The 69,902-nt window shown below is 51.4% G+C and overlaps 2 protein-coding genes and 1 non-coding gene across 20 annotated transcripts; 1 reads left to right on the top strand and 2 right to left on the bottom strand.

Moving 5' to 3' along the window:
- Positions 1 to 26,759: 26,759 nt before the first annotated feature.
- LOC117081802 lies at positions 26,760 to 26,862 on the bottom strand. The gene has a single exon (XR_004436287.1). It is a non-coding gene; the product is annotated as a U6 spliceosomal RNA (small nuclear RNA).
- A 2,828-nt stretch (positions 26,863 to 29,690) lies between these two features.
- Positions 29,691 to 47,523, bottom strand: TSPAN32 (tetraspanin 32). 18 transcript variants are annotated; one of them, XM_033207593.1, is made up of 11 exons: positions 47,286 to 47,516; positions 46,548 to 46,662; positions 45,396 to 45,493; positions 40,805 to 40,879; positions 40,159 to 40,311; positions 35,582 to 35,683; positions 34,815 to 34,901; positions 33,057 to 33,140; positions 32,702 to 32,793; positions 31,814 to 31,995; positions 29,691 to 30,471 (listed from the first exon to the last, which is right to left on the bottom strand). In XM_033207593.1, the coding sequence occupies exons 1-11, from the start codon at positions 47,475 to 47,477 to the stop codon at positions 30,353 to 30,355; spliced, it is 1,299 nt and encodes a 432-aa protein (XP_033063484.1). In that variant the 5' UTR covers positions 47,478 to 47,516; the 3' UTR covers positions 29,691 to 30,352. The 18 variants fall into 18 exon arrangements, with proteins under 18 accessions (XP_033063484.1, XP_033063485.1, XP_033063498.1 ...); XM_033207594.1 differs by lacking the exon at positions 29,691 to 30,471 and adding an exon at positions 30,495 to 30,589 and having other exon boundaries at positions 47,286 to 47,514; XM_033207607.1 differs by lacking the exons at positions 29,691 to 30,471; positions 40,159 to 40,311 and adding an exon at positions 31,192 to 31,476 and having other exon boundaries at positions 47,297 to 47,505.
- A 39-nt stretch (positions 47,524 to 47,562) lies between these two features.
- On the top strand, positions 47,563 to 50,751 carry CUNH11orf21 (chromosome unknown C11orf21 homolog). The gene is made up of 4 exons (XM_033205650.1): positions 47,563 to 47,745; positions 48,874 to 48,967; positions 50,344 to 50,623; positions 50,696 to 50,751. The coding sequence occupies exons 1-4, from the start codon at positions 47,693 to 47,695 to the stop codon at positions 50,749 to 50,751; spliced, it is 483 nt and encodes a 160-aa protein (XP_033061541.1). The 5' UTR covers positions 47,563 to 47,692.
- Positions 50,752 to 69,902: the final 19,151 nt, after the last annotated feature.

Below are 69,902 nucleotides of genomic sequence, written 5' to 3'. Positions count from 1 at the left end.
GCCCACCTCCCTCCCTATGTGGGGGCTCCTTGTCATGACTGTTGGTCTCCAGGAACAAAGAATCCAAAGTGACAAGGCATCCGCTGTAGCCTAAAGTTCAGTGGGTCTCCTATCTGTCCACTGGTGGAGTGGTCCCCTGTGGAAGCCACGACCCCTGACTGGCAGCCTGGAGTGGAGGGAACAACACGCACAAAACCCCCAGCAGGTCACTGGCAGTGGTGGTACGGGGGAGGCTGCTGCTTCTGCCCCTTGGTTCCCAGGCCTCTTGGGGACATAGCACCCCATGGCAGCTGTTGAGTTGGAGGGATTACCGAGTTCCACAACATGACACCCCACCCTTGAACAGTATCACCCCCACGCTGGGGCCTTCATGGAACTCTGAAAAGGCTGCTCTCCTGCTCTGTGGTGCTGGCTGTGTCTGAGTGGTGTGGGCTGTGATAGGACCAGCAGATGCCATGGCCACGTGCCATGTGCCATGGCTGCACCTCCTCCCTGTGTTGTAAAGTGGGATCCTTGGTCCAAGGCACTGCTATGCAGGCCTTGTTTGGTGAATCAACACTTAATAAGTCCTAGGGGTCAGCCTGGGTTTTGTGTTAATCCTAGTGGAGTTGAATTGCTGCCCCCAATGGGATGGATGCTTCTGTTGCCTGGTCAGCTTTCTCTACGGACAGTGCCTACAGGGAGCTCCTCAGTGGCCCACATTGCAGACAAGTTGGGCATTTGTGGCAGCAGTGGCTAGACCAGCCTTGGTGGGTGGAGCTGTGCTGCTGGTTCCATGGTCAGCCTCCCTTTCTACCACCAAAGCTACTCCATGCATGCACCCAGAGGGCCAGCACTCTGGTGGCCAGGACAGAGGCTGGCTGAAGTCAAGGGCTGCGGCCATTCTGTCTAACTGGTTGCTTAGTGGCTCCCTGGTGGATCTTCTCTGTTGGGAATGAACATGTGATACGGAGCTCTTCAAGGTGGGCAGAATGATGATGTCCCCCAAAATGTGTCCAGGGCTTTTTAAAAATAGGGATGGAATAGAACTCATCCACCCACTAATGGCTGCTTAACATGTACCCCATTCCGTATCCCTCTGCTCCAGCCAAGACAGCACAGCTGGCACAGCAACAATCATTGGGCTACTGCTTGGTGGAGTTTGGGATTAGCTGTACCTATACACGGGGCTTATTAGGGGAGATTGGCTCCTGTGATTATGGAGGTTGGAAAGTACCCCCATCTGCCATCTGCAAGCTGGAGACCCAGGAGAGCTGATGGTGTAAGTTCCAGTCTGAGTGTGAAGGCAGAAGACTGATATCCCAGCTCAAAAACAAGCATCTCTTTGAGCTGGGATATCAGTCATGTTGAAATTTGGTCCCCAGTGCTGGAGGTGGTGTCTAATGGGGGTGTTTGGGTTGTGAGGGCAGATCCCTTATGGATGGCTTGGTGCCATCCTCATGGTAGTGAGTGAGTTCTCACTCTGAGTTCCCCTGAGAGCTGGTTTGAAAATAGCCTGGCAGTCCCCTGTGCACTTGTTTCCTCTCACCATGTGATCTCTGCACTCACTGGCTCCCCTTCATCTCCCGCCATGAGTGGAAGCAGCCTGAGGCCCTCACCAGCAGCAGATGCAGGTGTCATGTTTCTTGCACAGCCTGCAGAACTGTGAGCCAAATAAACCTCTTTTCTTTATCAATTACCCAGTCTCCAATATTCCTTTCTAGCAACATAAACAGACTAAGATGGGTAGGAAGAGCGAATTTTCTCTTACTTAATCTTTTTGTTTCAGTCAGACCTTCAACTGATTGGATGAGGCCCACCTTCAGCAGAGACAGTGACCTGCTTTTCTCAGTCCACAGATTCACATGCTAAGCATATCCAGAAACACCTTGCAGACACACCCAGAATAATGTTTAACCAAATATCTGGGCACCCCATGGCCCAGTGAAGTGGATGCATAAAGTGGACACATAAAATTTCCCATCACAAGTTGACGGTAGTCTGTTAGCATCCTCCGGGAAATGGCGGAGATGATGGGAATCACCTCACCTGCAGCCCTCAAGTCTTCCAAAGGGGCCCACATCTCTGCCATTCCCCACCAATGAGATTTTCTTTTTGGTGTATTGCCTCAGCTAAGGCAGTGGGCAGTTTCGGAGGCTTCTACTCAGTAACACTATGAGAGTTTTTACCCTACAGGACAATGAGCCTACACGAGGATCCAGCCAACTACCAAGATTATCTGAGTGTACATTTAGGATCTGGGGGAATACGTAGCATTCTGGGGATGCAGAGGGCTGACTCAGTGTGAGCCAGATCTGGACCAGCATTGCACTTTGCTCAGTGGACTCAGGGAAGCAGCTTGGCCCCCACAGTGTGCGTGGGCCTGTTAGAAATACCAAAATTGTTAGAAATAATCGGTGCTGTGAAGAAAAGTCAGCACAGAGACAAAAGATCTCTCAGCAAGGCCATCTTTACTTTCTACAGAAAGGGTTCTCCATTGCAGATGGAACAATGGCGAGAGCGCACCTGAACAAAGGAAAAGCAGAAATCTTTATCCCTTACGCCTTTGGGTCATCCCTAGTGCTGTGTCCTGCATCCACTGGCTGGGGTGAGACTTTACCATCTTAAACTGATACCCGATTTGCTAATAGCCTAAAACTTTCCTAAATAGGTAAGTGCAGGGAAGAACAAAGAAGTTGCTTATGAAAAGTCTCAGGAGGCAATAACATTACCAAATAAAGAAGGGGCATAGGCTGTGAGCTGGAATGTGTCTGTGAGCATGTCCAACAGTTACATAGGATAGAGCTTAACAAAGAGCTATTAGGACAAAGCAAGGAGGCTTGAAGAAAGTCTTTAAAAGAAACTATTTCTAACACTTGTGATTTATTCTTTAACAAGAAGGGGAGGGGAACTTTGAAGCGGAAACTTTTTACTTTCTGCAGGGCCTCATCCCACCCACTGAAGGCCTGAACAGAACAAAAAGGCTGAGTGGTGTCAGGCCTCTGAGCCCAAGCCTGCGCATATACATCCAGATGGCCTAAAGCAACTGAAGAACCACGAAAAAGAGAAAATAGTCAGTTCCTGCCTCAACTGATGACATTCCACTGTGGTGATTTGTTCCTGCCCCACCCTAACTGATCAATTGACCTTGCGATGTTCCTTCTCCTGGACAATGAGTATCAGAAGTTCCCCCCAAGCACCTGGTAACCCACCCATCCCCCCGCCCCTGCCCACAAGAGAAAAACCCCCTTTGACTGTAATCTTCCACAATCTACCCAAATCCTATAAAACTGCCTCACCCCATCTCCCTTTGCTGACTCCTTTTTCGGACCCAGTCTGCCTGCACCCAGGTGATTAAAAAGCTGTATTGCTCACACAAAGTCTGTTTGGTGGTCTCTTCACACGGATGTGCATGACAAGTAGGAGGGAAGACCTCTTACCTGGGTGAGCTGGGACATCGGTTTTTTCCTGCCTTCAGACTCAAGCTGAAATATTGACTCTTCTTGAGTCTTGAGCCTGTTGCCTTTCAGGCTACAGTGTACACCATCGGCCCTCCTGGGTCTCCAGGTTCCCCATTGCAGATCTTGGGACTGCTCAGCCTCTGTAATTGTGTGAGCCAAGTCCTTACAATAATCTGTGTCTGTGTATATGTTCACATCTTACTGGCTCGGTTTCTCTGGAGAACTCTGACTATTACTCGGTGTCCTTGAAATTGTTCCAGAGTCTGATGTTGGCCTGGGAGTTGGTTCCGGTGGAATTTACCTACATGCTTGGAGCTGGATGTGCAGGGTTTGGACAAGACCACCTCATGTACATCTTCTCCAGCCCAATTCCTGTGTCCATCTCAGTTGGGACAAGCAACCCCACACCATGGTCCCCAGGCTCCTGACCTCTCCTGTCCAGCGACCTTCATCTGCCCCACTGTGCCCATCACAACCCCTGGGGTCTCTTTAATTTTGGATTGCTTCCTCTCTGAGATTTAAAGTCCAAACCTTGCACCCCTTCCACACCTCCAGGCCCTCTGTGTTTGCTTTGTCCACCTGCTTTGCTGGGAGTGCTCTATTCAGCTGCATTGTGTACTTTCCTCGCTGCACTTCTTTGCCTGCACAGCTGGGAACATCTGGTCCTTCACTTTAATCACACCCTTGCCAGTGTCCTGAACTCCTATATTGGTTGGAACAGCCTTTATTTATTTATTTATTTTGAGACGGAATCTCACTCTGTTGCCCAGGCTGGAGTGCAGTGGTGCGATCTCAGCTCACTGCAACCTCTACCTCCTGGGTTCAAGCGATTCTCCTGCTTCGGCCTCCCTAGTAGCTGGGACTACAGGCATGCACCACCACACCTCGCTAATTTTTGTATTTTCAGTAGAGACTGGGTTTCATCATGTTGGCCAGGCTGGTCTCGAACTCCTGATCTCAAGTGATCTGCCTGCCTCAACCCCCTAAAGTGCTGGGATTACAGACGTGAGCCACTGTGCCTGACCAGGAACAGCCTTCAGATTGCCTTGGAGGGCTTTTTAGACATGGATCGCTAGGCTCCACCCCAGTATCCTTGATTTGGGAGGCGATCTGCCTGCCTCAACCCCCTAAAGTGCTGGGATTACAGACGTGAGCCACTGTGCCTGGCCAGGAACAGCCTTCAGATTGCCCTGGAGGGCTTTTTAGACATGGATCGCTAGGCTCCACCCTAGTATCCTTGATTTGGGAGGCCTGGGCAGGACCTGAGAATCTGCATTTCTACCGCATTCCTGAGTGATGCAGCTGGTCCAGGAACCACACTTTGAAAGTAGGCTATGTTGCAGTTAACAAATACATCCTGAGGTCTCAGGTTTATTTTTCACTTGCATATCGTGGTCAAGTGACTCTTCTTCATCTTTGAGCTGACTTTGGGAACTTTGTGTCCTGTAAGGTCACCTTGGAAAGGGAAGGGTGATTGGGAAGTAGCTTACATTGCTTCCTCCCATATCCCGTGGGTCAGAACTCGGTCACATGACCCCCATGCGACCACATCAACTATGGGGGTGACTGGGAAATGCAGTCTTGCCGTTTGCCTAGGAAGAAGGAACGGTGTGGTGAACACACGGTTTCATCTCTTCTGCCATCCACCCCTCTTTGACCTGCCAAAGCCCACCCAGTCACTACACCCTCTCCAGACCCAGAATCTCCAACGGATGAGCACATCAGGTTTAGATACGCTCTCTCTTGGTCCAGCAACCTATGAATTTAAACATTGAGTTATCTGTCCCCCTATAATAGATTGCATCTGTGACCCCAGTCTCTGCCCTTTCCTGTGTCCAAGGCCAGCCACAACTTACTGTCATAGGAATGTGCCCAGCCAAGATCAGTCAAGCAGAGCCCAGACACATGAGCAGGAAAAACTGACGGTTGTGCGCCACGGAGACTGTGTAGATATGTGTTAATTTGCGTTTCTCATTATGGCAGCACCCTCCTTCACAGCGCCTGCTTCTGTATTAGTCAGGATAGGCCAGGCTGTATTGTGGTAGCAATCAGAACCCCCAAACCGAGCTGCTGCCAAGAGGGCAGGCATTGGGGGCCGGAGTGATGGGGACTTGGTGGTGCTGGAGCAGCAAACTTGCTAAAATCACTCCTGGTGACCTGTCAGGCTGAATACAAGAAGGCTCAGCCAGGAGCCCAAGGGGCGAAGTGGAAAAACACCACATTGTGAGTTTTGTGATAGGTCCAGTAACACGAGACGGAGACCAGCTTGAGAAAGAAGGCCCAGCTTACAAGCAGAGATGAAAGTGAACAGAGAGATGGATCCAGAAATTCAGAGCACTGCAAGGGTGGAAAAGCCAATTGCTCCAAGCGTTAGGATTTTAACAAGCTTTGGGAGACAAAGGCCCAATAAAATGCCTGAGTTGGACGGATCAACAGAAGACAAAGATGGGATTAAGGCCCATTCAAGCCTGAGAGCCTTCTGACAGCGGCCATTGAGTTGACGGAGAGGAATGAGAGCAAATACATCCTGAAACTTCAGTTTTCTGTGTGCATTGGCCATGGCTTACTGTGGTCTGAATATTTGTGTCCCTCCAAAATTCATTTTGAAACCTAGTCCCCAACGCAACGGTAGTAAGAGGTGGGGCCTTTGGAAGGCAAGGAGGCCATGGGGGCTCCACCCTCATGGGTGGGATCAGTGCCTTATAAAAGCGTGAGGAATGAGCTTGGTGCCTGTACGCACTTTCACTTTCTGCCATGTGAGGACGTGACAAGAAGGTCCTCTCCAGACACCTCCTGCACCACAGGATTCCCAGCCTCCGGAACGGTGAGCAGTCCATTTCTACGATTTATAAATGATCTATTCTAGGGTGTTTTGTTAGAGCAGCACAAATAGGCACAGACAGACATTGGTACCAGGAAGTAGGGCTGTTGCTGTAACAACCACCTGAAAATGTGGCGGCAGAGCTGGAACCGCGTCACGGGAGAGGCTGGAACCGTTTTGAAGGGCACGCTGGAAAAGCACACATTTCTGTGAACGGAGGTGGTGCAAGGTGACTCCCGTGCAGTCCGAGGAGGGCAGAGCTGTAGAGAGAGGCTCTGGGTTGGTCGTGATGACCTCAGTGGTGGTGATCAGAATGCTGGTGGAGATCCACGCAGTCAAAGCCATTCTTGTGAGGTCTTAGACAGACATGAGAACTGTCTTATTGGAAACTGCAGGGGGGCCGGCCCTTTTACAAAGTGGCAGAGAACTTGGTTGAATTGTGTCCGTGCCCTGGGGCTTTGTGGGAGGCAGAAGTTAGAAGCGATGAACTTCCAACTAGATGTTGGAAGAAATCTCTAAGCAAAGCACTCTGGATGCTGCATGGCTTCTGTTGACTGCTTATAGCAAAAGGCAAGAAAAGAGAAATGAGTTAAAGACATTGATAATAGAAAGGAAACAGAACTTAAAGACTTGAAAACTCTTAGCCTGCCCATGTCAAGAATAAGAAAGCGTGTTCAGGAAAGAATAGCAAGGGTGTGGCCAAACATATTTGGATAAGGAGACTAGTATGGGTAGAAGGAAACCAGAAGCTGCTCATCAAGACAATGGCAGAATGACCCCCGAGGCATTTCCAAGACCTTCCAGGCTGTCATGCCCATCACAGCTCAGAGTGCCCAGGCCTTGAAGGCAGAATGGCTTCAAAGGAAGAGCCCAGGGCCTCCATGAGACCTTGGGGTGTGTTGCCCAGCCTTGCCTCAATCTCTGTTCCTCCCTGCAAGCCGGTGCATCACTCCTGGCCCACCCTCATGGAGGCTCACACGGGTCCAGGTGTTCCTTGGGCTGCCTGCCCAGAAGGCGCAGGCAGTAAACCTCGATGGGGTCAGCACGGTGCCAGCTCTGCAGATGCGCAGAGTGCACAAGCCATGGAGGAAACGTGCCTGCTCCTGGATTCCACTGGGTGTCATGGAGAGCCTGGGGCCCAGGCAGAGAACTGCCATAGTGTCGGGCCATGGAGAGTCCCCACAGGACAATGCCTAGTGGTGCCAAGGGAGCAGAGGACACTCCAGACCTGTAGAGCCACCAGCATGCACCACCAGCCTGGGAAAGCCACAAGCACACAAAGCCATAGGAGTGGGGCCCCCAGGAGCCTTGCCCCAGTGTGTCCAGAAGGTAGGACAAAGAGTCAAAGAAAATTATTCTTAAGCTTTAAGATTTCATTTTGTCCTGTTGAGTTTTGGATTTGGTTGTGCTCAGTTAGTCCTTTCCTTCCTATTTCTCGTGTTTGGAATGGAATTTTCCATCCTTGGCCTGTGCCGCAGGGGCTGTAGGGCTGCAGCTGCCTATCGAGCAGACCACCTGTAAGTATGGCCTGAGTCTTCTCTTCCTGTGTCAGCTGATAAGAGGAACTCCCCATGCAGCAACAGATGCAGGTGGGGAGAGAGAAGGCACCTGGAGCAGGAGTGGGGTCCACAGGCGTTTGGGCCACTTCATATAACTTACTTGTGCCTTCAGGACCTGCTTGAGCCTGATCACACATACATCACTTTCATTCAAATGGAGCGCTGCTATGCACGCCCAACTTTATTTATTTTTTTATTTTCTTTTCTTTTTTAAAATTTTTTATTTTTTTATTTTTATTTTTTTGAGACTGAGTCTCGCTCAGTTGCCCAGGCTGGAGTGCAGTGGCGTGATCTCGGCTCACTGCAAGCTCCGCCTCCTGGGTTCATGCCATTCTCCTGCCTCAGCCTCCCAAGTAGCTGGGACTACAGGTGCCCACCACCATGCCCAACTAATTTTTTGTATTTTTAGTAGAGACGGGGTTTCACCGTGTTAGCCAGGATGGTCTCCATCTCCTGACCTCGTGATCCGCCTGCCTCGGCCTCCCAAAGTACTGGGATTACAGGCGTGAGCCACCATGCCCGGCCACATGCCCAACTTTATAGCAACATGGGTCAGATAATCCCCAGATCATGATGGGCTGCTCAGGCCATGTGGTAACTTGGTGGCCCTTGGTCAAGTGTTTAGTTTCTATGAAGACCTAGATGCAGGCTGATATGGTTAGGCTTTGTGTCCCCACTCAAATCTCATCTTGAATTGTAATGCCCAGGCGTTAAAGGAGAGACCTGGTGGGAGGTGATTGGATCATGGAGGCTGTTCCCTCCCTGCTGTTCTCATGATAGTAAGTGAGTTCTCACAAAATCTGATGGCTTTATAAGTGTTTGGTAGTTCCTTTCTTGCTCATTCTTCTCCCACTCACTGCCATGTAAAACGTGCCAGCTTGCCCTTCTGCCATGATTGTAAGTTTCCTGAGGCCTCCCCAGCCATGCAGAACTGTGAGTCAATTAACCCCCTTTCCTTTACAAATTACCCAGTCTCGGGTAGTATCTTTACAGCAGTGCGAAACAGACTAATACGCAGTCCAAGACCTGTTTCTCAAAAGGAGAGTGGTTATCTGTGGATGATGACAGGGCCTTGCTCCAAAATCCTAAGGGCCTGAGCTATGAGTCACCTACTGGGGCTTGGCAAAGGCTGCACACAGTGTCCCTGTCTGCCACTGACACCTCAGGCTGGATCTGCTGGGTCATCTGGCCCACGTGGCAGAGCAGCTTGCACAGAGGCTGGACCTGCTGCTGGGCCACATTCAAAACTAGCAGCTTTTCAAATCATTCAGTAAATGGGCCAGAGTTGGACACCTAAATGAGGAAGAAACTGTCTTCCTCACATCAAACAGGCTCACTTGGTGTTGCTCTCTTTGGTTGTAGGAGGGTTCAGATGCAACAATCTATGCATCACTTTAGAGCAGTCCCCACACCACTGGACTCCTAGAAATTTCACCGAGGTAGAAGGTTCTGAGTTTTAGTTGGATTTATTTCCCATCCTCTGACTCCAACAAGTATAGAATAATTGCTACTTCTTGTGCCTTATGTCCAATTAGCATAATGTCATCAGTGTAATGGGCCAGTGTGACTTGCTAGGGAAGGAAAGGGTGATCCAGACCCCTGAGAATTACCTCTGACACAGGCTGGAGACGCGAGAGGCCCCTGAGGTGGGATGGTGAGGGTGTATTGCTGGTCTGGCTTCTGCTGAGCCTTGTGGACAGGGGTGGAGAAAGACACATTTGCCAGATCAATAACTGCGCACCAGGTAGCAGGAGATGGGCTAATTTGCTCAAGCAATGGAACCAAGTTTGGTCCAGTAGCTGCAACTGGAGTCAAACTTAGGACAATCCATTGTCATTCTCCAAAACCCACCTGCCTTCCCTACTGGCCAAATAGGTGAGTGGAATGGGGCTGTGGTGAGGACACCGGCCCTACATCTTTTACGTATTTGATGGTGGCACTAACTTCTGAAATTCCTCTGGAAATGCAGCTTTTGACTGACTATTATCATATCGCTTTTGACTGTTTTTCTAGGTAGAGGCAGCTCTAATGGCTTCTACTTGGCCCACAATAGTAGCCCTCACCCCACACATCAGGACACTAATGTGGTGACTCAGCTGGTGGCAGAGTACAGTTGTGCACAGCATGAGGATGCTTTGGTCAAGAATGGGTACATGTATGGTGGTGGTCCCATAAGATTACAATGGAGCTGAAAAATTCCTATCACCTAATGATGTTGTGGCACAATGCATTTTGTATTAGTCCATTCTCACATTGCTAGTAAAGACATACCTGAGCCTGGGTAATTTATGAAGGAAAGAGGTTTAATTGACTCACAGCTCAGCATAGCTGGGGAGGCCTCAGGAAACTTACAATCATGGTGGAAGGGGGAGCAAACAGGTCCTTCTTCACATGGCAGCAGCAAGAAGTGCCAAACAAAAAGCGGAAAAACACCTTATAAAACCGTCAGATCTTGTGAGAACTCACTCACTATCACGAGAACAGCAGGGAGGTAACCACCTCCATGATTCAATCACCTCCCACCGGGTCCCTTTCAGAACACATGGGGATTTTGGGAACTACAATTCAAGATGAGATATGGGTGGGGAAACAGCCAAACCATATCAATTACTCCTGTGCTATGTGGCGATGCTGGTGTAAGTAAACCTGCTGTGCTACCAGTCATATAAAAATCTAGCACGTACATTTATGCACAGCACCACAGTACTTGACAATGATAACAAACAACTATGTTACTAGTTTATGTATTTGCTATACTTTTTTTTAGAGTGTACTCCTTCTACTTATATATAAAACAAGTTAAATATACAACAACCTCAGGCAGTTTCTTAGGGAAGTATCCAGAAGAACGCATTGCTATCACAGGAGATTACACTTGCATGCATGTCACTGCCCATGAAGACCTTCCAGTCACAAAACTGGTCAAGATGTGACAGTGAAAGACAGTGAACCGATGATTCTGACCCTGTGTAGGCCGAGGCTGATGTGTGTGTTTGCGTCTTAGTTTTTTTTTGAGGTGGACTCTCGCTCTGTAGCCCAGGCTGGAGTGCAATGGCGCAATCTCAACTCACTGCAAGCTCCGCTTCCCGGGTTCACACTATTCTCCTGCCTCAGCCTCCCGAGTAGCTGGGACTACAGTCGCCCACCACCACTACAGGTGCCCGCCACCACGTCCGGCTAATTTTTGTATTTTTAGTAGAGACTGGGTTTCACTGTGTTAGCCAGGATGGTTTCAATCTCCTGACCTCATGATCCGCCTGCCTCGGCCTCCCAAAGTGCTGGGATTACAGGGGTGAGCCACTGCACCTGGCCTTTGTGTCTTAGTTTTTAACAAAAAAGTTTAAAAAGTAAAAAAAAAAAAAGCTATTAGGTAGAAAAAAACTTACAGAATATGAATATAAAGAAAGAAAATATTTTTGTACACTTGTACAATGTGTTTGTGTTTTAAGCTATATGTTATTACAAAAGAGTAAAAAAGTTTTGAAAAGTTAAAACTTTATAAAGTGAAAAAGTTACAGTAAGCTAAGGTTAATTTAGTATTGAAAAAAGAAATACTTTAATAAATTTAGTGTAGCCTAAGTATACAGTGTTTATAAAGTCCACAGTAGTGCACAGTAGCATCCTAGGCCTTTACAGTCACTCACTACCCACTCCTTGACTCACCCAGAGCAGCTTCCAGCCCTGCAAGCTCTATTCATGGTAAGTGCTCTATGCAGGTGTGCCATTTTTTATTGTTTCTACTGTATTTTTACAGTAGCTTTTCTGTGTTTAGATACATAATTAATTAGCAATGTGTTAGAGTGGCCTATGGCATTCAGTACAACAACATGCTGTGCAGGTTTTTAGCCTACAATCAATGGTCTCTACCCCACAGCCTGGTGGGGGCAGTAGTCTCTGCCATCTAGGCACGTATAAGTACATCCTATGATGTTTGCACAATGATGAAATCACCTAATGACGAAATCTCCTAACAATGCATTTCTCAGAATGTACTGATCATTGACACGTGACAGTATGTCTATTCCAATTATGCTTTCTGTAACCTGCAAAATAATCAATAGTGGGTTTGGGAATCCACTGAGCGAACAATGAGATGAACCTGATCTAAAACTCCGCCGATCACCTCATTCCCCACAAGCCCCTTCTCTGACTGCAGGGCCACAGTGACATCATTTCCACTCTTCTAGAGTCAGTGTCAGTTCAGAGCCGGTGTCCAGTAGTCCACAATCAATCTGATTATTTCATTTTCCCCAGTGGATAGTTACTCTGGGAAACTATGAGAAGGCTGGGAGAAAGAGTAACGGTATAAATTTTTGGTAGTGGACCAAGGTCCTTCCTGGAGAAGACCCAGCCTTCTCTTGATTTAAGGAGTCTGGATCTGTAAACTGGCTCAAGTCTGTGAGTTGACTGAAGGACTGTTGACTCTGTGCTTTTATGATTCAAGGTTAGACTTTTGTACATTGAACATGGAAGTTTTATGCTTATACAGATCCAATAAGAATTTAGTAGGCTTCCTGTCTATTTTACTTTGTTGAAAAAAAAGAGAGAAAAAAAAGCCCAACTCTGTAAAATATTTAAAGAGGTTGATTCTGAACCAGAAGGCACGGTCTCAAGAAGTCCCGAGAACATGTGTCCATCATGACTGGCTTGCGCCTTGGTGTTAAACATTTTAGGGAGACATCGATCAATATATGTGAGGTTTCTATTGGTTCAGTCTGGCAAGTCTGGACAAGTCAAAGTGGGGAGTGTGGGCTTCCAGGTCATAGGTAGATTCAGAGATTTTCTGATTGACGATTGAAAGAAGTTATTATCTAAAGACCTGGAATCAATAGAAAGGAGTGTCTGGGGTAAGACAAAGGGTTTTGAAGACCAAGGTTCTTATTATGTAGATGAAGTCTCATAGGGGGCTGCCCTCAGAGACAATAGATGGCAAATATTTCCAATTTGACCTTTAAAAGGTGCTAGACTCTCAGTTACCCTCTTCAGAACTAGGAAAGCCTGGAAGGGGAAAGATCTAATTATGTTAATAGAGACTCCATAAAAAAATGCAAACTCCTCTCCTCCCACAAAAGTCAATGCTGCAGGGCCATCTCAAAATATGGCAAAAAACTTATTTTGGAATAAAATATTTTGATTTCCTTCTTTATCTGTCATGTGATGCTGTACTAGAGTCAGGCTGGAATTCACTATCTTATTGCTACAAAGTCTGGCTGTCAGTCTTAAGGTCTCTGTTTTAGTGTTAATGCAGCTCGGGTGTGCCTGAATTCCAAAGGGAGGAGGTAAAACAAGACATGCCTGACCACCTTTCCAATCATGGCCTGAACTAGATTTTTCAGGTTTACTTTGGAAATCTCCTTGGCCGAGACAGGGCTCCATTCAGTTGGTTTGGGGGCTTAAAATTTTATTTTTGATTTACAACTTTCAGGAACACAATGACTAATGACTAACTAGCCAGTGCCATAGGTTCGCACAGATCAGACCTTTCTGATTGTTGCTTTGCCTCTGCTGTCCATTACAGAAACTATGCCTACCTTGCCTTTGATGGCTGAATGCCATCACTTGGTCCTGCTGCTACAGGATCAATTCTTCCCATTGCACTTACGTTTTCTAATTAAATGGCTACTATTTCCATGGTAAGGTCTGACCTGCAGAGAAGAGCAATTGTGGCACTCTTCAGGAATGCCAGGGCTCCCCTTACAAATCTGTTTCTCACAGTTTTGATGAAAGGTCTGCCTCTGGACGCTCCCAGAGTGGGTGTGTAAGTCTTATATGACAAATCCACTGTAGCGTTCTAATCTCCCTAAGCTTTTGAATCCCCTCCTCTATGTTCAACCATGGTGTGTCTGGTATTTTCAGGTCACTCACTGTTAGTCACCTTTTGGTTCCTGTTTCAACCAACCAACTAAACACACTGTTAGAAAGAGTTCTAACCTTTCTCACTCCCCCAGCTGCAGCCTTAAATTCAGACTCTCTGCTTGGTGGCCCCACGTCAATACATTCAGCCTGCTCCACCTTTATGTTCTTACCCCATTGTCCCACACCCTCAGTATCCATTCCCTCTCATGTCCCCAGATGTCTGTCTGTATAAATGAGAGAACTCAAGTAGTTCCTATGGAGTGTGGCTCACCACCTGCTAGGTTACACTTTGCGTTTCACTTTCATACATCTGCTGGGCCATGAGTCTAGTTACACGTCGCAAAGCAAAGGGAAGGGGCAGGGAATTAGCACTATCTCACTTGGCGATTACCTTAGGAGTAATCACCCTGTGATTAAGGCTGTGACTGTTTTCTCAGGCAATGCAGGTTAATATCCTCAGATGGAGGTGGAAAGGCCAGTACCCCTGGAGGTAGGGAGGACACTTTCATTGACAAAGAAGACTCATCAGAATTTAGCGGCTCGGTGTCCCCAGCTCCATCAGGGTCTCTCCACATATCCACACCCCAACGTACAGGATCCCATTGTTTCCCAGCCAATGTCTTCACTTTAACTGTAGGCACCCTGTGAGGTTGAGAATTCAGCTTGTGTTGTAATTTACTCAGTTATAGGATGAGGTTCTGTGTTTGATTTTCAGCAACCTCAGCCTTGGCTACAGGCGACAAGGCTCTCCCTCAGAACATACTCAGAAGCTCTTAGGTCATCTATGTGGTGCCCGGGCTGGGAATTTTAACGCCCAAACTCGTTCTTTTTTGAACCACTTCCGTCCAGTGACATTAAGAGAAATGAGCTAACAACATTCTTTAATTTTCAAAAAGCATTTCAAAGTATTATATACAGGATGACTTAGCTCCTTGCTTCTTAAAAGTGGCTGATTGAAAGTATCCAATGCAAATGTTTTGTGTATTTCTGTATGAAGCTTACATCATGGTCTATCAGCACGGTTTACTACTTGAAATAGAGTCATCCATGCCTTTTCAAAATCTAATAGACTGGGAGCACTCATTCGAGAACCCCTGAGACCAACTCAGAAAACTCATCCTTAACTTTCTGTTTTGCCAGAACTGTTAGGCCTCTGAGCCGAAGCTCAGCCATTATAACCTCTGTGACCTGCACATACACATCCAGGTGGCCTGCAGGAGCCAAGAATTCTGGAGCAGCCAAAAAACCACAAAGAAGTAAAACAGCCAGTTCCTGCCTTAACTGATTAACCAAAATTACAACATTTTACCAAAGTGACTTGTCCCTGCCCTACCTTAGGTGATCAGTCGACTTTGTGACATTCTTCTTCTGGACAATAAATCTTATGATCACCCCACAATGTACCTTGTGACCCCCTCCTCTGCTAACAATAGATAATCACCTTTTACTGTAATTTTCCATTACCTACCCAACTCCTATAAAGCAACCCCTTCCCCATCTCCCTTCACTGACTCTTTTTTCGGACTCAGCCCACCTGCACGCAGGTGAATTAAAAGCTTTATTGCTCACACAAAGCCTGTTTGGTGGTTTCTTCACACAGACATGCTTGACAAGAACCACCCCTGGCACCAACATCTGTACTAGTCTGGGTTCTCCAGATTAGGAGTGCTGACCTCCTGCACAGTTGAAAGTGTACGTATAACTTTTGACTCCCCTGAAACTGTACTAATAGCCTACTGTTGATTAGAAGTCTTCCTGATAACATAAACAGCCAATTAACACAGATTTTTTATATGTATTCGTGTGTGTGTGTGTGTATAAAGTGAAGAATTGGATCCTGTGATCACGGAGGCAGAAGAGTCCCACAATCTGCCTTCTACAAGCCGAGATCCGGGCAGCCAGTGGTGTATAGTTCAGCTGGAGTTTGAAGGCCTGAAAACCAGGAGCACGGACTGTGTAAATTTCATGCCGAGGGCAGGAGAAGACCGATGTCCCAGATCAACAGTGAGGCCAGAAAGGGGAGTGAACTCCTCCCTTCCCTGCCTTTTGTTCTCTTCAGGTCCTGAGTGCCCTGGATGAGGCCCCCACACTGGGAGGGGTGCCTTCTGTACGGGGCCCACGGTCTCAGGTGCCAGTCTCATTGGGAAACACCTCACTGGCCCACCCAGAAACAATGTTTAGTCAGGGCACCCAGTCACCCGATCACATTGACGTAGAGATGAAGCACCATCCAACGCTAGGCCCCTTGTGTCACAGTCTGGTGTGGGCTGGGTGCCGTCCTCCCCCTTGAGCTGTGCTAGAGGGGACGAGTGGCCTTTGGGATCAAGGTGGTGAGGGAAGGGAGAGCTGGGGACAGGCTGGGCCCAGATGTGCTGTGTGTCACCTGCCTGCCTGCCTGGGTCAGCCATGCAGGAGCACGCCTGGGAAGAGAAGGTGGGCCATGCACTGCCTTGCACCATCTGGCCCCATCCCCTCACTGCAGGTCCCGCCCCCTCACCACAGGCCCCATCCCCTTACTGCAGGCTCTGTCCCTTCACAGCAGGCTCTGTCCCTTCACCGCAGGCCCCACCCCCTCACAGCAAGCCCCAGACTGATCCCTGGCCTCTGGCCCTGGGGTCTGCATCCCTGAACTGGGTGACAGCAGCAACCTCCACCTGCAGCCTTTGTTGCTCCCCACACTGTGGTCCTCACCTGCAGGACACTGGGCATTCAGTCTTCTCTGCTTAGAAGGTTCCCTCTTGCCCAAGACACACATGTGTGTGCACACACACATATGAACACACACACATGCACTCACACTCCCGGGCACACACATGCACACACACTGTGGGGCACACACACCTGCCCACACATACTCTTCCTCCTTGCTTTTTGTGTCTCGGCTTGGAATTGCACCGGGGTGCCCCTCCAGCCCCCCATGGCTCCCACTCTTGCCCTGCCCTCCTCTGGGCACTGCATTGCCCGGCCTTCCTCTTCCTCTTCTGCCAGCCTGTGTTGCTGGCTCAGAGCTGCTCCCCCCACCCTCCAGGCCCAGACAGGCTTTGTGGATGTTTGTCTGTTGGGTAGATGAGGGCACGGTTGAGCAGGCAAGTGAGGGGCACACTGTGGCCCCTCGAGCTGGTACTCCTGGCTGTGACACGTGTGGGATCTGGCCCAGTCCTTCGGTGGAAAAGCTGGTGGGACCCACCCATGCAGGGGGCTCTGAGGAGACCCCCCGGGCCAGGCCACTGAGGGGCCTTGCTGGAGCCTCCAGCTCCGGGGCTGAGGCGGGATGAGGTGGCGGCTGGCACTTCCTGAGCTCTCTTTCTAATCAGCCCAAGGCTGCTCTTCATCAGCCGCCTAAATTCTCCTGGCCCCTCCCACTTCCACCTGTGCTGTTCAGGAGTTTGGATACTGCAGCCCAGAAGGGAATCAGCCCCAGGGCAGGGGAGGTGGAAGCCCGAAGTGGCCCAGGGTTCCCTTACTGCACCCAGTTTCAGGCGAGGAGGGGACTGTGCAGCTCCCTGGAGCTGCCTGAGTCTCTGGACCTGCCAAGGAACCCACCAGTCCTTTGCTTGTCAGTTTCCTCCTAGGACAAAGGGGCTGGACAACAATGGGGGTTCCTGCCATTGTCACAGCTGCCTGGAGGTGTCCAGGAGGGAGGCCCCCGAGAAGAGGAGCCGCTGGGAGAGGCTCAGCCCTCACTTTCCTGGTGCGAAGGTGAGGCAGGCACCACCAGCTATGCTGGGCAGATGGGGATGTGCTGGGGCCTTCTCTCCAGACACTCAGGCCTGGTGTGCGGGGGGGCTGCTGCCTGGCTTCTACCTTCTGAGGCGCAGCAGGGACCCTGGGCCTGGGAGGCCCACTTGCTATGACTGTCCCCTGTTCCCTGTGGCTGGGAGACTGAGAAGGCTCATGCTCCCCTCAGTGCTTCTGTGCCTGAGTAGCTGAAACCCCCTGGCTGGGTCTGAGATCTAACCGGTGGCTTGTCCTCATGGGTCACCCTGGCATGGTCTGGAGAGACTGCCAGACACACTCTGGGGGAGGTTGGGAGGAGAGCCGGGGTCTGTGTGCACAGGACAGTGCAAAGAGCCCTGAGTGGGAGCGTCTGCCATTGGCCAGGTGCCCACTGCTGCCCACATCACAGTGAGAAGCCCACACAATCGGCCTTCTTTCCTTCCCATGGCTGTGCCTCAGTTTTCGTGCATGATAGGCGGGACCAGACTGCACTGGGGCACTGGGTAGGGCGAGTCAGCCCTGGGAGAAGCTCAGGCTTGCACTCAGCTCGGTGGCTGCACCACACCTGTTGGGACCTGGACCTCCTGGAGCTCGAGACCAGGACGCAGAAACTCAGAGCAGAGGAGGCTGGTGGCAGGGACGGCTGGGCCTGCACAGGTGCTTCTTACATTTGAAACGCTGTGAAATGTGCGATAGACACAAAAAGAGCACGTGCGATGTTGACTTGCCGTTCAGGGAATAATGACAAAGTGACCCCAGCAGAGGAAGGAGGGCGTCAGGTTTCCTCAGAGCCTGCACGCCCATCTAGGCAGGTCTCACTCAGAGTGGACGCCTTGAGCGGCCAGTGCACTCAGCCCCATGGCCACAGGAGGATGGGCGCTGAGCCCCTAGGCTGGGGCTGGCTGTGGCCTCTGGGGACTTTGCTGGACCCTCCTGTGGGGAGCATGAGGGAAGAGCTGTGAGGATGCTCTGGGAAGCCTGTGGCCGCCCAGCCAGGCCTGGAAGGGCAGTGTCAGGGACAGATAAGGACAGTGGGCAGGAGTGTGCCTCTTTCCATAGCACCAGGTCCTGGCTCCAGTGCTCAGGGCCAGGCCCAGGCCTGCTGGGGTGAGTGCCCCTAGCTGACCCCAGCAGCAGGGTGTGTGGGGAGGAGGGGGCTGTCATTGTCATTCGGTCTATTCAGGCCAAGGACAGAGAGCTGGTCCAGGCTCCCTGGTGAGAGTGGAATGTGGGCGCAGGCCCCCTCCACCCAGCGCCCCTCAAGGCCTCTCCTCAACACTGGGCCTCGATGGTTTCAACCAACTTCACGCCTCAGAATCGTTCAGGCCAGTGTCCCATCCCACCCAAGTAAGTCAGAGGCCCATGATAACAAGGTGGTTTGAACATTTATTCTAAACAACTAAGGGGCCAGGTGTGGTGGTTCATGCCTGTAATCTCAGCACTTTGGGAGGCCGAGGCAGGAGGATCGTTTGGACTCAGGAATTCGAGACCACCCCGGGCAACATAAGAAAGCCCTGTCTCTACAAAAAAATACAAAAAATTAGCCAGATGTTGTGATGTGCACCTATGGTCCCAGGTACTTGGGAGGCTGAGGTGGAAGGATCTCTTGAGCCCAGGAAGTCAAGGATGCAGTGAGCCTTGATCACAACATTGCACTCCAGCCTGGGCGACAGAGTGAGACCCTGTTTCAAAAATAAAATAAACAACTAATAGGCCAAAGAAGAAACTGTGATGAAAATTTAAAAATACTTAGAGGTGAATGATATTGAAAAAGTTGCACTAAAAACTTGAGGGATGTGGTAAAGTGGAGTTGGGAGGAAACACGTGGACTCGGTACGTATATTAGATGGAGGCTGGAAGTGAATGAGCTGAGCATCCCAGTGAACATGTTGGATTAGATACAATGGAATCATCCCAATAATGCAGGAGGAAGGAAATAATAAAGGTAAGAGTGGGAAATGACAAAATGAGGAGTGTGTAATAGAGAGGTCCAAGAGCCAAAAGCTTCCTTGAAATGATTAATAAAATTAGCAAAGCCTCACAAATCAGATCATGACAAAACAGAAACAATATTAGGAAAGGGAAAGGGGCCTAAGCGTGGATCCAGCAGGCAGTTAAAACGCCAGTGAGAGAATATTATATAAAGCCAGGGGCTGGTTATAAATCTCAACATGCTTTTTTTGAAGGATTTTTTTTGTGTGTCTCTATCTCCTTCAGTTCTGCTCTGATCTTAGTTATTTCTTGCCTTCTGCTAGCTTTTGAATGCGTTTGCTCTTGCTTCTCTAATTCTTTTCATTGTGATGTCAGGGTGTCAATTTTAGATCTTTCCAGCTTTCTCTTGTGGGCATTTAGTGCTATAAATTTCCCTCTACACACTGCTTTAAATGTGTCCCAGAGATTCTGCTATGTTGTATCTTTGTTCTCATTGGTTTCAAAGAACATCTTTATTTCTGCCTTCATTTCGTTGTGTACCCAGTAGTCATTCAGGAGCAGGTTGCTCAGTTTCCATGTAGTTGAACGGTTTTGAGTGAGTTTATTAATCCTGAGTTCTAGTTTGATTGCCCTGTGGTCTGAGAGACAGTTTGTTATAATTTCTGTTCTCTTACATTTGCTGAGGAGTGCTTTACTTCCAACTATGTGGTCAATTTTGGAATAAGTGTGATGTGGTGCTGAGAAGAATGTATATTCTGTTGACTTGGGGTGGAGAGTTCTGTAGATGTCTATTAGGTCTGCTTGGTGCAGAGCTGAGTTCAGTTCCTGAATATCCTTGTTAATGTTCTGTCTCGTTGATCTGTCTAATGTTGACAGTGGGGTGTTAAAGTCTCCCATTATTATTGTGTGGGAGTCTATGTCTCTGTGTAAGTCTCTAAGGACTTGCTTTATGAATCTGGGTGCTCCTGTATTGGATGCATGTATATTTAGAATAGTTAGCTCTTCTTGTTGAATTGATCCCTTTACTATTATGTAATGGTTTTCTTTGTCTCTTTTGATCTTTGTTGGTTTAAAGTCTGCTTTATTAGAGCCTAGGACTGCAACTCCTGCCTTTTTTTTGTTTTCCGTTTGCTTGGTAGATCTTCCTCCCTCCCTTTATTTTGAGCCTATGTGTGTCTCTGCATGTGAGATGGGTCTCCTGAATACAGCACACTGATGGGTCTTGACTCTTTATCCAATTTGCCAGTCTGTGTCTTTTAATTAGAGCATTTAGCCCATTTACGTTTAAGGTTAATATTGTTATGTGTGAACTTGATCCTGTCACTATGATGTTAGCTGGTTATTTTGCTCATTAGTTGATGCAGTTTCTTCCTAGCATCGATGGTCTTTACATTTTGGCATGTTTTTGCAGTGACTGGTTGTACCAGTTGTTCCTTTCCATGTTTAGTGCTTCCTTCAGGATCTCTTGTAAGGCAGGCCTCATGGTGACAAAATCTCTCAGCATTTGCTTGTCTGTAAAGGATTTTATTTCTCCTTCACTTAAGAAACTTAGTTTGGCTGGATATGAAATTCTGGGTTGAAAGAATGTTGAATATTGGCCCCCACTCTCTTCTGGCTTGTAGAGTTTCTGCTGAGAGATCCGCTGTTAGTCTGATGGGCTTCCCTTTGTGGGTAACCTGACCTTTCTCTCTGGCTGCCCTTAATATTTTTTCCTTCAGTTCAACTTTGGTGAATCTGACAATTATGTGTCTTGGAGTTGTTCTTCTCGAGGAGTATCTTTGTGGCATTCTCTGTATTTCCTGAATTTGAATGTTGGTCTGCCTTGCTAGGTTGGGGAAGTCCTCCCAGATAATATCCTGCAGAGTGTTTTCCAATTTGTTTCCATTCTCCCTGTCACTTTCAGGTACACCAATCAGACGTAGATTTGGTCTTTTCACATAGTCCCATATTTCTTGGAAGCTTTGTTCGTTTATTTTAACTCTTTTTTCTCTAAACTTCTCTTCTCACTTTATTTCATTCATTTGATCTTTAATCACTGATACCCTTTCTTCCAGTTGATCAAATTGGTTACTGAAGCTTGTTCATTTGTCACGTAGTTCTCGTGCCATGGTTTTCAGCTCTATCAGGCCATTTAAGGGCTTCTCTACATTGGTTATTCTAGTGAGGCATTCATCAATTCTTTTTTCAAGGTTTTTAGCTTCTTTGCAATGGGTTCGAATTCCTCCTTTAGCTCGGAGTAGTTTGATCATCTGAAGCCTTCTTCTCGCAACTTGTCAAAGTCATTCTCCGTCAAGTTTTGTTCCATTGCTGGCAAGGAGCTGTGAAAAATCAATGAGTCCAGGAGCTGGTTTTTGAAAAGATCAACAAAATTGATAGACCACTAGCAAGACTAATAAAGGAGAAAAGAGAGAAGAATCAAATAGACACAATATAAAATGATAAAGGGGATATCACCACCGACCCCACAGAAATACAAACTACCATCAGAGAATACTATAAACACCTCTACACAAATCAACTAGAAAACCTAGAAGAAATGGATAAATTCCTGAACACATACACTCTCCCAACACAAAACCAGGAAGAAGTTGGATCCCTGAATAGACCAATAACAGGTTCTGAAATTGAGGCAATAATTAATAGCCTACCAACCAAAAAAAAAAAAAAAAAAATCCAGGACCAGATGGACTCACAGCCAAATTCTACCAGAGGTACAAGGAAGAACTGATACCATTCTTTCCGAAATGATTCCAATCGATAGAAAAAGAGGGCATCCTCCCTAATTCATTTTATGAGGCCAACATCATCCTGACACCAAAGCCTGGCAGAGACACAACAAAAAAAGAGAATTTTAGACCAATATCCCTGATGAACATCGATGCAAAAATCCTCAATAAAATACTGGCAAACTGAATCCAGCAGCACATCCAAAAGCTTATCCACCATGATCAAGTGGGCTTCATCCCTGGGATGTAAGGCTGGTTCAACATACGCAAATCAATAAACATAATCCTGCATATAGACAGAACCAAAGACAAAAACCACATGATTATCTCAATAGATGCAGAAAAGGCCTTTGGCAAAATTCAACAGCCCTTCATGATAACAACTCTCAATAAATTCAGTATTGATGGAACGTATCTCAAAATAATAAGAACTGTTTATGACAAACCCACAGCCAATATCATACTGAATGGGCAAAAACTGGAAGCATTCCCTTTGAAAACTGGCACAAGACAGAGATGCCCTCTCTCACCACTCATGTTCAACATAGTGTTGGAAGTTCTGGCTAGGGCAATCAGGCAGGAGAAAGAAATAAAGGGTATTCAATTAGGAAAAGATGAAGTCAAATTGTCCCTGTTTGCAGATGACATGATTGTATATTTAGAAAACCCCATCGTCTCAGCCCGAAATCTCCTTAAGCTGATAAGCAACTTCAGCAAAGTCTCAGGATACAAAATCAGTGTGCAAAAATCACAAGCATTCTTACACACCAATGACAGACAAACAGAGAGTCAAATCATGAGTGAACTCCCATTCACAATTGCTTCAAAGAGAATAAAATACCTGGGAATCCAACTTACAAGGGATGTGAAGGACCTCTTCAAGGAGAACTACAAACCACTGCTCAATGAAATAAAAGAGGACACAAACAAATGGAAGAACATTCCATGCTCATGGATAGGAAGAGTCAATATCATGAAAATGGCCATACTGCCCAGGGTAATTTATAGATTCAATGCCATCCCCATTAAGCTACCAATGACTTTCTTCACAGAATTGGAAAAAAACTACTTTAAAGTTCATGTGGAACCAAAAAAGAGCCCTCATTGCCAAGACAATTCTAAGCCAAAAGAACAAAGCTGGAGGCATCACGCTACCTGACTTCAAACTATACTACAAGGCTACAGTAACCGAAACAGCATGGTACTGGTACCAAAACAGAAATATAGACCAATGGAACAGAACAGAGCCCTCAGAAATAATACCACACATCTACAACCATCTGATCTTTGACAAATCTGACGAAAACAAGAAACGAGGAAAGGATTCCCTATTTAATAAATGGTGCTGGGAAAACTGGCTAGCCATATGTAGAAAGCTGAAACTGGACCCTTCCTTACACCTTATACAAAAATTAATTCAAGATGGATTAGAGACTTAAATGTTAGACCTAAAACTATAAAAACCCTAGAAGAAAACCCAGGCAATACTATTCAGGATATAGGCATGGGCAAGGACTTCATGTCTAAAACACCAAAAGCAATGGCAACAAAAGCCAAAATTGACAAATGGGATCTAATTAAACTAAAGAGCTTCTGCACAGCAAAAGAAACTACCATCAGGGTGAACAGGCAACCTACAGAATGGGAGAAAATTTGTATCATCTACTCATCTGACAAAGGGCTAATATCCAGAACCTACAAAGATCTCAAACAAATTTACAAGAAAAAAACAAACAACCCCATCAAAAAGTGGGCAAAGGATATGAACAGACACTTCTCAAAAGAAGACATTTATGCAGCCAACAGACACATGAAAAGATGCTCATCATCACTAGCCATCAGAGAAATGCAATTCAAAACCACAATGAGATACCATCTCACACCAGTTAAAATAGCGATCATTAAAAAGTCAGGAAACAACAGATGCTGGAGAGGATGTGGAGAATTAGGAACACTTTTACCCTGTTGGTGGGACTGTAAACTAGTTCAACCATTGTGGAAGACACTGTGGTGATTCCTCAAGGATCTAGAACTAGAAATACCATTTGACCCAGCCATCCCATTACTGGGTATATACCCAAAGGATTATAAATCATGCTGCTATAAAGACACATGCACACATATGTTTATTGTGGCACTATTCACAATAGCAAAGACTTGGAACCAACTCATATGTCCATTACTGACAGACTGGATTAAGAAAATATGGCACTCAGCCAGGCGCGGTGGCTCAAGCCTGTAATCCCAGCACTTTGGGAGGCTGAGATGGGCCTCAGACTGTGGTTGACCATGGGTCATGACAACTGCAGGAAGTGAAATCACGGAGAAGGGGGATCACCATGCACAAGCTGGGACAGGCGTTTTGTGATTTCCAATGGAGACGAACAGGCACGTACGCAAGGATTCAGCAATCCCTCCTGTACTTGTGCACACCATCAAAGCAGAGTTCTTCAACGTGGGAGCCACTGCCCGCTCAGGGAGGTCTTGACATCAGGTAGTAACATAATTGCAGCCCTAGTTTCAGATATTCTTCTTTTTAAAATTTCCAACTTTTAAGTTCAGAGGCACATGTGCAGGATATGCAGGTTTGTTACACAGGTAAACATGTGCCATGGCGATTTGCTGCACAGATCATCCCACCACCCAGGTATTCAGCCCAGCATCCATTAGCTATTCTTCCTGATGCTCTCCCTCCTCCCTTCTTCCACCCCGCAACCCAACAACAGGCCCAACTGTGTGTCGTTTCTCCCAGTGTGTCCTTGTGTTCTCATTATTTAGCTCCCACTTGTAAGTGAGAACATGTGGTATTTGGTTTTCTCTTCCTGTGTTAGTTTGCTAAGGATAATGGCCTCCAGCTCCATCCATGTCCCTGCAAAGGACATGAACTCATTTCTTTTTGTGGCTGCATAGTACTCCATGGTGTATATGTACCACATTTTCTTTATCCAGTCTATCATTGATGAGCAGTTAGGTTGATTTCATGTCTTGGCTATTGTGAATTGTGCTGCAGTAAACATACCCATGCATGTGTCTTTATGACAGAACAATTTATATTCCTTTGGGTCTATACCTAGTAATGGGATTTCTGGGTAGAATGATATTTCTGCCTCTAGGTTTCTGAAGAATTATCACACTGTCTTCCACAATGGCTGAACTAATTTACACTCCTGCCAGCAGTGTAAAAGCATTCCTTTTTCTCCACAACCTCTCCAGCATCTGTTATTTTTTGACTTTTTAATAATGGCCATTCTGACTGGTGTGGGACAGTATCTCATTGTGGTTTTGATTTGCATTTCGCTAATGACTAGTGATGTTGAGCTTTTTTTCAAATGTTGTCCACATGTTTGTTGTCTTTTGAGAAGTGTCTGCTCATGTCCTTTGCCCACTTTTTTAATGGGTTTGTTTGCTTTTTTTCTTGTACATTTGTTTATGTTCCTTAGAGATACTGGATATTAGACCTTTGTCAGATGCATAGGTTGCAAAATTTTTCCCCATTCTTTAGGTTGTGTGTTTACTCTGTTCATAGTTTCTTTTGCTGTGCAGAAGCTCTTTAGTTTAATTAGATCCCATTTGTCAATTTTTGCTTTTGTTGCATTGCTTTTGGCATCTTTGTTATGAAATATTTGCCCGTGCCTATGTCTTGAATGGCATTGCCTAGGTTTTTGTCTAGGGTTTTTAAAGTTTTGGGTTTTACATTTGCATCTTTAATCCACTGTGAGTTGATTTTTGTATATGGCATAAGGAAGGGGTCCAGTTTCAATTTTCTGCATATGGCTAGCCAGTCTCCCAGCACCATTTATTAAATAGGGAATCCTTTCCCCATTGCTTATTTTTGTCACGTGTGTCAAAGATCAGATGGTTGTAGGTGTGCAGTTTTATTTCTGTGTTCTTTATTCTGTTCCATCGGTCTATGTGTCTGTTCTTGTACCAGTGCCATGCTGTTTTGGTTATTGTATTCCTGTAGTATAGTTTGAAGTTGGGTAGCATGATGCCTCTAGCTTTGTTCTTTTTGCTTAGGATTGCCTTGGTTGTTCAGGCTCTTTTTTGATTCCATATGAATTTTAAAATAGTTTTTTTCTAATTTTATGAAGAATGTCAATGGTAGTTTAATGGCAATAGCATTGAATCCATAAATTGCTTTGGGCAGTGAGGCCATTTTCATGATATTGATTCTTCCTATCCATGAGCATGGAATGTTTTTCCATTTGTTTGTGTTATCTCTGATTTCCTTGAGCGGTGGTTTGTAGTTCTCCTTGAACTACATCCCTTGTTAGCTTTATTCCTAAATATTTTACTCTTTTTGTGGCAATTGTGAATGAGAGTTCACTTGGCTTGCCTGTTGTTGGTGTATAGGAATACTAGCAATTTTTGCACATTGGTTTTGTATCCTGAGACTTTGCTGATGTTGCTTATCAGTTTAAGAAGCTTTTGGGCTGAGACAATGGGGTTTTCTAGATGTAGGATCATGTTATCTGTAAACAAAGGTAGTTTGACTTCCTGTCTTCTTATTTGAATACTTTTTATTTCTTTCTCTTGTTTGATTGCCCTGGCCAGAACCTCCCACTACTGTGTTAAATAAGAGTGGTGAGAGAGGACATCCTTGTCTTGTGCTGGTTTTCAAGGGGAATGCTTCCAGCTTTTGCCCGTTCAGTATGATATTGGTTGTGGGTTTGTTATATATGGCTCTTATTATTTTGAGGTATGTTCCAAAAATATGGAATGCATCAAGAGTTTGTGTGCCATCCTTGCACAGGGACCGTGCTAATCTTCTCTGTATGGTTCCAATTTTAGTGTATGTGCTGCTGAAGCAAGCAGCAGTTTTCTTCTTAATTGGAACAAATCAGCACAGGCATTTGTACTGGCAAGCAGCTATTTGGCCAGCAAACACCTGTTTTGTTGTTGTTTTTCGGTCTATCCCAACACGTAGAAAACCATAAAGGTGGTTTGCGCTTAACTGGGAGGGGCAGCAGCATGGACCCGCCTTGGGATTACATGAATGCCCTAGCTCTCAGTCATAATTTAGCCCATGTGGACCTTGACCCATCTCCCCAGCCCACAGGACATTGGGCTGATGTGACCTGGAGGGGAGGAAGTTGTAGGTTGCTTTAACAAAAACCATGCGTGGCAGGGTGAGAAGGAAACCCTGTGAAAACAGACTCCTGCTTTCTCCTGAAGCTCTCTCTGGGGTCCAACAAAGCCGGGCATGCCCACTCGGTGGTGGTGAAGGACCAGTCCTGCACCCTGACTCATCCGTGTGCAGCATTCTTTGGAGGAAACACAGCCCGCATGTGCGTGTGTGCTTCTCCTGTGTCCAGGTACGCCAGCGGGTGGCCTGCTTTCCACAGGAGGCACAGTGATGATGCCCATATGGTCCTGTTCCTGTGTAGGCTGAGCCACTCAGTTGTTGTGGCTCGGGGACCCAAGGGTTGTCTTGGGGTCTTGGCTGACCAAGGCACCCTCAGAGCCTGAGCCAAGCCATGGTGGAGGCCACAGTGCCCGTCGAGGGGAGCAGAGTTTGCCCTCTGTGGCCAGTACCTCTTCTCGCTTGGAGATACAGCGCTTGGCGTCCCCTGGGCCTGGGTGGAGACTGACCCTGTCCAGGGACATCAGGTGTAGTCTGACTTGGGTGTTGTTTGTCTGCTGAATCCTGCAGCTGGAACGACTGGGCATTGTCTACTGTCAAGTGCATTGGATACTGAGCTTTAATAAGGTTCTTGGAACCTATGGCAGACAGGCAGCCTCTGACCTAAGGGAGCTGGTGCTGCCCTGAGGCAGATATGGAGGGGAGGGGAGCCGCCGTGGCCCAGCCACAGGGACTCAGCTTACTAAGCTCTTCCAGACACCCCTGCACTGCAGCCGATGCCCAATGAAGGTCAGCAGTGTGCCATCCCGCCCTGCAGAAGGGAACCACAGCTCATGGGAGACCGATCAGTCACTTGGCCATGGGCTGACTGCCTTTGGACACCTTCCTTCATGGAGAGGGTCTGGCTTTTCCCAGGGACGAAGGCAGGACATCTAGTGCAGAGGGAGAACAGGATCATTTAGGAGCACAGCTGGGAGATGCCACCGCAACACTGCAGTGAAGTCCTGTAGGATATGGCCCTGGTCCTTGATGCTCCCCCACTGGCACTATTTCCACTTCATGGGGGGCCACACCCCGCTATGGAGGTTAGAAGGGCCCCAACATTCCTTCTCTCTTATTAGCTAAGCTACATTAGGGCCTCAGCCTAGGCTGGGTCAACTTGATGTCCCACTCAGGACTTAGAACCTTGAACAAATTGTGCAAACATTCAGGGACATCTTCCAGCTGTGATCTTAAATGATCCTGTTCCCCTCTCCTCGCTTACTGTCCTGTCTTCGTCCTTGGATCATGTGACTATGAGATGATGGGAAAGATGATTCTTGATCTGGACCTACTCCCCTCCACTAGCACTGCTTCATCCAGCACCGGTGCCTTTCTTCCCAGCCTACTGCCTGCTCCTGCACGCACTGCTGTTTCTAGCCAAGGCATTGCCTTTACAGCCGAAGGACAGGGTAGTGGGGAGACACCATGGGATCCACTAGGGTTCCATGTACCCTGTCCCTCCACAGGACCCGCCCCTGCGGGATGGTGATCTGGCTTCTCAGGACCACTCAGGATTATGTAGGAGCTCAGCTAGGAGACGCCACCTCAAGACTGCAGCGAGGTCCTATAGCATATGGTCCTGGTACCTGGTGAATGGTGCCGTTCCCCCAAACCAGAATCCACAGGCTGGGGGCATAGGGGTGAGAGTGAGGGCAGCACTTATGGTTAGAACATTCACAAAAGGTTTGCCTCTTGGCCCTGTTAGTCCTTACCCTTCCAGTTTGGAGATTTGTTTTATTTATTATTATTTAGTTAGTTATGTGTATATATGTATACAACACACACACACACACACATATATATATATATATATATATATACACACATTTTTTTTTTTAGGTGAAGTCTTGCTCTGTCACCCAGGCTGGAGTACTTGGCACAATCTTGGCTCACTGCACCCTCCACCTCCTGGGTTCAAGTGATTCTCCTGCCTCAGCTTCCTGAGTAGCTGGGATTACAGGCCCCCACCACCACGCACAGCTAATTTTTGTGTACTTTATTTATTTATTTTTATTATTTATTTATTTTTGAGATGGAGTTTTGCTCTTGTTGCTCAGGCCGGGGTTCAATGGCGTGATCTTGGCTTACTGCAACCTCTGCCTTCCAGGTTCAAGTGATTCTCCTGCCTCAGCCTGCTGAGCAGCTGGGATTACAGGCATGCACCACCATGCCTGGCTAATTTTTTTGTATTTTTAGTAGAGATGGGGTTGCACTGTGTTGGCCAGGCTGGTTTCAAACTCCTGACCGCAAGAGATCCGCCTGCCTTGGCCTCCCAAAATGCTAGGATTACAGGCGTGAACCACTGCCCCCGGCCTATTTGTCTATATTATGGGACAGGGTCTCACTCTGTCACCCAGAGTGTGATCATGGCTCACTGCAGCCTGGACCTCCTGGGCTCAAGAGATCCTCCCACCTCAGCCCCCTGAGTAGCTGGGACCACAGGTGTGTGCCACCATGCCTGGCTAATATTTCCTTTTTGTTGTTGTAGAAACAAGATCTTGCTATGTTGCCCAGGCTGGTCTCAAACTCCTGGCTTCAAGCATCTCCTGCCTCGGCCTCCCAAAGTGTTGGCATTACAGGTGTGAGCCCACTGTGCCTGGCCTGGTTTGGAGATTTTAGTAACTAATAGAAGAGTGCTTTGGTCAGAGAATAAATCACGGAATGATGGAGCTGAAAATTGTGGATGCCATGTGGGTTAAGGGGCCCTTGGGAACAGCTAGGGTGGTCCTTACAAGAGGAAGCAGAGACGTTACTAGTGAACATGGGCAGGCTTAGGTGGCCCCCAGGTCTTCCCTCATTCTCCCAAATCGAGGGATGAAATCGGTGGACAATCAGAGCAACAAGGTTCAGGACTCAGACCCTGCAGGAGTGAAGAATTGGGCTGCCTGGATGAGAAAACATGGGTGTGGAGTATGTGAGCCAGGAACACACCTCACGACTTCATGACCAGCTGCAGATGCCAGACATCGAGAGCTGCTGGCAAAGTTTCTGTTCTTGTGCTGTCTACACCTCACCGGAACGGAACTCACCTTTCTCCCACCCTTTTCTTTCCGCCGTGACTGTGCATCGCATGTGTCCTTGGCGCTTTCCCTTCACATTAAATCCATAGGTTGTAGAACAGCGACGTGCTGAGGACGGAAGCGGCGGGAACGCCCAACGCCGGAGACCCTGGGCTGTCACCAGATGTGGAACCCAGGAGACCTCTGGTGTCCTCCTTTGGAGGCCCGTGCGTTTTCAGCGGTGGGGGCGTGCGTGTCAGGTGGAAGTGTTCTCATTTTCGGAAGTGAGAATGTCACCGGAAAGACAGGGTGGACTGTAGCTGGCCTGTGTCACTCTGGCTGCATCACAGGATCGCTTTTATTTGGGGGAATCCCTCTTGGCTGGTGTTGGTGGGGGATGGGGCCACACGCCCTCTGTGGAAGTTAGAAGGGCCTTGACATTCCTTCTCTTTTGTCAGCTTCATTAGGGCCTTGGCCTAGGCTGGGCCAACCAACTTGGCTGGCATTCCACCCAGGACTTAGAATTTTGAGCAGATTGTGCACACATTTAGGGACCATTAGAGCTAATTCGTCATCGACATGGTCTGAACGTCTAGTAAGAGTAGGTGTGGCAGGCAGAATATCTAAAATGTTCCCTGATCCCCACTCAATGTCCTGCCTTAATCCCTGGACCATGTGGCTGTGAGAGGACGGGAAAGCTGATAAGATTTCTCTTTCGAGAATTCTGACATAAGCTACAACGCGGATGGACCTTATGGACATAACAGTAAGTGAAATAAACCAGACACAAAGGGACAAATCCTGTGTGACCCCACACATATGAGGTCCCTGGAGCAGCTGAATCCATGGAGACAAAAAGTGGATGGTGGGTGCCAGGGACTGGGGCAGAGAATGGGAGCTGGTGTTTCCTGGGGACAGAAGTTCATCTTGAGAAGATGGAAAGTTCTGGAGATAGATGGTGGTGATGGTTGCACAACGATGTGAATGTATGTAATGCCACAAACCATACACTTAAAAATGGTTAAGATGGTAAATTTTATGTGATGTATATTCGACCACAATTTGCTCAATGCACCCTTGCTGGTGTGAAGGTGGAGGGGCCGCGGGAGCAGGGACAAGGACGTGGGAACCTCAGTCCTACAGCCATGAGGAGCTGAGTTGTCAACAGCCTGAATGGTCCTGGAGGCAGACGCTTCCCTGGAGCCTCCAGATGAGAGTGCAGCCCACCAAGGCCTGACTTCAGCCCGAGAGACCCCTCGCAGGGCACCCGCTGAGCCCACCGGGACTTCTGCCCTGGAGAGCTGTGAGATCATAAATGGTCGCTGCTTGCAGTCCTTACCTCTGTGCTGCTTCTTACGCAGCATAAAAAACCAGTGCAGCTTGTGTCTGGCTGGAGCCCTCCAGGGTGTGGACCACCGGTGTCTGCAAGTCAGCCCTGGGCTTCTGCCTCCAGCGTGGCTTCCTTTGTGCTTGCACCCGGCCCGTTCCCATGGAGGGATTTGGTGAGCTACCCCTTACCCTGGCATCTGTTCCCAGTGGAGCCTGGCTCTCTGGCTGGGCCTTCACTCCCTCCCCTCCTCACAGCTCGGACCCTCCCCTCAGGGATCCCATGAGGGCTGACAGCAGGGGCGTCTTCACCTCTGTGGGCAGGCAGGTGGCGGGAGAGGGGCCCAGGCGCAGCATCGTTGTCCTGCAGCCACCGAAGACTACCCGAGTATCTTCTTGGACCAATGGCATCTGCTTCGGAGCGGAGACAATGTGTGGGTCCACCCTGGGAGCGTCTGAAGAGGCTGGACTCCTGGGGCTGGCGGCCACATGCTCTGAGGAGCAAGGGGATCATGGGGCTGTGGTGGAATGTTCTACAGGGGACCTGTGAGGTTACCGTGGAATGTTCTAGAGGGGATCATGGGGCTGTGGTGGAATTTTCTACAGGGGACCTGTGGGGGGCTATTGAGGAATGTTCTAGAGGGGATCATGGGGCTGCTGCAGAATGTTCTACAGGGATTATGGAGCTGCTGTGGAATGTTCTGGGGGACTATGAGGCTGTTGTAGAATGCAGAGGACCCAGGGATGGGGGCTTGGATGGCCAAGAAGAGCAAGTGGGTGGGTTAATGGGCATGGTAGGCAGAGACAGGCCAGCTCCGTGGGGGCAGGAAGAGCTGCCTGGCTGCGGGTTGGACCCTCCCTGCCCCCTAAGCATGAGGAGCTCCGGGGTATTCAAGCACAGAGATCCTGGCCTGGGGCTGTAATCTGGGGGCCCAGAAGTATCCATCTCCAGGTCTTGGCAAGGCCTGGTGCAAGCAAAGGGGGGTCCCCATGTGGGCTATGGGGTGCAGTGCTTGGGTCTGGAAACTCTCCAGGTCTCCCACCCCACCCTGGCACTCAGTCACCCCCAAAGTGTTTCCTCTACAGCATCAGCCTGTGGCTTGGTCCAGGGCTCCCTCCCAGTGGCTTGCAGAGCAGATGTGTCTCGAGCAGAGCTGGAGGACCCTTCCAGAGAGGGTGAGGGCAGGCAGGGGGCCCTACCGTGGGGCCAGGGTGTATTTGCCCTTGCGGTCCAAGCTGCAGCCAGAGCGGATGGCAAACCACAGGAAGGAGCTGAGGAGCAAGGCGGACACCTGGGAGGGAGACACCCGCGGCTGCCCCACTGCTCCAGGCTGGGGACGCCCCTCCCCAGAAAGCATCAGGACTCTGCAGTGGGAGGGGGCGGCCCAGCTGCAGGAGGCAAACACTGTCACAGTGGACCAGCTCCCTGAGGCTGGCAGCCAGTGAGGCCCAAGACCGGAGATCCTGTCCCGGGTCACCATTCCATCTGAGTCGGGGGCAGGGCAGGCTGAGGGGCAGGAGGTGGGAAGGGGCAGTGAGGGAGGCGAGGGGGTACCGTGAGGGCCAGGCCGATGCTGGTCAGGCTGGAGGCGACCTGCTGGTGTATCCTCAGGAAGCTCCGGATGCCCTGAAGGCAGTCCTGCGAGAGGGCAGCAGGCATGGCACCCGCCCTGACCGGCCCTCCCTGCCTGGACAAGCGGCTTCTGTGGGGCCACGGAGCTGCAGCGCCCACCTAGGCCAATGCCAGGGCAGCAGGGAGGTGGGTGTAGCACATTCCTGGGAAGCCCCCAGGGCTCTAGGGAAAGGCAGCACCAGCAGGTGAAGCCCAATGGGACAGGGCTGGCCCCTGTGGGCACCCGGGCACTGCCGTGGGCCCAGCAGGTGCCGTCTCCCAGCTGTCCTGAGTGTCCATCTTGGGCCACACATTGTCTCCCCTAGGCCGGGCCACTTCTAATTCACTCTGGGTTCCCAGCATCCAGCCCAGGGCTGGGCACAGTGCCTTGGTGACCAGAGGATGATGACTAACAGGGAGGGCAGGAAGCCAGCTGATGGAGGGATGTGAGGGGGGTCCCCACACTGTCCCAGGGTCCTGGTTCCATCCTGGGCTTCTGGTTCCATCCTGGGCTTCCAGTGCCACCCCAGGGCATGGCACCCAGAGGCATCTTTCCGGAAAAGGGAGGTGACAGGCCTGTCTCTGAACCCTGGAGATGGTGGCAACTGGGGCAGGCTGTGGAGGCCTCCGCAGGGTGTCAGGGCTCACCCTCCTGCCCCCCGCAGGCAGGTCTGCCTCCCTCCTGCCCATGCCTGCCCATCTGGGTGGCTCCGTGCCCGCCACCTGTGCTGGCTTTTCCGGCTCCCCAGGAGGCTTTGCAGTCGGGCCCATGGCTCTGCCATCCCAAGGGTGCTCAAGGTAGACCCTGGCTCCTGTTTTTCAGTCGGGGGACCTCTCCTTGGGTGGCACAGGGATCCTGACTGTTAGCCCTGCCCCTGATGCCGCTGGTGCCTCCCCAGCAGCGTCCCCAGCACCGGCCTTCTGCCCTCAGAGCCTGGGCTGTGGTTCCACCCCTCGCCAGGCCTCCAGCCATTTGCTCTCCTCCCCTTTGTTTCTTGGAGGGTCGCCAGGTGCCTCCCACTGTGAGACAGGGTGGGTTTGTTTCCAGGACAGTAGGGGAGAGGAGCAGGGAGAGGGCAGGGTGGGCTGGGGGAGGGCTGCTGGGCACCGGGAGAAAGAGGGGAGGGCCCAGTTTGTCCCAGGGCTCTGGGAGGAAAGGCTTCTTGGCCTCGGGCCCCGCTCTGTTGTTGCTGAAGCCCTGGCCACACCCTAGCCTATGCTGACCCTCCGGCCTCGCTTCTCCTCTTCTGAGTGCCCTTCCACTCCTTCTGATGCCCCCCAGGACGCCTGCACCCTTCCCCCTAGATAGAGCCCACCATGCTGGCCCTGCAGCCCTTGGCACAGAGCCCTCATGGGTGCACTCCAAGAGGTTTCTGTGGACTCAGCTGGCCTTGGGAAGCCCCCAAACTGGAACTGACTTGAAGGAGTGAACGGCGCATCGGGCCTGCGTCCAGCTGGGCAAAGGGGCCTGTGTCTATGTTTTGAGCCTAGCCTGGCCACCTGACAGGCTTGGTGTACCATGAACCCTAACTAGCCTCCGATCACACCAGAACCTTCCCTGAGCCCTTTGGCGGAGAGGTCCCAAGGGTCTGGGGAGGCCAAGGGGTGGGGTGGGAGGATGGTTCTGAGTCTCGGGGTTGGGCCCCAGGGTGTCCAGCCCCTGAGGGTCTTGCCTGACCAGCCTCCAGGTCCCCCCCTCACCTCTCGTGCCGCCTCCTGTCCCTGGCACAGGTCAGCCTCTGTGCTCCCCAGACGGCTGAAAGGAGACCTCTTCCCACAGCACAGAAACTACGAGAACAGAAGGGAGGGAGTGGTGATGTGCTTCCGAGACCTATGGGGAAACTGAGGCACCCCAAGGCTCCAGGTGGGGTTCCCTGCAGGCCAGGGCTGGGGCTCTGGGTATTGCAGCTGCTTCTGCTGGGGGCTCCAGCCATTGTGCAGCCGGGCCTTGGTGAGGGGAACTTTCTCAAGTCGCGCCGCCTGCCCGCTGGGGAAGGAACTCCTGCTGGAGCCAGGCAGCTTCCCCGCCCTGCTCACAGGGCCCGTGCGTGCTTTTTTTTAAGTAGAGACAAGGTCTCCCTATGTTGCTCAGGCTGGTCTCGAACTCCTGGGCTCAAGCAATTCAGCTGCCTCAACCTCCTCCCGAAGTGCTGGGATGACAGGTGTGAGCCACTGCGTTTGGCTCCATATTTGCTTCAGTGCTCTCGAAATCCTTCAGTGTTTCTGAATAAGGGGCCCTGCCCTCCCATTTTGCACTGGGCCTCGAGAATCTAGTAGGCGGCCCTGTCCCGGGCAGACGGAGGATAGGAGCTTTGTGCCGCCAGCCCTGCTGAGGGGCAGCTCTGGCCTATGTCCTAGAACTCCTTGGTGCCTGGCCAGACCTCTCACTGGCCACCCTGTGCCTGTTCTCTGAACTGCAGTCCAAACAGAGGCTGACCGCCCTGCCACCCAGCTGTCCCCACGCTCACCATGTCCTGGATGGCTGCCAGCTCCTGCCGTCGGACGTGGGACGTGCCTTTCATCGCCTGCTCATATACCAGGTCGTAGGTGTCCAGCATGGCATCCTCCACCTACACCGAGAGACCACGGGGAGGTCCTGGCCCTGGTGAGAGATCCAGGGACGGAGCCCCCTCCCCACAACATCCCAAAGGCTGGTGGGCCCTTAGTGGAGTGACGTCCCAGCACCGCCCTCCTCGCAGCAGGTGGATCTCCCCAAGGGGTAGCCTGGGTCCCTGGGCAGCCAGTCACAGTGCTTCCCAACATCAACGGTGGGGCCTCCACACAATGGCCGTCAGTGTGGCCGTCCTGCCCCCAGAGGGTCCTGCAGGATAAAGCGAGGCCAAGCTCTGCGTCTGCCTCTCCTGCGGTCTTACAAGGTCGGCCCAGGGAAATTTCCATCACGCTACTGTTGACCTGGAAATGGGGGATGGGGCTGGGCCTGGTGGAAAAGGCTTGAGAGACCCTGTGCCAGGACCTCAGCTCCCAAAAAGCTGGGGGATTCTAGGTCTTTCCCCAGAATCACCCAGCTGCCTTCCAGAAGCCCCAGCAGCTGGGCTCTGGGTAAAGCTTTTGACCAGAGAAGCCTTGGGCACCTGGAGTCAGATCTGGGAGGACGAGGCCACTGTGGGGCAGGGGATAGAGAAGGTGGAAGGTGACGGGGCCTGGCTAGATGTGCTGTCTGCACTCCACACCCTAACACCACCTGGACCTCATGTCTCCACCCTCCTAAGCAAGATGCTCTCCCCTGCCAAGTTACCCCTTCAAAGACAAACTGGAATCTCGCCTCCTACGGGAAGGCCTCTGTGACTGCTCCAGGAGTCGCTGGTCTCCTGGCACAGGGCGAGGCCCTCTTTGAGGTCCCTACCCTCTGATGTCTCCTTCCGGCCTCAGAGGCCCTCAGTCCTCCCCAACATGCCATGCTGACAGTCGGGACATGGAGGGGTGCTCAGCAGTTGCCCCAAAGGGCTGGGGGAGAATGGAAGCCCCAGGCCTGCTCTGGCCACTCACACCTGCCCTCCAGAAAAGAAGCATGGCTTCCCGCGGTCCTCACTGCCCTGGGGCCCAGCCCCCGTGGCAGCCCTGACCGCGGCCAACTGGGTGGGCAGTGGGCAGTGGAGGCTCTCGGTCAGCCCTGCCCAAGCCTGGAGGCCCCAACAGGAGTCAGATGGACTTTCCAGGCCAAACTTGGCTCCTGACCCTAATGCATCCCTCCCACTGATGGCTAATAAAAGTCAGACCACTCTCCGTGAGTCATCCCCAACTCAGCCAGCCTTGTCCTCCCCGCAGTGCCCTGGGGGGCAGGCGCCAAGCTGGCCACACCACTGTCGGCCTGGGCGGGGGCCTTGTTCAGCCTCAGCATCTGTGAGTGTGAAATGGGGGTGGAGTCTGGCCTGGCCATTGTGTCCTCGTGGGCGGAGGTCCTGGTGAGGACCAGAGGCCTGGCGGAGTGGGCCTGGGGTTGGCTCAGACCTCCTCTCCTGCTTCCCTCCCAACTCCAACGACTGTCCCCATTGTCAGGCACCTGCCATGGCCCAGGGAGGACATGGGTGCCTCTGAGGCTCTGAGCAAGGTGGTGTTATTACCGCAGCAGGGGCAAGAGTGACAACGCCTGCTAGTGGCTGAGAGGCCTGCTGTGCCCAGCTCTTCCCGCTCTGCCTGCTCTGCCCGCTCTGCCTGCTCTGCCTGCTCTACCTGGTTCTGCCCAGCTCTGCCTGCTCTACCTGCTCTGCCCGGCTCTTCCCGCTCTGCCCGCTCTACCTGCTCTGCCCGGCTCTGCCTGCTCTGCCTGCTCTGCCTGGCTCTCCCTGATCTCCCTGCTCTCCCTGCTCTACCTGGCTCTGCCTGCTCCACCTGGCTCTGCCTGCTCTGCCTGCTCTGTCTGGCTCTGCCAAGCAGCTCTCCCCACGACTGAGGAAGCAGAGCTCAGCAAGGTAGGCCTCCTGCCCCAAAGCCTGGCCCTGGAGGGCCCTGGAGGCCAGGCCAGCCGCTCCCCACGGGGCCTGGGCTCCTAGGTGATGCTTCACCATCTGTCTCCATCCCAGCCTCTGGGGGCTCTGAAGGAGCCTGGGGCCTGTGTTTCTCAGGACACCTGGGGGCAGGTGCACCCTGAAGGGTACCAATGCACTGAGCTCCAACTTCCGGTGCCCGGGCGGTGCTTCAGGACAGAGACCTGGAGCAGCAGGGCCAGTGCAGAATTCCCGGTTGCTGGACCCACCCGACCTGCTGTGTGTTTCTCCAACCCCTGCCCAGACTGAGGCCTGAGGTCCAGGGGTCCCCGCTGGGGCTTCCCCCGACGACCAGATCATCCCTGGTGTCTGCCTGGGCTCGGCGGCCCTGACCCCATCCCATGTCTGCTGAAAGTGCTCAGGAAGGTACAGACAGGTCCTGGGCGGCGGGTGGGGACCAGGAGCTGCAGGAGGCCTGTGGACCAGCCCCACAGGTCCAGAGCTGGCTCTGGCCTGAGCCCACTGGGTGGCTGGAGGATCCAGGGAGGGAAGTGGCTCCAGGGTGGGGCCAGACTGCGAGGACGAGGCTGCACCCCACACTGCTGTACTTAATTCGGGCATGAATTATTCCCGATGCAGACTTGTCCGGGGACGGGGGAGGGTTGTGGCAAAGTGACGCTCAGGCCTGGAGGAGAATGTAATTAATAGCCCTCAAGCTTCACATTCATCCCTGAAGCCTGGTCCATGCCTCCTACCCGCACGAGGATCCCAGGGAAGTGGCAGCCAGGACTCCCTGGGGCAAGGATTGGGGAAGGGGAGGGGCACCCTAGTCCTCTCAGCGCTGGGCCAAGGTCTGTGGCCACGGGGCACCGCCAAGGGCATGTGGCGGGTCCCTTCCCTCCTGCATCCTCTGCCTTTCCATCCGCAGGGCTGCCACATGAGTCACGCTGACCCTGTGTTCAGGACACCTCAGGGGCCTTGTGGGGAGGTGCAGGGGGAAAGGGTGAACGGGCCGGGCTGGGATCTGGACCCCCGTCTCTCACTTCAACGTTTCTGGTGCCAACAACTTGGGCCCTTTGGCCTTTGTCACTGTCTGTGGTGCCGGCAGGACCTTGTTGGACAGGGATCCCGAGGTTGAAGCCCGTTTGGCTCTGGTGGGCCCTGAGGGCGGAGGGCAGAAGATGGGATGTGCAACCGCCCCTCCTGCTCAGGGCCTGGCCTCTGGCACCACAGCTACCCCATCCACACCCAGCACAGCTCCGAGTGAGTTCCCTGTCCTGGAGGACCAGCCTAGGCAACGGGGCATGGTGGGGGCATGCAGGTGAGGAGGAAGAATCTTTGCACACACCCGGCCATTCCTACCCACACAGCCCCTGGGTCTTGGTGCTCCCTTCACAGAAAAGGAAACTGAGGCCCAGGAAGGTTAAATAGCTTGCCCAAGGGCACCCCAAGGACACTGACTTCATACTCAGAGCTCCTTCGCCCAGGCCACCTCCGTGGCCACCAGGCCTGACACAGATGATGTTGGAAGTCAAGACCCACTGGGAGGGGCCAATGGGGCCCAGAGGCCCAGGAGGAAGCCCCAGTGCCTTGCCTGGGGTCTGAGAACTGACCCCTGAAGGCCAGCTGGGCGCACGGGCCAGACGAGGATGATATGTGTGTGGGGGATGCTACCTGGGGCCAGGACAGGCCATAGGCAAGCCAGGCTGGGGCGTCTATCTTTTTGCACCCCCTTCCCTTCCTGGAGAGCAGGCCCCAGCTGTGTTCTGTCCTCTAGCCCCTGCATGGCCCCTTCCCTCCAGAATTGTGCTTCCAGGGTCAGAGCCATAAACACACAGAAGCATGGGGCATGGGCTGCAGCTGCCCCAGACGAGCCCGGGCACCCTGGCAGCTGTCTTGACCTCGGCCATCTCCACTGTGACCCAAACTTCAAACGAGCCTAGACCACCCCATGATGGACAGGAAACGTGAGGCCAAAACACGGACCTGGCCCAGCTCATCACCCTGGTAAGACGACTGTGCCAGTCCTCAAAGCCACAGCCCTCTTTAGGGGGCTCAGTCCCTCTGGGATCCTTCTGGGCCTGAGAAAATGGTGTTTCTCCCACCTGGTTCGGGCGGTTCATCCCAAATGATGCCAGGGGTGGGCAGGCACTTTGGGGCCAAGAGCCTTTGTGGTAAGCCTGGAGCCCCCTCCAGCCCTGGCACTGCCAGGGTAACCTCGAGCTCCCCCATCCCTGGAGGGCCTGAGTCCCCTCATCTGCAAACCACGGTGGGGGCCACCACACTCAGGCTGCTAGCACGGCTCAAGAACTGGCACAGCAGGCGCCCTGCAGAGCTCAGCCAGAGGACCTGCCTGCCACCAGCCTCAGCATCTATCATGGCCAAGCCTGTGTTTGGGGGCCCTGGGCAACCAGGCACTTGAATACACAAGGCCACTAGGACTCCATCTAGGGCTCCAAGAAATCACCTCTTGTGACCTGCCAGGCTCTCCTGTCCCACTCGATGACCCTGCCTGCAGCTGTCCCTGGCACTACTCGGCTGCCTTGGGGGCTCTCACCAGGTCTGGGCTCTCAAGGGGAAGGTGGGGCTGGCTCTGTTACCGAGCTCTCATTCTCTGCTGGGCCAGGGAGGCCTCCTTCCTCTCCAAGCTGCTGGCCTTTCCACAGGGACGCCTTTGGCCCCTGCCCAGGGTCAGCTAGGCCAGCCCCTCCACCAGGCAGGTCAGCATTCAGGACGGAAGGATGGGTGGCATCCTGTGGAGGGGGTGGAGGCTGCGACATGCCAGTCCGTGGGTCTCCAGGCACTGTGTGCCCCACCAGGCCTCCATCAGGAGCGTGGGCCCTCAGGTCTCATTTTCTGGAACACTCTGCTCCTTCTAGTCAACCCGTAAGGCCAAGCCAGTGGCTTTCCTTCTTCTTCCTCTTCATTCCCTCCCCCAAACCTGAGGGGCATCAGCTCACGAGGGCGTGGGCTGAGGAGCTTCAAGAAAATGAGGCCAGGGCGAAGGCATGGGTACAGCATAGGTCCCTCCCCACCAGGGAGCTGCTGGCCCTCACTCACCTCCAGCGCTTGGCCTCCCTGGAGCCTCAGACAGAGGGAACCCAGGCTGCGGTCTCCCCAACCTCACCCGGTCAGTGGAAGCCTGGAAGCTGGGGCTGCCCCTCCCAGGACTGCTCCCCAGTTCCCAGGCGCCCACTGGATTACTGGGGGACCCTCTGCTGCAGGGTAGGGGCAGCTGGTGCTCACCTGGGTGGGACTGTGGAGTCTCCAGAACACCACCTGCACCTGTGCGCAGAACGCCAGGGAGAAGCACAGGAAACCCTGGGGGCAGAGCGGGGCTGGTCACTGTGGGGGGCCAGTCACTGTCGGGGGCCAGTCACTGTCGGGGGCCAGTCACTGTTGGGGGGGCCGGACACTGAGGGGGGGCAGTCACTGTGGGAGGGAGGCCAGTCACTAAGGAGGGGTTGGTCATTGTTGGGGCGGCCAGTCACTGCGGGGGGGGCTAGTCACAGTGGGGGGCTGGTCACTGTTGGGGAGCCAGTCACTGTTGGGGGGGCCTGTCACTGCGGGGCTGGCCAGTCACTGAGGGAGGCTGATCACTGTGTGGGGGGCCTGTCACTGTGGGGTGCTGGTCACTGCGGGGGGGTCGGTCACTGTGGGGGGGCCGGTCACTGCTGGGGGGCCAGTCACTGTGGGGGGGCCTGTCACTGTGGGGGGCCGGTCACTGTGGGGGGTCGGTCACTGCAGTGGCCTGGCCAATCACTGAGGGGCCTGGTAGGGCCTGGCAGGCCTGGGTAGGGCAGTGCCCTCAGGCTGTGCCCGCAGCGGGATGCTTGGTTGAGGCGTGGATTTGAGCCCCGCTCCCCACTGCCTGAGAGGGAGACTTGGCCTGAGGAGAGCATGGGCGCTGGGTCCGTGGGTTCCATAGCATCTTCCCATCCCCTTCCTGGGTGCTTTTTGGGAATTCATCCCTTGTTCTCCCATTTTGGCCCCCAGGGGCCTGTTGATGGCAGCACCGCACACCTGCCCAGGAGGGGCAGGGCGCCCCTGAGAAGATGGAGAGCTCTGCCCACTGGGGCTGCTTCCTGAGGGGCATGGACCTGGACAGGGCCGGGCAGAGCCTCCCCTGAGCCTGAGCCTCTCCAGGGCCGGTGCTGTAGGCTCTTCTGTTTTGCCTTCTTTTCTGAAACAAGCCACCAGCTAGCCCAGCGCTGGTGAGGTTTGGGACTGATATGGCGCCTGCTCAGCATGCTGTGGCCTCTCTCTTTGCAGGTGAGCCCACCTCCCTCACCTCCCTTTCTCTCCATACTCTGCCTGGGTCCCCATGGCCCGGCCAACCACTGTCCCCTCTCTCTCACTGGTGCCAGCGCCCCTAGTTGTGGAATGGGGCGTTCTCTGGTGGAAATGTCTGCTCACCATCCCCCGGCACTAGCCCCATTGTTCTTTTGGTCAGGGCTTCCAGGCTTTTGAGAGCCCCTTTGCAGAAGCTGAGGAACATGAGAGACCCCTCCCCTGAGAGCAGACATATGCCCCCGACACAGTTTTATGGATGGTGGCAGAGGTCACCCAGGCTAAGAACCCTGGGGATGTCCTCCCACTCAGGGTCTGGGCGACCACCTTTGCCTTCGTGCTGGTGCCCTGAGGACCCAGAGTACCTGATGGTGAGTCTAGCCACTGACCAGGCAGCTCCCCCAGGAGTCCTGAGGCCCTGGTGAAATGCCAGCCCCCGCAGGCAGCACTGTGCCCGCCTGGGTGGTCCACAGGCTGAGGCAGGTTGGGTCTGGGCCCTTCCAACCATGGGGCCCCATTCAGGGTGACACCAGGAGCATGGGTGTCTGTGGAATAGACAGAGACCCACACATGCTGGCAGGAGGGTAGCAACAATGCTGGCATGCCAGGGGAAGCTGGTCAAGAGGGGCGTGGAAAGAGCTGGGAAGCCCTGCTGGCCCCTAAACACAGGAGAGAGCATGGGGCCTCCAGCCCTGCAGGGACGGGGCGCTGGCGGCTCCCCATGACCCTCCTGCCTGCCCTGGAGGCTGCAAGGCCTGATGGGCGATGGCCAGGGAGCTGCCTCCTCCTCCTCTCTTTTCTCCTCCTCCTTCCTCTTCTTTCTGCTCCCTCCACCCTTCTCCTCTTTCTTCTCTTCACCTTTCCTCTTTTCTCTTTCTTCCTCCTTCCCCCTCCTCCATCTCCTCATCCCTTGTCCTCCCACCTCCTCCCTCTTCTTTCCTTCTCCCCCTCCCTCCTTTTCCTCCCCCTCCATCCCCCTCCTCCCCCTCCCTCTCCCTCCCCCCTCCCTCTCCCTTCTCCTTCCTTTTCCCTCCTTTTCTTCCCCTTCCCTCTCCCTCTTTCTCCCTCCTTCTTCTCTTCCCTCCTCCTTCTTTGTCCTCCTCCTCCTCCTCCTTGCTGGCTGAGGGCCACCGTCCCCATCTGGAAGCTATCACTCAGTGCTGCCTCCCAGGCTTGAGGCCCCGAGCCAGCTCAGGAGACCAGCATTTTCCAGAAACCTTTTCATTCCTCAGGAGAAACAGCATCCACGGCCTCTCTCTCTCTCTCTCTCTCTCTCTCTCTCTCTCTCTCCCCCTCCCTCCCCCTCTCTCTCTGCCCCCACCAACCCCCTGCGCAGAGAGGATCTTGGGCGGTGGATGGGCCCGTGCAGACCTCCCCAAGGCCTTCACCATCAGAGGCTGCTGGGTGGTCAGGTCTGCCCTGGCCATTTTCTTTCTCCTCATTCTAAATGGAAATAAATAAATACATACATAAGCGAATTGAGTGTGCTTCCTTGGGCAGCGCTGCCAGCTCTGCTCTCTCAGCCCAGCAAGTTCTTTCATTTCCTGTGCGAGAGGCCAGCTAGGGGAGAGGCCGGAGGGGTGGGGGCAGGCAGGAAAGGGCTTTGTGGGGAGCATCCAGGCACCCAGCCCATTGGAAAAAATCTTTGCACTCCCTGCTCCCTATCCCTAGCCCCTTCACCTGTGCTTGTGCATGCACACACACACACAGATGTGCCAGATGCAACACGCAGACACCACACCCATATGGCAACAGGGGCAGGTGAAGACCGGTAACAGATACTTGCACACACGCACACACAGAGGCACCTGCACATGCACACACTCATGCACATGCACACACACACACTCATGCACACACACATGCACATGCACACACATGTATATTTGCATACGCATGCACATAAGTTCACCTTCATGCACACACATGCATGCAGATCAAGGGGGTGGATCTCCCAGCTCACTGCTGTGGCCATGCTGAGCTCATCATCCAGGCCAGGTCTAAGTACACTGGGGCTTGGGGGTTGCGCTGGAGCCCACCCAGCTCGGACTGGAGTGTCCTCAGGACCCCAGCCCAGTGCAGGCATCCAGCTGGGGGCCTCCCAGGCTGCTCTACAAGCCTGAACCACATATCAAGTCACCCTGGCCTTGAGTCTGGCTGGGGACACAGAACCTGAGCCCAGGTGCTTGCTGACCACCTTGGCCACAGATCAGGGTGCTAGGCTGGTTTGTGCATGGGGGCAAGGTGGGGTGGAAAAGGCTGGTGACCGGGACAGGACCCCGTGGCCCAGCTGGCTTCTGCATATGTGGCCTCAAGCCCAGCACCATGGCGCCCCCTGGTGGATGGTGCTGCAGCCCCAGCGCCAGTTCCTTCTGGGCCTCCAGCTCAGACCTGGACCCCTTGGCCTGGCCCTGTTACCAGCCTTTCCTTCCATCCAGGTGTCCCTTTGCAGGTCACACACCCTCTTGAGGGGCAGACTACTGGCCTTGTCATCTCCCCACTGGGGCCTCCCACCTGGCCCTGAAGCCAGATAGCACAGGCTGGGGTTGTCCCTGCCCACGCTCCTGTGTCCCGGAGCAGGAATCCTGGCTAGTGCTGGAGCTGCTGGGTCCTTCTCTGCTCCCCATGGGCCTACCCAGGGCGGCCCCGCAGCTGCTCCAGGAGGTGACTCTATTCCTATCCTTGGAGACATTTATAAACCAGGGTCATTAAACAAGCATTTGCTGAACTTGAAGGCTGAGCTGAAAACCTTGCCGGCCCTGGGGACCCAGGGGGCTGTGCCCTCAGGGACTTCCAGAGTGGTCCAGCTTCACAGGCCAGACAGGGGAGCAAAGCCCCCAGCACAAGCTCCTCACGGCTGGAATAGGGAGACGGGAGGCTAGAGGGACAGGCGGGAGCCCAGGGCGCCAGGGAGGAGCTGCTTTAGCTGTGGTGAGAGAGAAGGGCTGTGGGCCTGGCAGGGGCAGGACAGGCGTGGGGAGGCTGCTGCCAGGTGGGGTCTGCGATGACCATCGAGGGCTGGCAAGGACCAAGACAGAAGCCCATGGGGAGGAGTAGGAATGGGGGCGAGAAGGGGCCACTGCTATGGGGTGGGGTGGAGGGGCCTATGGGGCCTCAGGGCTGGGAAGACACCCCCAGCAGCTCAGGAAAACCCAGGCTGGAGAGCTCAAGAGGCATTTCCCTTGCCTGGCCTGGCCTCCTCCGAACAGGAAACGGGATGCTCCCAGTGCCCTCCCAGAGTTTGCTGGACAATCGAATCAGACCCTCCCAGGGACTTTGGAAACGGCTCCCAGGGTGAGGAGCACCGTCTCTCTCTTTCAGGGCTCCTATAGGAACCCTTGTTGGGCGTGTGGATGACAAGGTGAGGTAGGGCCTGGTGGAGGAGCCTTGGCTACCCAGGTGGGGGGTCTCGGCTGGCCAGCATCCCTGGGGCCTCTGTTTCTGCCTAGTCACTCAGGTGTGGGGGTGGTGCACAGGCCTGCCAGCTCTTCACTCCTTCCTGATTCTTTTCTGGGGACATGGGCATCTGTGAACACAATGAACTCACCCCCGCCATGAGGCCCTGGGCCTCCCTCACGGTGGCTGCAGCGCTCAGCACGGCTCCCAGAGTCAGGAGGCCCACCAGGCTCAACCCCGCAGAGAAGGCTGGTTGGGAGGAGAGAGAAGGAGGGTTAGGGGTGCCCAGGACAGTCCTGAGTGCACACAGCCTGGGTCTGAAATCTAACTTGGGAGTCAGGGGCCGTGCGGGACTTCTGAGGGGCTCTGAGTGGGCGCTGTCTCTCCATCAGACAGGGCCCTGAGGGAAGGAGGAGGGAGGCGGGACTTGTCCAGCCTGGGGGACCGCCCCTCCTTCCCTCTTTTCCTCCCTGCCCTCCCTGCCTGTGGGGCTATCTTGGAAGCCACATGCTCCCGGCCATGCCCTAGTGACAAATGGCCGGACTGGAGCTGTAATCTTATCAGTCCGGACCTGGACCTGGGCCCCAGGCGTCCTCCTCCAGGGAGGCCCTGGTCTTAGGACTTGGGGAAAAGCAGTGGGTTCTAAGGCAGCAGCCCTGATCTCCTGGGCCTCATTTTCCCCATATCTGCCCACCGGGCTGCAGCCCTCCTGGGCCCCCTGAGCTCCTGCCTGAGAGTCCCCTGCAGGTCCAGTTCCGGCATCCCCTCATTAAAGGGACCTTCCTCAGCCTTACCCCCAAGTGGCCCCAGCAGACCCTGGCTCTCACTCCCGCTCTCTGGATGTTGGATAAGTCGCTGCTGAGTCTCTGCAGGGAGGCGTCTGGCTAGAGCAGCCCCACCTCTCCCCACCCACGTCCCAGGTCCTGAGTGGAACATCAGCCATGTGGTGTCCTCATGGACCTGCTGAGCCCGGCCCCAGGCCACTCCCAGGTGGCACCTGCCTGGGATTGAGCCCTGACTGCACCGAGCCAGGTCCTGACCCTGCCCAACATATACCCACACTGTGCCCACGCTCCTGTGGGGCATGAGAGCCAGGCAGGAACATCGGCTGTCACCCAGACCCGAGGCTCTGTCCAGGGGAGCTAGGACTCCAGGGCAGCCCCTGCCTGCCCCGACCACCTCTGGCTCCTGCCCAGGGCCTGGCACCACTCGGACTGCAAGAAGTCCAGCTGGGCTCGGCTCCTACCAGCCGCCCTTGCACCCAAAGCCCCACCCGATGCGGCCAGGCCTGGACCTGGCTTACCCCATCGGTGCACAGCCTGGTACGGGTTCTTCTCCAGGGACGCTCGGCGGATGACAGCAAAGTGGGCCCCGAAGTAGGTGAGAGTCACCATGGTGACCACAGAGAGGCTCAGCAGCTGTAGATAGGACAGACTCAGAGTGTGGGACATGGGACTGCTGCAGGACGGGGGAGCTTGGCCCCAGGGGACAGGGCTGGGGCTCTCTCCAGCTTCCTGGTCCCATGACAGACAGGCTCAGCGGCAGGGATTCCCAGTGTTTCTGTGGAGTGGTCTCAGGGGGCCTTCACTGCAGACGCGCCAGCACACCCACAGGCACTCACACATGGTAGACGCATACACACACAGCCCAGCTTCCCCACACACCCAGGACCTCTGACCATTCTGTCTACGGAGTGGGAGTGAGCCCCACCCGTGTGCCAGCACCCTCCTGGGCAGGAAGGGGAGAAGATCCCTGGAGCCCGGCAACCAGTGCTCCTCCACCCCAGCTCGCCCCAGGCCTCAGCCCCACTCAGGCCTCCTCTGGGCTCTGTGCTGCCTGCCCCTCAGGAGGAGAGACGGGGCTGCCCATGGCGGTCACTGCCTGTGACTGTCTGCCACCAGGAGCCCCAGACACATGTCTACAAGGGCAGGACAGGGACAGTAGGGCTGGTGTGTGTGTGAGAGGAGGGGTAATCCCCATGCTGAGGCCCTGCCACCCCTCACCCCTTCTCACCCCCACCCGCCACCCACTCCTGCCCGACCTGCCTGTTACCAAGATAAAGAAGCAGGTGACCAGCATCTGGCATTTGGCAACCCTGACTCGACTCCAAGGCCCCATGATGGCTCCTCTCCTCTCTTCTCCTCTTCTGCCCTCCCCTCCCTTCCCCTCCCTGTGGTTTCCAGCTGGGCAGGGGCCTCAGACCGCAGCTCCCTGCCCAAGGGGTAGGCTGCATCCGCCTCTCTGTCTGTCTGTCAACCTCGCCCTAGGACCGAGCTGCTGGGTGCCCCGGAAGAAGGGCAGGCAGGAAGGGGAGGGGCAGTGAGGTTGGCTCCCCGCCTCAACCTCACCCTGCTGCCCCCAACCCAGCCCAAGACACCAGGGCGTTTGCCGACATCTGAGGCCCTTCTTGGTGTGGTCACTGAGGACGGTGCTGAGAGGGGGAAGGTCATGGGCAGGGCTGGGTGTGGGATGCGGAGGAAACAGTGCCTGGGGAAGAGGAGGTGAGCTCCCCGTCCTGGGAGTGTGCAAGTGTGGACTGGGCTTTGGGGGCGTAATCCTTGGAGAAATTTGGAGATGGGGTCTCCTTGGAACATCGTTATTGAGGTATTCTTAGGAAACACCCTTTGAAATGTCCTGTGACAGCTTACGTTTTGAGAAGGTCATTGGTTTTTAATGCCTTCATGGGCGGCACTAATGGGTATTTTGTTGCAGAGCCTTCTTGGGGCCATGGGGGTAGGCTGGGGCCGCACCCACACCCACATGGGGCCTCCAGGGGGACGCTTTGTAAACTTCGAATTTGTAATTACACAAAGCCGTGTCATTACCCGTGGGTGGGGGCAGCGCTGCCGCCCCAATACAGGCAGGGTTTCCGTGGGCCTCTGGGGCAGGGTGGGCCTGAAGAGTGTGAAGATGCTCCGGGTGAGTCCACCGTTCAGGGACCACTCCCGGCCCTCCCAGGGGCACTAACGGGCGGCTCTGCTCACCCCTCGGTGCTGGAATTGCTCCTCCTACATTTGGTCAGGACCTCAGCGAGGGGGAGGGGACCCCCAAGACCTGCAGGCATGGCAACCCCAACGTGGCTGTGGGAAGAGGGCCCAGCTGCTGCCCACTCAGGAGTGCTGCTGGAGGAACTGCTCAGGCCACCTCCTCCTTCCCTCTGCGGAGAAGCAGGGACAACCAGGACCCCTGTCCAGCCCAGCTCCCCCAGGCAGCACCTTCTGCAGCTCTGGCCCCCAGGAATTCCCACCCTGAGTCTGTGGGGGCTTGTGGAGACCTCAGATGCCTGGTATCCACAGTGTCACTTCAGCTGGAGGCCTAGGTGTGGCTCAGGCTCGGGCACAGGTATGGATCTAGGGGTGGCAGCAAGAGCGAAGGTACCAGGTCTAGGGGCTGGAGGCCCCCGGGCTGTGCAAGTGGCCAGCTCGTCCTCTCCAGGGAAGATGAGCTGCTCTTGGCTATGTCCGGCTCATCCCTGGAATTCTTTCTCCAACCTTGACCTCCCCGGAGCTGGTGAGGCAGGCCTGGAACACCACCCGCTTATGGCGTGCCTCTTCGCCAGGTCTGAAGAATTTTGGAGCAGGGCAGACCTGGGTTCTTGGCCTGTCCTGGTGGGCACCTTCTCACACCAGCGCTGTGCCCAGGTGGCCTCACTTGTCATCTCAAAGTGGCGTCAAACTCCCGGACAGGTGGACGGGAACCCTAGGCTGGCCCTCCAGAGACCAGGTCTGACCACAGCCCCCCTCCCTGTGCCCCACCAGCGGGGTCAGGGAGCCAGGGGAACCCCCACGCCTATTGCTGGGCCACACCCTCCCACCCCGACACCCCCTCTGCAAGAGGAAGTGGCTTGTTGAGGGGAAGCCACTGTGAGGCTGCTGCCCACCCCACACCTCCCTGTCCACCCCACACACCCCTGCCCACCCCACATACCCCTGCCCACCTCACACAGCCCTGCTCACCCACACACCCCTGCAAACCCCACACAGCCCTGCCCACCCCACACACCCCTGCCCACCCCACACACCCCTGCAAACCCCACACACCCCTGCCCACCCCACACACCCCTGCAAACCCCACACAACCCTGCCCACTCCACACACCCCTGCAAACCCCACACAGCCCTGCCACCCCACACAGCCCTGCCCACCCCACACACCCCTGCAAACCCCACACACCCCTGCCCACCCCACACACCCCTGCAAACCCCACACAGCCCTGCCCACCCCACAACCCCTGCCCACGCTACACACCCCTGACCACTCCACACGCCCCTGCCCACCCTATACAGCACTGCCCACTCCACACACCCCTGCCCACCCCACGCAGTCCTGCTCACCCCACACACCCCTGCAAACCCCACAAAGCCCTGACCACTCCACACACCCCTGCCCACCCCACAAAGCCCTGCCCACTTCACACATCCCTGTCCACCCCACATAGCCTGCCCATCCCACACACCACTGCCCACCTCACACACCCCTGCCCACCCCACACACCCCTGCCCACTTCACACACCCCTGTCCACCCCACACAGCCCTGCCCACTCCACACACCTCTGCCCACCTCACACACCCCTGTCCACCCAACATGCCCCTGCCCACCCCATACAGCCCTGCCCACCTCATACATCCCTGTCCACCCCACACAGCCCTGCCCACTCCACACAACCCTGCCCTCCCTACACACCCCTGCCAACCCCACATGCCCCTGCCCACCCCACACAGCCCTGCCCACCTACTCTGGAGGTGGTGCCGGCCCCTGGGAGCCTGGAAGGCTCCTAGAGCGCAGGTTCAGCCCCAAGGAGCTGGCCCAGGAGGACAGCTGCCCCCACCCCTACCCCACCAAGGAGCCTGTCCTAAGGGCTAGGCCCCACTGCAAGCTGGCCTAGGGTCCCCTGGCTTTATTTCCAGGGAAGAGATCGGGCTTGGATGCCTGTGCAGGCGTGGACGCGTGTGCAGGTGTGGAGGCGTGTGCAGGCGTGGATGTGTATGCATGCATATGTGATGGTGTTTACCCGCCAGACTTCCTTTTTCCTCTCTCCTTCCTGTGAATTCCTGGGTCCCAGTTGCGCCTGCTTGCTCCACAATGTCCTTGCCCACCAGGAGGCCCCTGGCTCAGGGATGCCACCTGCAGCTGCCCAGCCCTCCGCCCATGACGCCCTTGTTCCACCTACCACTGCCAATGAAACTGTGGATCACCCAGCTCTGCACTGGCTTGCCTGCTGCTGCTGTCTCAGTTTACCTGGGCAGTTGCCCCTGGTTATCCATCTGGGGTGGTACTTGGACTTAGAAGCAGGCCCCTCCTCTGGGAGACTGTGTCCTCGGGCCAGGAGGTGGCAGCCTCTACCTTCCTGCGACAGGGACCCTTTTTTGTCCATCACAGGTGAGCAGCCAGGCTGTGGGGCCTGGAGCCTGGGGGCCCCGGTGCTGTCTGTGAGCACGGCCCCTCCCATAGGGGAGGCACTCAAGAGCTTCCCACCTGTGTCACAGGGAATGGGGCCTGGAGCTTGAAGAGACCTGTGGGGGCCACGTGGGTGCCTGAATCTGGCTTCTCTCTGTCCTTTCCCTGATTCTGAAATTGTCCCTGCAGCACAGATGCACCCCGGGAGCTGCCTTTACAGCCTCTCCCGAGCCCAGAGAAGAGGAGGGCATCTCCCCTTCCGCATCACCCTAGGCCTGGGTCAGCCGGGCGGGTCCCAGGGGACCTCTGAACCCCCATTGCCTGGGCAGCCCCCTTCGCCTGGAGGCACTCTGGCCTGTCCCTTGAGAGCCAAGATCATACTCAAACTGGGTTCTGGGCTCTGGGCACTGCTCTGCTCCCAACCAAGGGAGGTTCTGGGGCATGGCAGCCAGAGTGATCTCTGCTTAGGGTGGTTTCCGGTGAGTTCTGATATCTCAAACCCCAGCATCAGGGCCAGGACAGATGAAAGAAGAGTGAGCTGGTCAGGGGTGCCCCAGTGGGGAGCTTGTTCACAACCTTTAAGGAGGGCAGGGCACAGCCCAGCAGGGGTGGTCACGAGGCCCTGGGCTTGTGGCTGAGATGGCAGCTGGCTCTGGCAGTGATTGGAACAATCCAGTCTACGGAACCCTGCGGCCTTGGCCGGAGGTTCATGGTGCCAAGGGAGCTGGAGCAATGGGTGGCCTCCCTTGCCCGGTGCCTGAGTGAAGGAGGACTGAGTGCCCCTGAGGAAGGACCTTGCCATACTCTCACAAATTTACATTATTCTTCTCTCCCCCAGTCTCCCCTCAGGGACCTGCAGCCATTTGCTGGGGTGGCTACTCTGTCCTCAGACTCAAGGGAATTACTGGACACTAACTCTACCCTGACATCCACTCCTGAGGACACAAACACCCATCAGATCTGGGGACACAAATCACCATCCTTGATACCTCTGAGTAAAGGCCACCAGAAGCTAGTTGCTTTCAACTGGCAAGGGCAGGAATACACATGCACTGTCCTGCTCTGGGGTACATCAACTCTAGGTCATAATCTAGTCAACAGCTACCTTGACCAGCTTTCCCTTCCACAACCCTTTCCCTGGCTGGTTGCACTGATGATGGCAGCTGATCTTGCTGCAGAACTGGTCTGCAAACCTGGTGAGCAGAACTGGCAGTGACTCAAGGACAACTTGATAATATGGTGTGTGCTGGGGAGGGTGGGGAATGAATTCCATACAAATTGGGGCCCTGACCCTTTGATGAAATTGCTGGGGTTCCAGTGGTCTGGGGCATGCTGTGATCTATGTCTGACCCTTCCTTCTACCTCAAAGGAAGCACAGTGCCTCGTGGGTGTCTTTGGATCTTGGAGGCAGCTCGTATGTGATATCCCGACCCATGTAGGAATGACCTAAAATGCTGTCTGCTTTCTGTGAGTCCCAGAACAAGAGAAGGCTCTGCAGCAAGTGCATGTGGCCATGAAAGCTGCTGAGCAACTTAAGCCATAGGACCAACAGATCCCATGGCATTTCAGGTGTCTATGGCAGATAAGGATGCTGTGTAGGGGCCATGATAGGCTCCTGCAGGTGATTCACAGACTGATGGCAGTCAAGCTCTGCCATCCTCTGTGGATAACTCTGTGGATTGCGTCCAGTCCTCCAGAGAGACTGGACAGGCCACCAAGTGGCCATGTGATTGGAACTGTACATCATGAGTGGGATATTGCTGGACCCAGCGAGCCATAGAGTCGGGCATGCATAACTATGTTCTGTCTTCAAGTGGAAGCAGCATGTACAACCCGGGGCTCAGGCAGGCCCTGAAGGCACAAGCAAGTTACATGTAAAAGTGGCTCCAACACCTGTGGTCCCTACTCCTGCCATTCTGCAGTCACTCTCTCAGCCAGCACCTGTGGCTTCGTAGGAAGTTCCCTGCAGCCTGATCATTGTGGAAGAGCAAGTCTGGTCCCAGCTTACAGATGCTTCTGCATGATACACACGGATGACCGTGGAGCTCAGCCCCTCTGAGCAATGGTGGTGAAAGGAAGGGCTCCCAGTGAGCAGAACTCTGGGCAGGGCCCCTGGGCATTTTCATTTTGCCTGGAAGGAGAGGTCAGAGCTACAGGTTCCACCCACTCATGATCAGTTGCTCCTGGCTCAGCCAGATGGATGCTCAGGGACTTGGAAGGAACGCATTTGGGAAAACGGTAACAGGAAGTGTGGGGAAGCGTTGTGTGGTTAGAGCCCTCTGAAAGGGGGGAGTGTGAAGATCCTTGCAGCCCACGTGTCATTTGCCAAAGAGCAACCGCCTCAGCCGAGGAGAAGTTCACTGACCAGGTAGATAAGACGGCCCTTTCTTCGGCCATCAGTCAGGCTCCTTCCCCAGCCACCCTTCATTGCCAGCGGGCTGGTGAAGACAGGGACTGTGGGAGCAGGGATGGAGGTCACACATAGGCTCGGCACAGGAGCTCCACTCACCAAGGCCCATCCACTAAGTGCCCGCCTGCCCCAGTGTTGCACGGGATCTACCAGCTTCCAGGTGGAGTGGGTGATATGAGACAGCTGCCGGCGTGGAACTGGCACCGCTGTGCTTTCACCAGGATAGAGGCTTGCTCTGCAGGTGGACTGGCCCTCCGTGCCCACAGTGCTTTTGCTGAAACCACCTGTGGACTCTGGAGCGCCTCAGTCAGCATTCTCACACTGCTGCTCAAGGAATTCGCCACAGTTAATGGAGTGGGGCAAAGGCCCCATGCTCGTGACCTTGAAGTTCTTCTGTGGTCCTCCTCTCCCCGCAGCAGCTCACAAACAGGACCGTGGAATGGCCTTCGGGAGACTCACATGGTGCCTGCTGAGTGGGGACGCTTTGCAGAACGGGCCGTGTCCTCCAGGAGGCGGTCCAGGCTCTGAATTAGAGTCAGTCTATGGAGCGGTTTCTCCTGCAGCCCAGACCTCATGGTTCTGGGAGTCAAGGAGGGGAAGCGGCAATGGCTTCTCTTTCACCCTAATGAAATTCTGCTGGTGATGTGTTTGCTCCCTGTCCCCACAGCTCTAGGTCCTCTTGGTGTAGAAGTCTGAGTTCTCGAGGGAGGAGGGTTTCCCGCAGAGGCACCACAATGGCTCCACCAGACTGGAAGGTGAAATTGCACCAGGTCATTTTGGGATCCTCACTGCACGGAATCAACAGGTAAAGAAGGCAGTTACTGCCTGGGCTAGGGGACTGATTTTATCAGGCAGAATCGGCCAGGTTGCACAAGGAGGGTGAAGAGGAGCACGTCTGGAATGCGGAGGGTCCCCTGCAGCACCTCTTCACGTTCCCATGTCCTGTGATTAAAATCATGGAAAACCATCACCCCCGATCCAAGCAGGGCCACTCATGACCCAGGCTCTCCAGGAATGAAGGCTTAGGTCATCCCACCAGGCAAAGAGCCTCATCAGCTGAGTGCTTGCGGAGGCAAAGGCTATGCGGGACAGGGAGGCTGAAACGCTAGTTCCCGCTGCACGGCTGCTGCAGAAATGGAGCCTACAATAGATGTGGGTGTTTTTTTCTTATTTTGATCCGAGTGTATTGGGTAGGACCACATTAGCCACTGTTTCTTCTCCTCTTCCCTACCACTCCATACGGTACTACCGTATGAAGTGTGCCGTTGATAATAGTTGATATTTAATTATCTCAAATATCTCAGTGTTTAAATTTTAGGCTATTAGTCCGGGCACGGTGGCTCAGGCATGTATTCCTAGCACTTTGGGAGGCCGAGGCAGGCGGATCACCTGAGGTCAGGAGTTCGAGACTAGCCTGGCCAATATGGTGAAACCCCGTCTCTACTAAAATACAAAAATTAGCTGGGCATGGTGGCCCGTGCCTGTAATCCCAGCTACATGGGAGGCTGAGGCAGGAGAATGGCTTGAATCCAGGAGGTGGAGGTTGCAGTGAGTCGAGATTGCACCACTACACTCCAACCTGCACAACAGAGCAAGACTCTGTATCAAAAAAAAAAAAAAAAAAAAAAGTCCAGGCGAGGTGGCTCACGCCTGTAATCCCAGCACTTTGGGAGGCCAAGGTGGGTGGATCATGAGGTCAGGAGATCGAGACCATCCTGGCCAACACGGTGAAACCCCATCTCTACTAAAAATACAAAAAACTAGCCGGGCGAGGTGGCGGGCGCCTGTAGTCCCAGCTGCTCAGGAGGCTGAGGCAGGAGAATGGCGTGAACCCAGGAGGCGGAGCTTGCAGTGAGCCGAGATTGCGCCACTGCACTCCAGCCTGGGCGACAGAGTGAGACTCTGTCTCAAAACAAAAAACAAAAACCAAAAAAAAACTAGGACATCAAAGGGAGAATGAGTCAGCTGAATCCCATGCCCCTTTTGATATCTTTTTTTTTTTGGAAGGGGAAGGAACACCACCCAGAGATGAATCAGGATCAGGGGTCTTCCTCTTCTCTGGGGCAGAGGGGAGCACGTTGTTCTCCTGTATACGCTTGGCCGCATCTTGTTGGGTGGAAGAGGGATTTGACTTTGTCTTTATTTGGAAGTTAAGTATGATTAAAAATTGTGGGTGGGGAATCGGAGGACTCCATTCATATGAAATGTCCAGAACGTGCAACTCCATGGAGGTGGGAAGTGGGGCAGTGTTTGGCAGAGGCTGGTGTGAGGGGAGCGGCTGCTAGAGAGTGGGGAGTTGTTTTGGGGGTTCTAAGTGCTGCGGATGTTCTAAGGTCAGACGGTGCTGAGGGAGGCATGCCTCTGTGAATATACTGAAAGCCCCTGAATGGTACAGTTAAAAGAGTGAATTTTATAGCATGTGAATTATATTTCAATAAAGCTGTGTAGAAAGCAAGAGGTGCAGGTGGAAGCCCGTGGGAGGGATTGGCACGGTGTTGCCCTAGCTGAGTGGAATGTATATCTTCCAGGACTCCCGGAGCTGCCTCATTAGGGGTAGGGTGGGTCACACGTGGCCTGAGTCAGCTCTGGGTGGTGGAGGGACCCAGCAGCCATGCTCTTTTTAAGCCTGGACGTTTGCTCGACGCACCAGGGCCCTTGCTGCTCTGCTGTGCACTGCAGCCGGCCTAGGCAGCAGTGGCATCCTCCTGGAAGTCTGGGCCCCAGCCAGCTGCCTGCCCTGCTGCCAGGCCGGAGGAAGTGGCATCCTGGAATCCATGTCATTCCTGGGAGTCCCCTAACTCTCAGGAGTCACCAGTGAGCTCCACGCTCCCAGGTCAAGCAGGCTCCCTGTGCCCTCACTCCAGCCCTCCAGGCATGGGGGGGATCAGCTTCTCGAGTCTTCCTCATGTTTCTGGTTGCTGACCGTGTTGCCCTTTCTCAGCCTCTCCCTAACTCTACCCACTCCGCCAGTGATGGGAAAGGGCTCCTGCCTTTTCTCTTCTCTCCTGCTTCTTGCATGGTCCTCATTGCCCAGGGGCTGGGTTGCCACTGACTGCAGGGGACCCTCCAGCCCAACCCCTCCCATGAGACCCTCAGCAACGGTAGGAGGAATCAGCAAAATTCTATGGGTCCTGGGGCTCTGTGCTCTAGGGCTCACCCCACTTCTCTTTCATTTGTTAAGTTTTTACTTCAAGTTCCTCATTGGAATTTCAGTAGTGGCCTCCCATTTCTGTGGGGATAATTCCCAGGTACCCCAGACTCCACGCATCCACCCAGGAACCCTGATCCCTGCAGCCCTTCTCCTGAGGGCCAGCCTCCCTTTTCACCTCAGACAAGAGCCCAACAGCCACTGGAGCTGACTCCTCACCCCACCCCCACAAGTAGTACTGACGCTTTCTCCAGGATGCTTCTTTTTAAAAACAGTGTAGTAAAATCGACGTAACATAAAACTGACCATCTTAACCATTTTAAACTACATTTCAGTGGCATTAAACACACTCATGCTGTTGTGCAGCTGTCGCCACCCTTCATCTCCAGAACTTTCTCATCTTCCCAAACTGAAACTCCGTCTCCATTAAACACTCACTCCCCATCCTCTCCTCCAGGCCCTGGCACCCACCATTCACTTTCTGTCTCTATGGATTTGACCACCCTAGGGACCTTCTACCCGTGAAATCACACAGGATTTGTCCTTTTGTGACCGGCTTCTTTCACTGAGCCCATTGTCCAGAACGGCTCTCAGGTCCGCACCGATCTCCTGGAGCCCGTGCAGCCTGCTGGTGCCTGTTGCACCTCTGCCCACAATAGTCTCCTTGCTGGACTCACAGGTCCCACCACCCCGCCCCATCTAATCTGTCCACACAATAGGCAGTGTGACCATCTAAAAGCTGGCACTGGCTGCCGGAAAAGTGTACCTCACCCAGGCTTCTGTCCCCAAAATCAATGCTGGAGAAGCTCCAGCATCTAGAAGGAGAAACAGCCTTGAGGAAAAATCAACAATGCGGTAAATCTCTAACAATACTACCAGCTGTGGTGAGCTGGTGTGCATGTGCATATGTGTGTGTATGCACTGTGCATGTGTGTACATGCCTATGTGTGCAAGTGTGTGCGTGTATGGGTACACATGTATGCATGCGTGCTGTGCTATATGTGCACGTGTGTGCATGTATGCATGCATGCATGTGTGTGCGCACACATGTATGTGGTGTTGGGAGCTGCAACCTGGGGAGGAGACAGCTAGAAGCAGTGACAAGAGCAGTAGTTGGAGGCAGGCTTGTCTTTTCCCAGGTTGCTTGAGACAGTTGTTGCTGGCCGCTTCACTGCAGAAATCAGCAGCAATGGCCTGGACAGCAGGGAGAACAGCAGGGCAGAGTTAAAACCTCACATAGGGGAAAGGGGATGGATATAAACAGGTGCAGATCCGCCAGCCGTCTCCAAGCAGTTGCTCCTTTATCCTTCTGCTCTGGTCTCAGGGCTGGAGGTGGCCACACGGGCAATGGCCTCCTCCCAAAGCAGATTTTTTTCCAGAGAGTTAATGGTAAATTTCACACAAGGTGCCTGGCTAGCAGCAACAGTAAGAGGAATCAACAAAATTCTGTGGGTCCTGGGGCTCCTTGCTCTAGGCTCGCCCCACCTCTCTTTCATTTTTTAACTTTTTGTTTTGATACCATTTCCAATGTGCAGAAAAGCTTCACGAACCGTACAAAGGATTCCTGTATCTGCCTGTTCTCCAACTGTGGGCACCCTGCCACCACTGCTTTATCACCCTCTTTCTATTAATCGACCTTCTTACACCTGGGGCACCTCTAAAAACAGCTGTTTCGATCCTCGTCTGGTCACAGTAGCACCTCTGGCCTTTCTGCACCGGCCTCCACTGACTGGTTTTTCTCCTGGTTCTGGGTCACGTTTCCCTGTTCCTCTGCATGCCTGGCCTTTTTTTTTCTCTGAAATATTGCACGGTCAGGTGCTAGATTTTGTTGTATTGCTTTAGTTGCTGTTGGATTTTGTTCTGGCATCCATGAGTTCCTGATACCCATATGATCTTTGGAGCTTTGCTTCTAAGCTTTGCAGGATGAATCCAGGGCTGCCTTTAGTCTAGGGCTGGTTTAGAATCAGCACTCAAGAGAGGCTCTTATGAGGACCCTTCCCGACATCCTGTGTATTATACAGTTTGGTGGGGACACAAACTGTCTCCAGACCCGTGTGGGCTGAGCTATGGGGGCTCTTTCTCCAGCCTCAGGTGGTTTTTCTTCATGCATGTATGGATCCATATTCAGCCAAAGACCTGAGGGTCTCTGCAAATCCCTGGAGTTCTCTCTCTTTCTCTCTCTCTCTCTCCTCCCCTTTCTATCTCTCTCTCCCTCTCTGTATCCCTGTTTCTCCCTCTGTCTTCATCTCTTCCTCCCTCTCTTCCCCCTTTCTCCCTCTCCTGCTCTCTCTCTCCCTCTTTTGCTCTCCCTCTCTCCCTCTCTGCGTATCTCTGCCTCTGTCTCTCTCCTCCTCTGTCTTTCTCTCTCCCCCCCCACCCTTCAAATATCTGTCCTGAAAATTCTAGTTGCCTCATCCTTGCTGAGTTCTGACCTCTGTCTCCTCACCTCGGTGAGACCCAGGGCCCAGCCTGGAGACTCTCGGTTGGCTGGAAGATCACCAGGCTCTCGGTTGGCTGGAAGATCACCAGGCTCTCGGTTGGCTGGAAGATCACCAGGCTCTCGGTTGGCTGGAAGATCACCAGGCTCTCGGTTGGCTGGAAGATCACCAGGCTCTCGGTTGGCTGGAAGATCACCAGGCTCTCGGTTGGCTGGAAGATCACCAGGCTCTCGGTTGGCTGGAAGATCACCAGGCTCTCGGTTGGCTGGAAGATCACCAGGCTCTCGGTTGGCTGGAAGATCACCAGGCTCTCGGTTGGCTGGAAGATCACCAGGCTCTCGGTTGGCTGGAAGATCACCAGGCTCTCGGTTGGCTGGAAGATCACCAGGCTCTCGGTTGGCTGGAAGATCACCAGGCTCTCGGTTGGCTGGAAGATCACCAGGCTCTCGGTTGGCTGGAAGATCACCAGGCTCTCCTGGTCTTTCACAGGCCACCCATGGCGCGTCGTCCAGCGTTTGAGAACTTGCTTCACAAACTGCGCGACTGCGTCCTGTTTGCTGGTTGTGTGCAGTGAAGGCCACATGTGGTCCTAACTGCTCCATCACGGCCCAAAGAGGAAGAAAGACCTGGCAGTGTTAACTTGGAACACGGTTAAAGTTGTAGCTGGCAGGTTTCTCCAATGTCACATTGATGTTCTCGGCTTGATAATTTCTATTTTGTGGGGAGAGACTTGATGCTACATAACTTCCTGTGGCTTCTGAGAATTTTACTCACTAGTTTTAGCATCAGTTGAAGATTTGTGCCTAAATAATTACTGTGCCAGTTGCCAAATGACACTTGTAATCCTGTTCTTCCTTCTATATTTATTAGTTGGAATCCTACTATATTTACTAGTTGGGAGGAGAGGGGAGGGGAGGAATAAATATGTTTTAAGTGTTAAAGGAAAGGGGAAGGGAAGGGAAGACAAAGAACGCTTTCCTCTTCTTCCATGGCCTGGGATGGCCCAGCCAGGGCCAGGCCCTGGATCCTCCGGCAACATACTGCCCGACGCAGTCACTGTCACTTCAGGCAGAGCCTGAACTCCAGGGCATACCTGCGAGAACGGAGAGGCAGCAATCTGATCATCACATTGCACACAAACAAGAACTGCTGAAAAATATGAACTGTGAGGCTAAAGCAATCCTGATAGAAACTCAAAAACATGACTGGGCTGGGTGCAGTGAGTCATGCCTGTAATCCCAGCATTTTGGGAAACCCAGGTGAGCGCATTGCTTGAGCCGAGGAGTTCAAGACTAGCCTGGGTCACATGGGAAGATCTCATCTCTACAAAACATACAAACATTAGCCGGGCATGGTGGTTCGTGCCTGTTGTCCCAGCTACTTGGGAGGCTGAGGCGAGAGGATTGTTTGAGCCCAGGAGGTGGAGGCTCAGTGAGCCATAATTGCGCCACTGCACTCCAGCCTTGAAAAAAAAAAAAACCTCAAAAACATAAAGGATGGTGCTGGCACAGTGTGAAACAGGATGAAAAGGCATATAAAAGGAGCTAGGGGAAAATACTGAATGTGAAGCCAGTTCAACAGTGAATGGCTTACATCATAGCATGGGTGCTGCTAGGAAACAAGTGAGATAAAATATCAAGTGGTGGAATTGTTCTAGAAGGTTCAGGAGCAATAATAAAAAAAAAAACATAAAAGGGAAGCAGAGATATTTGAGGAGAAAAGAAATGAGTGGATTGGCTAGGAAGAGTCTCCGAAGGCAGAGGAAAAGAGAGAGGAGGTATTTAAAGAAATAATGAAAATAAATACCCCGGAATTAAAGAAACACAGGCAAGAGCTCTCGACAGGCCAACGAGGACAGATAAGAAAGAACCTAGATGCGTTAGAGTGAAGTTTTAAAATACCAAAGTCCTAAATTGGCCCATAGAAAATCAGCAGAATTGCCTAAAAAGAGCTAGAAAGAGTCGCATCATTCTTCTCAAGAGCGATACTGGATATGAGAAGACAAAAGAGTAATATTTCGAAGGCATGGAAGATAACTTCGAACACAGGATTTAATGGGTATGATTATTGTTTAAATGCAGCAGTGAGATGAAAATACACTCAGGCACACCAAGCCTCAGAGAATATTAGGAATGTTTGCCACTGAAACACTCACTTTGCAAACACTCAAAGCTGACTGAGCCACTCACGGAATTCTACCCTTCAATCTTAGTGTCAGAGTAAGATCATGGAGCCTCTGCCACACCCCAGCTGAGATGTGGATTGGGATCGCACTGCATCCTTACGTTCACGTAGGGAGGTTTGGCAGCTTTGTAATATTAAGGCATCCCCATAAGAAATGTCTGTCTGTGTACTCTCAGTAAATTCTACCAAGGTCCTCAGTTGGGTATCGCGTTTCCACAGTGATGTCTGGCATATGTCTGTTACATGTCAACTTTGATTGAAAAGAACAAAAAGAGAGGAATTTACTCTGTCTGATATGAAGACATATGATGAAGCCTAATAGGAAAATCCCATGGGATTGGCACAAGAGCAAAGTTAGACCAAAGACTGAGGGGTAGAGGGTTTGGAGGCAGACTCTTGTATACACATATTCCACACTTACAAATATCCATTTAGGCTGGGTGCAGTCGCTCACATGCCTGTAATCACAGTGCTTTGGGAGGGCGAGGCAAGAGGATAGCTTGAGGGCACGAGTTTGAGGCCGCAGTGAGCTATGATCGCACCACTGCACTCCAGCCTGGGCAACACAGTGAGATTCCGTCTCTGAATATATGCATGCAATACATATTATATGTATGTATCATGTATATTATATATGTATTATACATATAATATGTGTATTATATAGAGATATACATTCATTCATAACTGTCCTTCTGTGAAAGAAAAAGCAATTAAAAATATTTCCATTACTTTTAATGTGAAAAATTATGATATGCTCCATGCCAACCTGATACTTCTCAGATTTTTACAGATAAAATGCCAATTGAAGAATGAAAATACATTTGTATGAGTAATTAAAAATTTACAGATTTTAAAACCAGTTTGCCAATTTCTACAAAGAAGGCTTCTGATATTTTTTTGATTTGAATTGTGTTGAATTCGTAGATTAATTTGAGGAAAATTGACACCTTAATATTGAATTTTCCAATCCATGAACCCAGCATATCTCTCCATTTAGATAGGTCTTCTTTAATGTCCCTCATCAATCTTTTTCAGTTTTCAGTGTACAGGTTTGCACATCTTTTGCCATATTTATAGCTGAGTAATATTTTGGTGTTTTTGCAAGTGGCATTTTTTAGTTCAATTTCCAGTTGTTCTTTGCTATTATATGGAAATACAATTGATTGTCTAGATTGATCTTGTATCCTGCAACCTTGCTAAACTCACTTTAATTAGTGTAGTGTTTTTGCAGATTTGGTCAGGTTTTCTTCATAGCTGATCATTTTCTGTGAATGAGGACAGTTTTGCTCTTTCCAAACTGGAAGCCTTTTGCTCCTTTTTCTTGCTTTGTTCCACTGACTAGAACCTCTAGGACATTGCTAAATGGAAATTATGAGGACATCTTTGTCTTGTCTACAGTTTTAGGGGGAAAACAACCAGTCGTGTACTGTTAAGTTTCATACCCTTTACAGGCTGAGAAATTGTACTTCTATCCCTAGTTCGCTGAGATTTTAAAAATCATGAGTGGCCTTTGGATTTTGTCAAATGCTTTTTCTGCGCTATTGACATTATAATATGGTTTTTCTTTTTAAATTTGATGTGGTCAATTCATTGAGTTGATTTTTTGAATGTTAAACCAACCTTGCATTCCTTGAATAGGCCCCATTTGTATATGGTTAGGTTCAATTTGCTAAACTTTTTTCTCGAATTCTTGCATCTATGTTCATGAGGAATGTCAGCCTGTAGTTTCTCCTTGTGTTGTGACTGTCTGGCTTTGGTATCAGGGTAATGCTGGTCTTATAGAATGAATTTAAAAGTATTCCATCTTTTTCAATGCTTCTGGATTTATGTAGAATTGGTTTTATTTCTTCCTTAAATATTTGATAGAATTCACTAGCGATGTCATATAGGCCTGGGGTTTTCTTTGAAGGAAGGATTTTATCTACGCATTTAATTTACTGAATAAATATGGTACTATTCTGGTTATTTAATTCTTCTTAAGTAACTGCTATTAGTTTGTGTCTTAAAAAGAGTTTGTCTATTTCATCTAAGTTGGTGAATTTATTGGTATAAAGTTGTTCCTAATACTTTTATTATACTTTTAATATCTGTAGGATCTGTAATGATGACATCTCACTCATTCATGATATTGGCAAATAGCATCTTTTTCCTTTTCCTCCCGACCAGTCTGGCTTTTATTGATATGATTGACCTTCTCAATGAATCAGCTTTTTGTTTCACTGATAGCTCTGTTGTTTTCTGTTTCACTGTTTCTACTCTGATTCTTATTTTTGTACTCTTTGTACTTACATTGGGTTTGTATTCCTGGTTTCTGAGGAAGCTGGGGTCATTGATTTCAGGCCTTTATTCTATTCTAATATATGTGTTTAGCTGTCTAAATCTCCCTCCAAGTACTGCATTGCATAAATTTTGAAATGCTGTGTTTTCATTTTTACTTGGTTTAAAATAGTTTCTAATTTCTCTTTTAATTTATTTGTTAAACCATGGGTTATTTAGATCTATTTTATGTATTTCCAAATATTTGGGCATTTTTCATATATTTCTGTTATGAGCAGAATTTAACTTCATTATGGTCAGAGAATATACTTTGTATGACTTGAATCCTCTTTTACATTTTTCAAGACTTGTTTTATGGCCCATAAGACAATTTACCTTGGTAAATACTTCATGTGCACTTTAAAAGAATGTGTATTTTGCTGTTAACAGGTGGGATTTTCTATTAATGTCAATTAAGTCAAGTAAGTTGATAGTGTTGTTTACCTTTTCTGTATTTTTATGATGTTCTGTCTATTTATTCTATCAAGTATCTAGAAAGGAGTGTTGAAGACCCTGACTATAATTGTGAGTTAATCTGCTTCTCCTTGCAGGTCTATCAGCTTTTGCTTTATTCATTAACATTTGGGATTGCTATGCTCTCATGAATGACCCCTTAATTGTTATGAAATGACCTTCTTAATGCCTGGTAATATTCTTTATCCTGAAATCCTTTAAAATGGTCACTCCTGCTTACTTTTGATTAGTTTTGAGACAGATCCTGAACTTCGTACCGTCTACTGCTGTCTAACAAATACCCCCAAACGTAGTGGCTTGAACCAACAGATACTTATCTCACAGACTCCCGTGGGCCAGGAAACTAAGCACAGTTTAGCTTGGTGCCTCCGAATCAGGGCTTCTCAGAAGGCTGAATTTTCCCTTTTGCTTCAGGCTCCAACAGAGGCTCAGCATGGTATGGTACTGTTACTCATCCTGTCTTTATTTAAAATTCTGATAATTTGGTCTTCATATATTTTTGCATTAATTTGTATTTTTAAAAATATTGCATTAAAATATGATTTGTCTTGATTACTGAATTTTCTGGTCCTTCTTTGAATTTCATGACTGAGGTAAGTGGCTTATTTGCCTCCCCCTAGTCCCAGCCACGGGGGTGAATACTAAGATACTTGGGGCCTCCTTAAAAGCCTCTTACCATAGCACTATCTTACATTAAACATATTTCTATATTTATATTTGAAGCATGTTTCTCGAAGGGAGCAGAGAGTTAGGTATTACTTTGTTATCCAACCTGACTATGAGGTTTTAACTGGGTATTTAGACCATTGACATTTAATGTGTTTATTGTTGTGGTTAGGCCTGAGTATATAAAACAGTCATTTCTATTTGTTCTATCTGTCTTGGTCCCATTTCCTCTCTTTTTCTGTTTTTCTTTTCTTTTTTTTTTTTTTTTCTGGTGGTGGTGGGAATTAATTGAATAATTTGTTAATGATTCCATTAATTTTTAATTACTGTAATTCTTTGTTTTTAATTTAGTGCTTCCTGTAGGGTATATAGCTTATATCTTCAACTTATCACAGTCAACCTTAAAGTTAATTGATACAACTTCACATATAGTATAAGAACTTTAAAATAGTATACCTCCATTTCTTCCCTCCTCGCCTTTGTGGTATTGCCATACGATCTATTTTTACATATGGTATCAATTCCCTATCAGTTACTGCTTTTGTTTAAGTAGTCACTATTTTTTAAAAATATTTAAATAACAACAAACTTTATATGTATTTATCCGTGTAGTTACCATTTCTGGTGCTCTTCATCTGTTTGCATAATTCTATAATTCTATTTCATATAATTTTCCTTCTTCCTGAAAGATTTCCTTTAATATTTTTGTAGTGCAGGTCTGCTGGTGATGAATTCTTTCAGCTTTTGAATGTCTAAACAAACTATTTCATCTGTACTTTTGAGAGATATTTTCACTGGGTATAGAATTCTAGGTTGACAGTATTTTTTAGTTGTTTAAAGATGTTGCTCCATTGTCTTCTCCTTGCATTGTTTCCAGTGAGAAATCTGTATCATCCTTTTATATTTTTGTATTTTGTCTAATTTTTTAATTGTGGTAAAATATACATGACATACAAATTTACTACCTTAATCATTTTTAAGTGTATAACTCAATGGTATTAAGTACATTCATATTGTTGTGCAGCCATTATCACCATCCATCTCCAAAACTTTTTCATCCTTCCAAACTGAATCTCAATCCCATTAATCACTAACTCCTATGCCCTGGCATCCACCATTCTACTTTCTGCCTTTATGGATTTAATGACGCTACCTCACATAAGTGGAACCGTACAATATTTGTGTCTGGCTTATTCAACTCAGCATAATGTCCTCCAGGTTCATCTATGTTGTGACATGTGTCAGAATTCCCGTGCTTTTCAAGGCTGAATAATATTTCACTGCATGGATGGACCACATTTTGTTTATTCATTCATCATCAATGGATAGTTGGTTGCTTTCACCTTTTGGCTATTGTGAATAGTGCTCCTATCAACACAGGCGTACAAATATTGTTTCATCCTTATTTCTATTCCTCTGTACATAAGTCGTTCTTTTGTGCATATGTAAATGTATCATTTTTCCTCTGGTTGCTTTTAAGGTTTTATTTATTTATTTAGTTTTTGCTTCACTACTGGTTTCAAGCAATTTGATTAAGATGTGTCTTCCTGTAATCCCAGCAGTTTAGGAGGCCAAGGCGAGAGGTTGGGAGTTCGAGACCAGCCTGACCAACACGGAGAAACCCCGTCTCTACTGAAAATACAAAACTAACTGGGCGTGGTGATGCACGCCTGTAATCCCAGTTACTCGGGAGGCTGAGGCAGGAGAATTGCTTGAACCCAGGAGGCAGAGGTTGCGGTGAGCCGAGATCGCACCACTGCACTCCAGCCTGGGCAACAAGAGTGAAACTCCATCTCAGGAAAAAAAAAAAAAAAAAAAGGTGTGTCTTGATGCTGTCATTTTCTTCAAGTTCCTCCTTACCACAATTTGTTGAGTTTTGTGGATCTGTGTGTTATAATTTTCATCAACTTTGGAAATTTTGCCATCATTTTTTTCTCCAAATACTTTTTCTGTCTCTTCTGCCCTTTCATCCAGGGACTTTGATGACATATATATTAGACCACTTGAATTTTTCCATAGCTCACTAATGTTCTCTTTGCTTTTAAACAATTCTCTTTTCTCTCTGTGCTTAATTTTGAATATCATCTATTGCAATGTCTTCAAGTTCATTGACCTTTTCTTTCATAATATCCTTACTGTTTTTCCAGCTCAGTGTATTCTTTATCTCAGACATTGTAGCTATGATCTCTAAATAAATAAATAAATCGTCCCAAACGAACCTGTCCTGTTCTGAGTGTATGGCCACTTTCTCCATGATCTCATATCCAGACAGCTTCTGGTTGCATGGGAGAATGACATGAGGTTGACAGAGGGGCAGCCTCTCCTCTTCCAGCAGGCTGGGGATGCTGCCTCTTGCCAGGGATTGGCCAGTCCTTGGAGTGCAGCTATAGAATCCACCTAAGTAGAGACATAGAACGTACATATGTGTATATATATACATCTCTTCCATGTCTCCACTTGGCTTTCAACATAGGAAATACAGTCATAACACCTGTTTTAATGTTCTTTCCTTGTTAATGCATTTGTCAGCTCTGGATATTTATTTACTTTGTATCTGTATCTTTATTAGCTGGCATATTTTCCTGCTTTGTGCATGCTTGGCATTTTTTATTAACTATCATACATTGTAATCTTTATCTTTTTAGGTGCTAGATATTTTGTCTTTTTAGGTGCTAGATATTTTTGTATTTCTATTTTTTAGTGTTGCCTGGGGCATAGTTGAGTTACTTAGAAACACTTGATTTTTGGTGAGGCGGGATTGGAACAGTGTCCAGTCTAGGGCAAATGATCCCCGCCAGTGAGGCAAGAGCCTGCTGTAGACTCTGTCCATGGTCTCTTGAACTATGCGTTTCCCATGTTGGCTGGTTAGGACAGCCCTCCTCCAGTCCTGAGTGAGAACGGGGCACTTCTCTCTGATCCTTCAGGACGATTCCTTCCCTAGCCTCTGGCTCTTCACACGCATCCCTGATCAGTTCTCTGCTGAGTCCTTGGAGGAACTTTCTGCAGGTCTCTGGGGTTCTCCCTCTATGCAGCTGTCTCCAGTCCACTGCTCTGTCCTGAGAACCCAGCTGCCTGGGCCTCCGTGGCTCTGAGCTCTGTCTCCTCCTCCAAGCACTCCACTGGGCCCTGCCTAGGTGCCTCCTTCTGGGCCATGGCTGAGAAACTCAGGGGAGCCGCTGGGAAGCTGTAGGGCCCCCTTCACCTGTTTGCCATCTCTTGAGGACTACTGTCCTTTGTTGCCATCTGTCCCGTGTCTTGAAAACTGTTGTTTCCTGAATTGGATCCTTTTTGTTGTTATTGTTGTTTTGCAGGGGATGGGAGAAGAGAAATACATTCAGTTCTGTTTCTCCATCGTGGCCACAAATGAACATCCTTAGTTTTTAATCTTTTCCGTATTTATACTTAAGTCACCTTTCACCTTTCTGTTATTTTAAATGTGTGTCTTCTTTCTTGTTTAAATGTGCTTATTTTGTTGGTCTTTTTAAAAATAGCAGTTTTTCATTATATTAACTCAGTTACAGTTCACTTTTCTGCCTTGTTAACTTATCTCCTCATCATCATTAATTCGCCCTTATTACTTCTTTTGCACATATTTTGGGTTTTCTTTTCCTGATGTCCTAGAGTTGAATGCTTTGTTTGCTTGTGTTCAGAGTTTCTTGTTTTGAAGGAATTTGCTCGAGGTTATAAAGTTGTTTGGCTGTTGATTTGCTTGTGTTCAGAGTTTCTTGTTTTGAAGGAATTTGCTTGAGGTTATAAAGTTGTTTGGTTGTTGATTTTCGAAAGGCCCATGGTCACTGTTTTGATTCTTCTTTAACCTAAGAGCTATTTAGAAGACTATTCTTTTCTTCATGCATTTGCCATGTTAGAGCTGGGACTCTGAGGTTTTCTTTCTAGCCTTATTGTACTGTGGTTAGGAAACATGGCCCAGAGGATAAGACCTGTCTTCTCCATGGTCTCATATCCGGACAGCTTTCAGTTTCATGGGGGGAATGGCATGAACTTGACAGACAAGCAGCCTCTTCTCTTCCAGCCAGCTGGGAGCGCCGCCTCCTGCCTGGAATTGGCCAGCCCTTGGAGTGCAGCCACAGAATTCCCTTCTCAACCCCAAGTCTCCACGGTGGGGTACAGAGACGGATGTTAAGGAAGCTGAACTGAGGGAGCCCCGTGATGGGCTCCCGCGTCTCTGCCTCTCACTCACTGGCCAGCCTCGAGCACGTGGCTTCTCCTCTCTGGGCCCCAACTTTCTGGTCCGTCTCGCAAGGCAATGGCTTTCTAGAATGTAGGTTGTGTTATTATTCAGGTATGGTGAGGCCAATAGATCAAGAGTCAATTGCCATAGAAAAGATAACTGTTAACTCCCCGTTCTCAAAGCAGGTGGCATGCCATGCCACAGGCAGGGAGGTGGGCACAGGGTCAGTCAGAAGGTGGGGGAGCCACAGGGGGACCTGGGCAAGAACCTTTCTTGTGGTTTCTGTAGAAGGAATGGGCAAGGCAGGGTACATGGGTTTAGGATTGATCAGGTTGAATAAGTTCAGAGTTCTGGGGCCTCGGGGCTGCTTCTTGCCTTGGGGTAACAAGGGCAGGGGTAGTGCTCTCGAGTGTATAAGACCCTGATAGAGGAGGGGGCTGGAGCTGGGCTCTGCAGTGATGGGTTTGCCTATGAAAGGGTCTCCTTCACTGTCTCTAGGAATTAGTTTATCCTGGGAGGGGAGGCCCTTCACAGTCAGCAAGTCCCCAAGATGTCACACTGTCAGATACAGAGACTAGAAAACTGGTATCACAGGGGAGCTGAGGCTCTCCCAGTCCAGATCTGTGTTGTCCAAGAAGGGAGCCACCAGCCCTGGGTGCCACTGAGCAGTGAGACGTGGCCAGTCCACACTGAGATGTGCTGTGAATGTAAAAAGACGCACGCCTGATTTCAAAAACTTTAGTATGAAAAGAAAATGTGAAACAGCTCTCAAGTAATTTTTATACTGATTACATGTTGAAATGCTAATATTTTGGGTATGATGTTAAAGTTCATTCCACCCGTCCCTCTTCAGGTATTTTTTGTGTCACTACGAAACAATCTGAAGTTACTGATGATAGCTCCCAGTCCACGGCGCACATTGTTGTCCCCCAGATTCCCCCGTGTCCTGCCGCATCTTCCCAACTCCCGCCACACATCCACCTGCCAATCAGTCAGGTTTTGTGATTCCCCAGGGCGCCCCACACTGCCAGCTCCTGCACCCCAGTTCCAAACAGCCTGTGGGTGACTTCAAAGTCAACATGAGCCTTGCTCACAGACAGCAGGACTGTGGGCTGCAGCTCCCGGCTGGCCAGCCACAGAGCTGTTTTTGGACGCTCTAGGCTCATCTTATGTGAGTCAGGCTCATGTTGACTTTGAAGTCACCCTTGGTCACCAGGAGCTCTGACCAACCAGGCCGAAAGCTTTCCCTGGGCCATCGCCAGCCCCGGTGCTGCCTGCCCCTCCCCCTCTTTGCTGAGCCTGGGCTCCCCAACATTCCCCCAGGTCATGAACACACATGAGCAGCACCTCAGATGTTGTAGGAGCAGGTCAGGTTAGCCCATTGGACAGAGCAGATCTGGGCAGCCACAGCTCCCTGTGGAGCACAGGGGCAA

Source organism: Trachypithecus francoisi, unplaced genomic scaffold (genome assembly GCF_009764315.1).
Source record: "Trachypithecus francoisi isolate TF-2019V2 unplaced genomic scaffold, Tfra_2.0 Lachesis_group8, whole genome shotgun sequence".
Classification (NCBI taxonomy): domain Eukaryota; kingdom Metazoa; phylum Chordata; class Mammalia; order Primates; family Cercopithecidae; genus Trachypithecus; species Trachypithecus francoisi.
This window is presented reverse-complemented; position numbering and strand designations above follow the sequence as displayed.

Excerpts from the sequence above, each read along its gene's own strand:
- TSPAN32 (XM_033207592.1), bottom strand. The coding sequence starts at position 47,477 with ATGCAGCCTACCCCTTGGGCAGGGAGCTGCGGTCTGAGGCCCCTGCCC. Across the intron at positions 32,794-33,056 it reads GCATCGGCCTGGCCCTCACG|GTGTCCGCCTTGCTCCTCAG; the intron begins GTACCCCCTCGC and ends TCTCCCTCCCAG. Across the intron at positions 31,996-32,701 it reads AAATACACCCTGGCCCCACG|AGCATGTGGCCGCCAGCCCC; the intron begins GTAGGGCCCCCT and ends CTTGCTCCTCAG.
- CUNH11orf21 (XM_033205650.1), top strand. The coding sequence starts at position 47,693 with ATGGGCAGGGCTGGGTGTGGGATGCGGAGGAAACAGTGCCTGGGGAAG. Across the intron at positions 47,746-48,873 it reads CAGTGCCTGGGGAAGAGGAG|CGCTGTGCCCAGGTGGCCTC; the intron begins GTGAGCTCCCCG and ends TTCTCACACCAG. Across the intron at positions 48,968-50,343 it reads GCTGGCCCTCCAGAGACCAG|GAGGCCCCTGGCTCAGGGAT; the intron begins GTCTGACCACAG and ends CTTGCCCACCAG.